This window comes from Plectropomus leopardus, chromosome 4 (genome assembly GCF_008729295.1).
Source record: "Plectropomus leopardus isolate mb chromosome 4, YSFRI_Pleo_2.0, whole genome shotgun sequence".
NCBI lineage: Eukaryota > Metazoa > Chordata > Actinopteri > Perciformes > Serranidae > Plectropomus > Plectropomus leopardus.
This window is the reverse complement of record NC_056466.1, coordinates 5,324,864-5,396,952: the sequence shown is the minus strand read 5'-3', so window position 1 is coordinate 5,396,952 and position 72,089 is coordinate 5,324,864. Positions and strand designations below refer to the sequence as shown.

Below are 72,089 nucleotides of genomic sequence, written 5' to 3'. Positions count from 1 at the left end.
CAGAAACTGCTCAAAGATATTGCATAAATATGAACTGGAGACACTTCCTATTTGTGAAAAGCTGCAGAGCAGCCGGATAAGTCCAGTGAGCTGAGCAGAGCTCTGAGGAAACGAGGAAGGCAGCAGCTGATGCTTTGATGCTCAGATATTCCTGCGGATAAAAGTAAACAGACTTTTCCTGACGCTCACCCCGTGCTCATGCATGTGCAGCCAATCAACGCCCTCCTCCTCAACCCCTTTAACTTTTCTCACCGCTGTAATACCTTTGTGAAGCCCCCTCTTTTCTTTTTTTCTGTTGTGTCAACACAGCTTTGTACTCAGCCAGTGTATCTTGCAGACAGCAGTCTGAAGTGGGGTTGACAGGCTGATACAGTCTGACTGGAAATGTAAAGGATGACAAGAGCTCATTGCCAGCACAAAGCTCTGTTTGTCAGCACATGCATCATTAGCCATTAGACTAAACTACGCAGCTGCCAGAGGAAAATGTTTGGCATTGTACATTAAATCCATTAACATGTTATGTTTGCATGTTTCATAGCATCACATCAATGTCTCTAAACTGATATGAGCTGAACTTTTTCATGGTGAGGTGGAGTGGATGGTGAATGGTGCGAGCTCTTGGTGAGACACCTGCCAATCTGCAGACCACTACAGACAACAAATAACAAACTGGTTTTGATTTAACAAGTTATTGTTGTAGTTCCAGCGGCTTTCTAGGCACCAAAAGTAGTCGTTTTGCAGTTATGTGTTGCTATTTTCCAGTGGGGGTAGTACCATGAAAAGCATTGCAAATCACTGCTTTTCCTCCCGAGAAAGTGGCATTCAAGGGGTTGTTTTTACAGAAACATCGCTGCATTTCCTGCCAAGATGGTAGCACGAAAAGCACTGTTTTTTATTGAGACATCGCTGCATTTCCTGTTGGTTTAGTGGCATGAAAAGTGGTTGTTTTTTTTACCAATAAATTGCTGCATTTTTAGTTAGGATAGTGGCATGAATAGTTGTTGTTTTTTATTACATAAAAAACATATTTCATTAGTGTTACAGAAAGCGGATAGTTTTTAACCAAAACGTCGCTGCTTCTCGAGCTGGGATTGTGCCCCCAGAACTTTGCATTTTAAGCCAAAACAAAATATTTTCCTCACCATAACAAAGCGTCTATTTGTGCCTAAACCTTGTCACACGTTAACCACATCACATTCTGGATGTATCCATTACATAATGACATTAAAATATAACGTGTCAGGGGTTTGCTGAAACGTACAAAGCTAACATTATTTATCGCAACGGGATTAATTGTCGATACTCCATTATAACTAGTGTGTTATACCAAACTCAAAGCACGTCAAGATGACTAAATCAGTCACAATCAGAAGAAAGAATACTTTCAAATCAATGACGTGTCCCATAACAATGATTTTATTTCATAACCCTTATTTGAAATGATAACAAACAAATGGAAATGTCACCCAGGAGACTGACTGACCTATGTCTAGTTGCGGGTGAAATAGGTCAAACTGCAGGGCCTGTGAATGATTTTACTCATTTCCTCTCTGCTGTTTCCACAAACATTCTTCCTGTATCATCTTCTCTATAATGCTTTCGCATGATGATTATAGGATTACAGCATGAAAACAATTTGTCTGAACAGAAAAAAGTCCTCAGGCATATGTCAGCGACTGCAGAGCTGTGTCATTTAAATACAAAAATGCCAACCAAATAAACCGTCAACAAGTTACTTCCTTCTCTGTTAAAATTGATGAGTCATAGTTTACAGCACAAACAGTCTTCGTCTTGGCATTTTGTCACACTGTGGCCAGAACCAGTTCATCATTTTCTGGTGATCAATGCTAGAAGTCCTTGTCAGTGTAAATGAGAGTAATGCTGCTGTTTAATGTCCATTTCATATGGTGACTGACAAAGGCTAGTGAATATGGATCTCACTGAACTTGTCATTCTTGTACATAATTATGAAGAAATTTAACAGTTAAAATAAACAAGAAGAAAGTTTACCCCTTCAAAACCATCACTGATAGGTTTCATTGGAAACGTGTGAACAATATCAGTTCTCGCTATAGTTTCTTCATCTTCAGCCACAACAGTTTCAATAGTTTGACAGGCAGACAGCTTTATACAACCATATTTGGAAAACAGGAAACTCCATGGTTAGAATTGAGCCCATTTGTTAACTGAGATATTCAGACCTAACTTCCTCTTATTTCCTTACTATGTTCTGCGGCATAGTGCAGTAAATGCAGCATGATTTATATAGTGCTCACAGCCAATTCACTCTCTAGTATACTTGATTAAATACACAAATGTAGTTCTGTATAAATAAAGAGTACATATAAACTCAATAATGTAGCTACTTTATCACCTGACTGCACCCAAAAAGGAACTTTAAAAAGTGATACAAATTGCAAAGAAAGACAAACTGTCTAGAAATGTAAAGCTAAAACTGATATTTTCCTAAAAATAATGGCTTAAATAGGAATATTAAATTAATTTCTTGCATTATGTTCAATGTTGCATGCAAACACCACCACAATTTCCTCTTCTTCAAACGCAGTTAAAATTAACAAGTGTGAGAGGGATGCAAGTTGAAGACAAGTGCAGTGCAGCATCACTCTTAAAGCGACTCCACAGAAAAGCTTATACTCACATAGTATGAAGAAATTCTGTTGCGGGGAGTTTTTTGGGTTTGGAGAGTTAGGGTCTGGAGCGGCCGGCGTTGACGAGGTACTCCACAAAGGAACAGTCCAAATGACCCCCGTCTAATTCGGAGGCTTACCATTTAAACTGCGCGTGGCTGCGCGAGGGTGGAGCCGCACGAGCAGGACCTCCTACTGCATCATCGTCCAGCTGCAGGCAGCATCCGCGAGGAGCGGGACAGGAGGCAGAGGACATGCGCACTGAGGACACCGGCAGTTTTAAAGGGACACGGGGTGATGTGAATGAGGAAATGGAGAAAACATTTATTTATTTATTTGTTTATTTATTTATTTATTTAGCACAGTAAAGACAAAACAGCAGAACAACAATAAAACAGAAGCAGATTGTGCAGGTGAGATACAGAAAACCCACAAATAAGAGAGTCTCACCTCAGAATGGATTACAAAATCAAATAAAGAATCCTAAGAACAAGTACACATAGGATCAATAAAGTAAATTTAGAATGCCTATGAAATAGTAGAAAACATAAAATGAATGAAAAAAAAATGTACTGAGGGTGTATGGACCGATGTGTGTTTGTGTACATGTCAGAGTGTCCTGCCAATTAAAATGTTGATAAAATTTTTAAAAATTAATACAATTATATTGAGCAATTTATATGCTCTATATTTGACACAGTTTTTGTGGATAACCTATTTGGATTTTTATCTTCCAGTTTATGCTACTTTATAGGCCAACTCTGCTCTACTACTTACATCTGTCAGCAGCTAGCTATAGTTAGTAATCTTCAGATTAAGATGACTCGCAATGCTGTCATAAATGACAGGTATTTATAGATGCAATGGCATGAAAAAAATGCAGCCTAGATGCAAATGCCTTAGTAGTTTATGATTACCAATTAATAGAACATGTATTCAAATGCACTTTATGTCTGCACTTTTCTGTGCTATGCACGTTGTCTGTTTCTACACTATGTATGGATTTTTATGTAGTAGAACTTTATGTCCAAGACAAATTTCCCCAGGGACAAATCAAGTAATCTTGATCTTAAATCTTACAACTGCATAGACAGCCCACGCAAAGTCCATCTTTCCCACAGTGAAATACCTCTTTTATGGATATTTTTTTGCACTTCAAGTACATTTTGCTGATAAGACTTTTGTAACACAGGTAATATTTTGAATATAGGACTGCTAATTTTAATAATATCACTTTCCTAATGGGAGAAATAGGCCTACATGTGTCATTAAAAAGAGTAGCAATAGCTCATATCTATTCAAGTGTCCCACAAAGTCATGACAGTGTAACAAAGAGCCAGCAAGTCATTGTTAATGTTATTTACACCTCTGCGTTTACTATTGTGACCTCTCAAAATAACTGTAAGAGCCACAATATGAGAATATAAATTAATTTATCAATCATAAAAATTCTTTTTCAGACACTATAGAACATATATAAAAATGTAAAAAGATAAAAATATAAAAATGCATGCATGTTGGATTTTGTCAGGACCCTCCCTTTAATCTTGACGTCATGTGCAGTATAGTTGATCACAGAGCTGCATGAAGCATGGGAACAACTTGTTTTTCTATGGTGTGACTGAATGTTATTTAAACTTTTTTTTCAGTAAAGGTTTGAAACTAGTTTGCTTCTTCTGTCGCTCGTGTCAGACTTAAGTTACTGTGCCTACAGCTCCACGGTGACTTTTTTGACACGCAGAAGGAATGCCACTACAATAATATCTGAGGAGAGGGTGTCCGGTGGCTCAGTGGCTAGAGCAGGCACCCCATGTACAGAGTTTGTGTCCTCGCCGCAGCGGACGCAAGTTTGATTCCGGCCTTGACCCTTTGGTACATGTCGCCTTATCTCTCTCTCCCACTTTCATGCAAAGTCTTTCTTATACATTAAAGGCATAATATATATATATATTTATATATCTTACAAAAAAATACAAAAAATACAAAAAATAACATCTGTGAAAAAGGCCTAATGAGCACTTTCTTTCTGCACAGATGAGGTTGTTAATTTTTATTGTTAAGTTTTGTAAACCTCATCAGACACTGTGTGACATATTTGTTTTCTGTTTCAGCGCATTTTGCTGTTCTCAGGATACTAAATCTCGTGAATATTGGGTAAATTTATTTTAAATACAGGAATCACTTTAATATGGTGAAGACACAACAACTAAAATCTAGTGTCTGTTCCACTCTCTATAGATTATGCAATCTGCTCCCACTCCTCATAAGGCAAGCTGTCCTCAGCACAGGAATCCCCTTTACTGTAACCGCTCCAGAGAGATTCCCCCCGAAACATAACTCAGAATAACAAGATGAATGTGTGTAAGTGTGTGTACATCCCACACGTCCCCTATCGTTACGCACGTCGCATTCCACTATCACAAACAGCCCTCCCCCTCTCCATCCCTCTCCTGCTGCATCCTCCTGTTTCCAGCTTCCTTCCAATGGAACTTCCTATATAAGGACACCAATCTATTTGCTTCAATAAATCAAGCTGCTGCTTGATAGCCAGGGCCTGTTTTGTGCCAGAGACTCACGGCAGTGTGTGTGTGAGAAACCTGGTGACAGACCAAAGAAGCAACATGGAGGACCTCTGGGCTCCCTCTGGCCAACATCAAGGAGGCGGGGTGGCGTTAACGGAGGAGAAACAAGGGCTGAAAAACTCATGGAGAGACAGGGTGAGAGACAAGGCAGAGGGAGGGATGAAGAACGAGACGAGGAGGAGGAGGAGGAGGAGGAGAGGGAGACAAAGCAGCAGATACACTGAGCAGAGAGGTTGCAGTGTGTGCCATATAAGGACAGTGGGGTCTGTATGGAATCTCGGCAGCTTTCTGTGTTACTTTCAAAGTCGAGCACAGGCAAGCACCCCGAGCCCCAGTGACTAAATATGGTCCAGCAGCAACAGCATTGTTCCAACAAACAAAGTTGTTTCTTTACAAGTTAGCAGTGACACACGCAGGTTTTACGGCCCTGTCAATATATAGGCTAGTGCACCGAGGAATTAAGGTGCTTTCAGTCTAAGAGGAAGACTCCACAGTGTAGATTTTATGTATGAAAGATGCAGTTTGAGATTTCTGTTTTTAATCTTATTAAATACAGATAAACTGTCAGATGATTTTTCCTATATGCAATAACTCTATGCCTCTACTTTGATCTCTAATCTCCACAGATATCTCACAGGGTCATTACTTAATGGCTGCTGCTGAGATAAGGTCATATCAATATTTCTCTTTAATATGATGTACCATGCAAAGAGAGATATAAGGGAGGACAGGAATCTAAAAAACTCAAAAGGTTCAAGTGAAACAACCAAATTGCCAGAAAAAAATGTAGGTATTGTATGGTTCTTCAAACGATGAATATGTTACATTTGTAGATTATAATGAAGCAGTTTATGTTTCAGCAACGATGTAGTTAATATATGGTTAGGTTTAGGCATAACAGTCAATCTGTTGTGGTTGGGAAAAGGACATGTTTTGGCTTGAAATACCCATTTTGGGGAGGCAGGATCCCCACTGGAAATGAATGCAATTTCTCTGTCAACAAAAACAACAACTTTTCATGCAAATATCCTGGCAGGAAACACAGCAATATCTTGTTCAAAAACAACAGCATTTTGTGCCACTATCCTAGCAGGAAACACAGTAATGTCTAAGTTTAAAAAAAAAGAAGAAAAAAAAGTTTTTTCATTGCGCCGTCCTGGCAGAAAACGCAGTGATGTCATCATAAAAAAAAAAAAGAAAAGCTTTTTCCAGTAAAAAACAACCATTTTTCATGTCATCAACCAAGCAGGGATGTCTAGGTAAAAACCAACAAGTGCTATTTGTGGCACTTTCCCTGCTGGCAAATCAGCAATGGGTTGCAAAAAAGTTTTGTTGTTTGGTGATACTGAACAGTGGTCTGCAGCATAGCAGGTGTCTCACCATATTTTCCACCATCCCCTCCACGTCCCAGGTCAGCTCATATATAACACCACATTAGAAACTCTGATAAAATACATATGAAATGTACAAATGTAAAGTAGTTTTGGTTTGTAGAAATGGCGACTGTGCTAAGTGGAAATATGCTGGCATTATCTGCTTAAACGAGTCTGCCCTAAACTTTGACATGGACATTGTCCTCTCCCGGCTGTCTGAGATGGAGAATAATCTCCAAGTGATTCCTCTGAGCAATGAGCAAACGTATGAAAAGTCGACAGAGACAAAAAGGAGGGGAGGCAATGGGAGTGTGCAAGGATAAAAAGTCAGAGTGAAGGATGGTTAAATATACAGTAGTCAGTAAATCAAGAATTACACTTAATATATCTAAATAAAATCTTATCTGTCATATTAAAAAATGCTTGCTAGTCAGTGTAGGCATGATTCACATCACACAGCAGTTGATGTCGTGTACATGTGGACTCTCCCTCAACACTATGTGGTAGAATAAATATACATTCAAAAAACATGAACTGCGATGGAAAGATCTCTTACATATTGTATGTTTAATGTTTTTCTCCAAATCCATGTCCATAGAAGGCCATCTATTGGAGAGAAAATATGTTTATGGATATGTTTGACCCTCTTGGAATGCAATTGCTTTCTAATTTGAGCCCAGGGGCAAACATCAGTTCACTCTGCTGCAGTCAAAGGACCACTGCATTCAATACTATTTATACAGCTGTCTCTCTCACACACAACTAATTTATACAGTGGAGGAGAAACGCTACCTTTTATCAGGCACCCTGCCAATCGAACAATCATGTGCCATTGTTCAACTTCCTCCGCTTATATAGCCATTTTCAGGAGAACGCTCATATCTGGTGCCAATAAACTAGGCGCCTCAGGGCCACAGCCTTTAAGGGCAAGTAGTGTTTTCTCTGAGAGAGTAAAATCAGACTCGAAAAGTCCCACATGATGCTGTATTTTCAGCAACACATTATAGCTTCTAATGGGATCAACAAGCGATGCTGTTTAAAGTTATGTGTACATTAAATCTTGTAGAATCATCTTGTAAACTGATGATATATCATTACATTTTCTTTTTACGGCTACCCGCTCCATCAGAGGCACTGGCACTCAGCAAAACACACTGTGTGCTGCACATTACAGCCTCATTCTTTCAATGAGCTAATTTGAGAGCTATGATCTCATCTATCAAAGACTCTACAATCAAGAATCAGAGATGCAGATATGGTAGAGGAGACAGGATAAGTAAACTTCTAAAGCCCCCCAAAAATGTAGACGCATATTATGTTCAACTCTGCGCCCAGTATAAGTTATCACCCTGAGAAATAAATGGCCGGCAAAGTGGATAATCAGTTCCAGAAACTCGGGGCTTTAAGTCGTGTGAGATAAGAATGTCAAGTTCCCTTAAATGGTGAGAGAGGAAGTGAGATGCAAAAAGCATCAGCTTGTTGCAGCAGATGTTTGTCCATCCAGCAAAGGGTACATGTAACAGTTTTTCTTTGTATGGCTTGTTTCTTTTTTGTAAATGCATTATTGTTGATGTATCTTATGAGTAAAACCATCATTCTTCCTTGCACAGTTAATATAATCCTAGTATTAGAAATAGCTAGTATGGTGGTTATAAGGACTCCTAAGCTGCAAACATCACAGCAAAAGAGTTAAACCAGCAGGAGAGCAGATACATAAAAATATCTGGAGGATGTCTCATGCAGCTCACGATAAACATGTGGATTACCAGCTATGAGAGAGCAAGATAAAACATCTGAATAAGCACGAGGTATTGGACTGTTTAAGACAACAACGCTCAAGTAGCGTTGGGGCGGGGGCCACATGAGTGGGTTTGGCTGCACAGGCCAACACAATGAGTATGTTAAGACAATCACAGGAAATGGAATATGAATTATTTAGAAACCTTTCAGGTTATTTAGCAAACTGTGATGAACTTGTTAAAGCTCAAAAGAACTCGTACTTGCAAAAACAATTCTGATCACTAGTAATACACTTAAGGGCAACTTTGGTAAAAAAGCTGGACCCTATTTTCTCATGTTTTTGTGTTTAAGTAACTAATTGGAAGAACAATTTTTGAAATTTGAAATTGAGAGACCAGAAACAGGCTACAGTGTTTCTGCAGGCAGCTGAGCACCAACAATTTATGTCCACTAAAAGTTCTTGTGTTTGTCACTTAAATCAGAACTCAAAGTGTCTGAAAACATCCCAGTAATATTACTGTTTTTGTTAAAGAGCAAGATGGGTCATCTGGGTCTGGCCTCTAGCTACATAACAGAAATGTTGATCCCTTACGAGCTTCTTTGAACTTATCTTTTTATCTTTTTATTCTTTCCTGACCCTGCTTATATTATTATTAAGGATATTTTCTGTTTTCTGCCTTTATTTTGCTATTGTATTTTACTAACACATTTCTACCTTTAATCTCTTTATTTTAATGTTACCTTAATTCTCGTCTGGCCTTTGTTTGACATTATTGTTTGGCTTTTATTGTTATAATCTCTGGGATTTCTTGCCTCTGCTTTGCTCTTTTTGTCAAGCACTTTGTAAACACTGTTTTTAAATGTGTTATACAGTATAAATAGTTATTTTTATTTTCATCCTTTTTAACCAGAAAACAGCCCTGAAATCGCTATCACGAAACCCTCTAGACTCCATATAAATAAAATGTAATTTTATTGTCATAAAGTTGACAGAAACAAAATAAAATTCATTAAAGCTGTCTTGGTTCGTCTCTCCGCTGTTCCAACAATCACCAAATCTGGTTTGGTTAAAATTAACCCTTAATTTACCCAATTAGCTGTTAAAATATGCTGGCTCTATTCACACACAATTAAGTTGTATTTAAATGGGTTCTGGTATGTTTGCAAATAGTGATTTCTATGCTGTTTCTGCTGAAAAGATCTACCTTTGTGGGGGTTCTCTCTGTCTTCAGAAACAGAATAACAATCTGAGCCTGTCGAGGGAAAAACCAGCACTCTTACTGGACGTACACTGACGGTGCTTAATTGCCCACAGGGATTATGCAGCTGTTGATTCCACAGCTGCCAGCTGAAGCCCTGTTGCTCAACATTGGACCAATTTAAAAAATTGTGTTTCCCATTATTCATTTAGACACAATAACATAGGAAAATTGGGTCCAGGTGGGAAAATACCAAAGTTACCCTGTCAGTTTACGAAAGTAAAAAAAAAGAGTTAAGTCTCTATGCTTATATTCTTGATCTGACATAATTAAAGTAGTAAGATCATTTTAGATATGGCATTAGAGCACCCTGGTTTTATGCACAATGCTGCATGTTAAAACTGAACAGATAGTGTCTCTGAGGCAACAACAGGTTAAAACTAAGTATCACTGTTCAACCTCCTGTCAGTGGCAGTCCTCAGCCTTGTCTTTGGTGACGCCGCCACCATGTGGTCGCCAAAAAACTAGCACTTCAGCAAATATTTTTGAATCAATGAAGTGAATAAATATAAAACTTTTATTTTACAACAACTAATAGACAATATAAATGTATCAAACATTTGTTATTATAAATACATAAAACATCAAGGAACATTATCTCAACTTTGAATTATTGAGAGAACGGCAACACGGATTAATTCAGGCAAATCAAGAAAACTACTGGTAAATTTAAATGTTAACCAAAAAAGGCCATCTGGGATCATTGGCAACGATAAAGAAATATAATGGATTTGTGCATTTTTACCTGCAGAATTCAAATATTCTGTACCGTAATGGTTGTTATACTCCGGTAAAAACACAGTGAAAAACTATGGACAAGACGATTTTGTGACTTAATTCCTCCCATAAGAGTGTGTGCATGTGTGTCAACTTTTAGGCATCTGGTCCAGGGACTGTGTTGCTGGTAGCAGGCAGAGAGGAACCTCGCAGAAACACCTTTCCACTGTTATCACCACTGTTCACAAAGTGGCTCACCAAACCATAGAGGAGAGGTCTGTAAGGTAAAAAACATGAGGAAATGATTATTTTTTCATTTATGGCGAATGACAGAGTGAGATAAAATAATCTACATGAGTGCATACTCGGTTCAAATGACTCATCAGTAGTTATTCTAAGTGTGTGTTTTTCACTTTTCCCTGATGGCATATAATGATAAACGAGAAACCAAGACCAAGACCACACTCAAATCTGGCAACAATGCATCTGCTGAGTTACGTGTGTTAAGACAAATCCTCCCTCTAGGATTAGAATTTCACAACACAAATGAATCATTGTGATTTTCCGAAGCCGAGGTGAGGACATGCTGAAATTATTTAAAAATCTCTTCAAGACAGAACTATGAAGATGGTGATGATTCGCAGAGCTTATGAAATTATTATCCCGTAACTGACCATATCTCCAGGAAGTTCAGTAAATCTTTGAACACTTTGTTGCTGCGCTTACACAGACTTGGAGCTCATATCCTCTGTGACTTTCAGCTCACTTGCCAGGAACTGTCTGTCCAAGGGAACTTCAGGTTGGCCGGACTCTGAGAAAACAAACACAGCTGAGTTTAGGGTTGAACTTTACTCTACAATGGTCACTGTTAAGTTTCAAAAACAGTGGCAGGAATAGAAATTTGTTTGTTGTATAAAACCATTCAGTTTTTTTTTTTTTAAAAACCTTGTTTTTGCTCAGTGACCATAAAGTAATCAGTCCAGTACACTTTGGAAGAGCACAATCCACAAAATGCATAATATTTTCGACACATACCAAGTGATGCCTTAGTAAAAGGTGCCACCACAAACATTTACGTGACACTGCATAGACAGCTAATGGGGTGCATCACAATTTTGTGGTACTTTCCCCCCCTTGTCTGTGAAACAGGGCGTCTACGAAGTGCGGTCATATGAGGTACTCATCCACAGACAGTAGATGATGAAAATGATCCGAAAATTAGATTAAAAAGGGGGGAGGGGAGTTTATTAGAAAATTATCAAAAAAAGAGAGAACATTTCCAGAAAGCTATGTCATATCATTAATATTATATAATTTATACTTATATATCTATATCTATCTATATCTGTGTGTGTGTGTGTATATATATATATATATATATATATATATATATATATATATATATATATATATATATATATATATATATATACAGCACCAGTCAATAGTTTAGATGCACACTCTCATTTATTTAAAGTGTGTTCAAACTTCTGTATTCTGGCTAATTTTTGGGCCATGTCTTATTAAGTTGTGCATGGCTTTCTTGTCATGTTTTTGAAACAAATCAAACCAATTAGCTCAGCTTTTTTAAGGGCTTAGGCCTAATATTTTTAAAATTGGATTTAAGACATATTAAGACTTTAGGGACCTTCAGACAACCCTGTGAAAACAAGAGGCCTGTTTCAGGATATTTTCTTATGTCATAGTAAGAAAAGCACAGGTGTATTTAACGTTTATAATAGCTACATTCCGTTTAGTGTCAGCCCTGATATTGTTGGTGCTGGTTCACTGGTATAGCTTACTGGGACAGTTAATGGAACTGAACCATCTTTGGTGTCATCAATCTGAGCTTTTCCTACTATGACAGGTACAGATGTTTACTGTGAAAACATCTATAGATGTGTTGTGAAACCTGTATCCTGTCTTTCTCACCTGCCGTCAGCACTGACGCGGTGTACCTGTACTTGTTGAACTCCAGGTACTCCCGGATGAGCTCGTTAATGAGCAGGTTTTCGTGGGAAAGCGGCGGCCGAGGTTCCCGCTGGTCATCCAGGGCGCTGAACACCTCCGCCCGGATACGAGCCTTCAGCTGGCCCAGCACACCACGGGACTCCAGCGTTTCCCTCACGGCTGAAATATTCAGGTTTTATTGGATTAAAAACAAGTCCGGAGCCAAATTTGTGGACCTAACCGTCGACTACGTGACTGGGAGCCTGCTTTGTGTTGAGGTATGTAAATATATTCCGCTAATTTACCGTCAACACTTACCCAAATGGGCGGTCTTTTCTAATATTTGCCAAACTCCATTCATAAATTTGCGAATTTAACGTTCCCTTACTTTTTGACGACGACAGGTCTGTTCAAATGTGACTTAATATCGTACAAGAAGCATTACGAACATGGCCTTATATCGGAATACACTTAATCATTTAAATGGTGTTGCTTTTATTAATTTACTTTACAACAAGCATGCATAGTAACGAAACATTAGCCAACGTAGCTAACCTAGCTAGCTAGCTTCTCCTCACTATTGTAAAGCTGGCGAGCAGTTTTAAATCCATTCAAACATACACTGGTGTGGTATCTAGGTTGTATTTATGAATGCCGAATTAAAATACAGATTTTAGCATTACAGACAGCCTTGAGTTACTTCGAGGCGCCATTTTTCTGATAACTGGTACCTCTTTGCTATGTAAATTGGTAAAATTTTGAATGAAGACACGTACACACGAGGTCATCAAGTTGTTATGGCTAAACTAACGTTAATTAAGCAAACAAGTGTGTCCATGAATGTGTATAATGTGCGCAGTAAAACGATCTGTCGTTTATCTATTCCAGTTTGATTAAATATTAAAATAAGTGTGCAAAATCATGAATAAAAGTGACTACCTACCACACTTGAGTTCAGTGATGGTCGCCATTGCAACAAAGTGTAAACAAACGACTGTTGGCTGCTGTTCATACAATGGACTTCTGCTCTCTAGTGAAGGAGATGTATAACTACAACTAACTTCTAAAACAATACATCCAAACTGTACACACCTTACAGCATGCATGTTCCAAAATGTTTATCATGTAGGCCTAAACATTAATTAATACAAAAATAAATAAATAATTGCTTAAATAAACGCAGGAATAATTACATAAGTGAATATACAATACATAAGTCTAGTAATAAATACAGAAATAATGTAGTTGTACAACAATGTAGATATTTATGTATGTCCTGTTTAATTATAAAAGTTCATCCATTTACTTATACATTTATCTGTTTTTTTGTTTATTTCTGTGTATATATATAATTTATTCATTCTTGTATTGATTTTTTTAGTACATTCTTTGTCCTCTAAAGTTAATACTACACACTAGATACCAGGTCAGTGTAAAATGCATTACTTTTTTAAGATTTACATTTTGTTTCTGTATAGAAAAACAGATCCAAGCAGTCTTTTTTTTAACATTAAGCATCAAAGGTTAACTTAATTATGTTTCAACATGGAGCCTAATCAGTCACGAAATCACTATCTGCAAACCCACCAGACTCCACCAGACTCCATTTAAATATATAGTGCAGCACCTAAGTGACTTTGAATGTGTGTGTGAAAGTGTATTTTACAATGACAAAATTACTGTTTATTTAAATGTAGTATGGTAGGTATGGAGATAGCAAGTTTCTGGTCAAACAAAAAAGATCTCACTCTTTAAAAGAAAGCTCTATCTCTGTTGGGATCCTTTCATGTCATTTGACACTTATAATAACAACCTGAGCTTGTCAGTGGCAAAAACAAGCATTTTTAGAGAATATAATTTGCAGAATTGTCCATTAACTTTCCATTACAGCCTGTTCTGCGGCTGCCAGCTACAGCCCTCTCGCTCATTTCTGGACCAGTTTCACAAAAACATTGTTCCCATTAGTCACTTAGACACAAAAACATGGAATAATGGGGTCCAGGTTGAAAAATACTGAAGTTACCCTTCAAGTAAGAGGACTCAAGTTGTGATACAGCATGTTAGGATTTAGTGAGCTTGTTAGGTGTTATGGCAGATGTATAAATGATTGGCATATATACGGCAGCAAACCCAAGCACCACTCTCAGATAGGTTGTTGATATACATTTTAAATTGCAATGGACGTAGAACTGACCTCACACTATTGGCGTGGAGGGTGGACTTGCCTTGGTCCGTGTTCAAAACATATTTCAGATAAAACTCTGTTTTTATTCAAATGTGTTTTTCAAAGAACTGACTGAAAGTATTTTTTTTATCAAAGTTGCACTCATAGTCTTTTTTAAAGATTTTTTAATGGCTTTTTGCTTTTATTTGATAGGACAGTTTACGTGTGGAAGTGGGAGATGGAGAGACATGCAGCAGGTTGGAATTGAACCTACGGCTGCTGTGACAAGGACACAGCCTCAGCACAAGTGGTGCCTCCTGTACCAGGTGAGCTACTGGGCACCCTGCCCTCATACGTATTTACAAAGTTATGGATTCAAGCATAACCACACTGTCATTTCAAATAGATTTTATTATTCAGCATGATGTATGGAACAAGACAGTACATTAACATGTGAAAAAGTGAACAAGCTTGTTATAAAAAGTATAAATATAATACAATCCTCAGAATCTTAAGGACACTTAATACATTTTGTCATATGACATAAATAAACTATAGGGTCTCTCTTACAATGTATTGTCTAAACCAGTAAGACAAAAACAGTAAATGCCTCTTCTCTTTGAAAAGTTCATAGGGTTCTTTCTTTGAATCGAGAGGAAAGGTTAATGTGGACTATTTACAGTCTGTCATGTCAGCACCATAACAACAATAATGATTTTTTTTTATTCTTCTCTGCATTTGGCCTGAGTTGTGTGGTGGAGGCAGAGACACAATCACACTGAGATTTATCATCATTGTTTTGAAGAGGCATTCTCTTCATTCATGGTGGTTTTCACTACCGGCGTCAGGTTAAATCTGACCAGCGAGGTCTCTATTGACTTTTTTATGTGTTTACTTTGACAGAAATAAACAACAGCCACAACATAGTTGGACGATTGCTAATGTGTTGGCTCACTGCAATGTTTTCCTCTTTCTCCCTGACATATAAAAACTCCAAATTGGCTGCTCAGATTTTGGAGGCAGTGAAAACCTCACTTCCCCAGCATGCGCCAGGGTAAACCTTTTGAAGGTTAGTGTGTCAAGAGTATTTCCTGCCCCAGTTTCTGGGACAAGAAGACAAAATAGACTTATATCAGTTTACAGTTACAAAATTGCCTCTTTCTTGGTATACAAGGCTATAAAAAAGTGAGTAAACATCAATGTTAAGCCTGAGACAACATCAAAAATATGTCATGTGCTTTATAACACTTATAAAAACTACAAAAATAAGATAGCTCCCATTCAAAAAAGAGAATGAAAATCCGTAAGATTTGTGGTACTCTTAGCCTGTAGCTCCTGGCTTAATCCTTTCATGGAATAAACTGACTCAGCTACTCTATGTACAATATTTATAACGTTGAGACTCTATACAATCCGCTGTAGCTTTCTTTTGAATGTTCATCATCTGAGGTTTACAATGTCTTTAGGACAGCATGTCTGTGTGTTTCAAAAACCAACAAATAGAGGCAGCGTCAGCAGCTGCTCTTGAGATTCATGGACAACGCCCGCATAGAGAGGCATTCTGAGCTGCCACAAAGCTTGAAATGGTCCAATTTATTGTGTGCTGGAAAGCGACACAAATAAGATGCCGCATCTGTAGCTCTGAAGTTCGAAGCCCCAGTGAAGGTTTAGACCAGCCCAGCTTCCCGGCACATTCGGTAAAACTGTCCACGCTGTGCGATGAGGTTGGCTGGAGAGTCCATCTCAGAAATGAGACCTCTGTCCATGACGATCACTCTGTAAAGCAGCAAAAAATGAGAAAGAGGAGTTTTAAATCCACTGTTTTCATTACATCTGATACAACACATATTTATCTTCACTAGGATGCAGCACTGGTGTGTTTTAATGCCCAAGGTCTTTCTAGGCAGGTTACCCATGTACACGTGCTCTAAGTTTGTATCTGTGCAAAAAAACTACATTTTTAGGCCACTTTTATAAAGAATGACACTACTAAAAATGAAAAGAATGAAAAAAAATCTGCGTTCATGTAACATTGTGAGAATGATCCTCGCGTACCTGGATCTGCAAAAACAACCTAAAACGCTGTAGTATGCATGCCACACCAGTAGTTGGTTGTGTAACTTTGTAATTACACAACATAGAAGAACACCACGCATAAATTGCGGCCCTGACGTCACTGTTCTCACAGGATCTGCACGTGCTGGTGACAGAACGGGTTGCGTTTTCAAAAGATTGCACTCCCAGTTTCAAAAGTCCTTGCCACTAACTGTTCTTGCTACAGTTCATAACAGTTTTGGAGTATCTTCATGCCTTTTTGTCTGTATGCATGGTGTATAATCCATGTAAATTTAACTTTTCTTTTAATGAGTGGGGCAGTAGTTTTTACTCTTTAGCATAATATTGTTTTCTATTTTATTGTACGTACGAAAATGACATGCACAAAAAGAATTTGGCCTATGTTCATTTTTGTCTGATTAAACAAAAGTTTAAAAAAAAATGTTTACGAGTGCAATATAGCTTGTCAGTTTTTGCATCGGTTAACTGTAGGTAGTTGTTTGATAAAAAAGCTGAAAATAACTTAAAATACTTGAATTTGTATGCATTGTTTTTTCTCTAAAATTTAAAAAAATAATAACAGCTATGCATTACAGATTCCCAGTGTTTTTGTTTTGGCTGACCATCATTAAAAAAAATAAAAAGGTTTTCAGCTTCGCTCCACTAAAATGCCAAAATATCAATCACGCAGTGGATTGCAGTTTACCTTGTGTAGTCCATAATAGTGTTGAGGCGGTGAGCAACAGTCAGGACGGTGCAGTCTTCAAACTGTGTGCGGATTGTTGACTGGATGAGCGTGTCTGTCTCCAGGTCCACAGCAGCTGTTGCCTCGTCCAAAACAAGGATCTTGGTTTTCCTCAGCAGGGCCCGGGCCAGGCAAACTAACTGCCTCTGACCAAGACTGCACAGACAAAAGAGAGGGACAGAGTTGCACGTCACATTCAGACATCCCCATGATAACATATCGGTGACCAACTAAGCAAACAATAGACAGTGGTTTGTGTGTTGTATATCTGTTTACCTGAGGTTTTCTCCACCCTCTGAGCATTCATGGTTGAGTTTGTCGGGTAGGTTGGAGATAAAGGTTTTGAGGTGAGCGAGCTCCAGTGACCTCCACACCTCCTCATCGGTGTACGTGTCGAAGGGGTCGAGATTCATGCGGAGGGAGCCTGAGAACAGCACAGGGTCCTGGGAGAGAACAAAGCAGATGTTAGTCATCACTGGTATCAGGATTATTACAGTGAAGACTGGCTTATTTCACTTTAATTATCGATTGCAGCTATTATAAACAGTTTAAACAATGAAAGACAGGGCTCAGTTTATAATATTACTTTCGTCCCACCTGAGGGATGATAGTAATGCGTGATCTTAAATCATGGAGTCCGATGTCGGCGATGTCGACTCCGTCGATAAAGATCTTTCCTTTTGCTGCCTCTAAGATCCTGAAGATTCCCAAGGCAAGGGAGGACTTCCCTGCTCCTGTCCGACCCACAATTCCAACCTAGAAAAGATGTTTTTATTTAGAATTTATGTGTGACTCTATTTCAGTTCAATGTAAGTAATCCTTGTAAAGAGTATTTTTCATACAAGATGACTCACCCTCTCTCTTTCATGAATATTCAAGGTAATGCCCTTCAGAGCCAACTCAAGACCTTTACGGTACTGCAGCCCGTAGTCCTGGAACTCGATGGTACCTCTCTGGGGCCAAGCCTGGGGCAGAGAGCTTCCCTCTATACTCCAACTCGCCTGAATGAGACAATAAGAAAATGTGAGTACAAAACAAAGATGCCCTCTTGTTGTTTGGTGTTGGATTAGGTGTCCTGAGCAGTGATATGTTTGCACGAGCGGGATGGGAACACTGACCTCTTTAGCGGTTTCGGCATACTCATTGACTCGCTCCACAGAAACAATGTTGTTTTCCACATCAGTCCAGGATCTCACGATCCAACTCAGGATGCCAGTCACCTGCAATGTCCAACACAATGAGGATTATTTTAGTTTATTTGCACATACATGTATACATGTAAAAAAAGACTGCAATGATTTTAAAAAGTTTGAACATTGTGCAGGAGAGCTTAGAAGCCAAAGGTGGCTTATGAAGATACATCCCCTATTAATTAACAATAATTATACTTTATTTCATAATTAATCATTTCAAGACAAAGCAATAATACAAAATTAATAGAAATGTAAACAAAGTAAATTATAAATAAATTAAGGTAATAAATGAAACTTAGATCTCCAAGTAGGACTGTGATACAGGGTGCTAATCCTAATACTTTACTACCACTCTTTGCACAGTAGGTCACCACTTATATATTGTGTATATCACTAACTTGTATGTTGTTAATTTTATTTTTTATGAATTTACCAAGACTTCCTATTGTGCTTTGTATTTCTGCTTTTAAGTAGCCCATACAGTATGTTGTTGTATGTGTGTTTTTTATGGGATGTGCTATGGTGAAGGCTCATTTTTATGTGCATCTTTATGGCATGTGTTTTGGTGAAACCAAAGGCAAATTTTAACATTGTGGACAATAAAGTTTACATATTGGTATTCGTAAATACAAGTTGAGATGCATTACACACAAAGCCACGAAGTTTTATGAATCTTTAAATCGTTAGAGTACTTTTAAGATGTTTTTTGAATAGTGTAGATGTTGTAGAGGTTTAAATCACTTTCTATCCTGACTAAAAATGCATTTGCTGATGGAGCAGAGCAGTGTATTTATATTCCACTTTTTCCAGTTTAACCTCTAATTGCCACATGCAGCCTGCGACTGGAGGGAAGTCCCGCAGTGCTGCGTGGTGTGTGAAATTCTTTGATGTTAATAAGTCGGGTATTGGATCATCTCCAGAACAGCAAGGAAACACTCAATTTAGGCAGTTTTTCCCCTTTATTTAACTACATTGATCTTCTCTTAATGAGTGCACCTGACCAGTGTCTGGAGAGGTTGGACACTGTATGCTGTTGTGCTTTATGTTTTATTACTGGCTGTGAAAATCACGTACACTTTATACTCTATTCTGCAGCTACATGGCCATTTTTGTATGTCCACAGACTTAAGGATTGGTTGGTTTTCATATACGGGGTTCCCACACAAGTTCATGTACAAAATTTAAAAACTTTTCCATGACTTTGTAAAGACCTGTAATGACATTTTTTTCTTCCTTGACCTACTTGCCGGACGCTTTTCAAACATACCAGATTAAAACTCCATATAATCACAATTTCAGCTAGCTGGCATACATGAAGGGAGAGACGGGACGAGAGGGGAATATTACGCAATGGTAAACAAAAAGTCCCCCTTTAACGCATATTGGTGTACATTTATCTATAGTGACTGAAAATAAACTAGCTGCTATGTTGCAGGGTATTCATGGGAGATTACTGTAACAATTTCATTACACACAACAAAATTCAATGACTTTTGCAAAACTTACAGTGATTTTCAATAAATTTGATGACTTTTCCAGGCATAGAAAATGTGATGGTGAAATTCCATTAATAATTTGGGTTTCCATGACCATAATAACCCTGATTATGACAATTTTTTTTTGTATTGCATTTTAACTGGATGTTGTATTTGCTCCTTTGTGGTGTGTGACAGTTGTGTTTGTGTTTATTGTTGTAAAAGTGTTTATGCTGACCTGCTGGCGAGGTCACTCAGAGCTACTGTGTGAGAATGTGTGTTTGTGGTCTCTTACCTGAAGGGAGTGTGACACAGCCAAACCAACTATGCCTGGGCTCAGGGTTCCTTTTCCCCACACAGAGAGAATGGCAGCAGCGAGAACCACACCATTACCAATAAACTCCAGATTGACTGCCAGCCACCTGCGGATAAAAAATGGATTTAGCTGTGGGAAGGCAAGAACCAAAATGTGTCCCCATTACGAAAGCCAGAAGTCATTTTGTGTAACCATGTAACACAAAGCAATCGCAGCAAATACTGGTGCTATGAATCACTGCCATCCTTCTTGAACTGCAACCGAGCAAAAAAATGTATAAATGAAATGAAAGCACATCATAATCATAGCACATCATCTCACCGGGTAGCCACAAATCGGGGGAAGTAGGATGTCTGATTGAAGTCGACCCTCTCATTAGCCTGCTGAATGAACCTGGATTGCTCGCCAAAGGCCCGTATGACGCTGGCGCCCTGCACCGTCTCGTTGAAGTGGGTGTAGATGGGCGAGCGGCTCACAGCTTCCAGCCTCCGCAGCTGACAGGATGTGGCAACGTAGAAGCTCTGTAGCCCACAGTGGAAAAGAAAAACGCCGGCTTTAATGAGTGAAACCAAGAGGGAGCGCTGAGGGCTTTCCCATAATTCATAGTGAATGTGTGTTACATCTATGTCAGCACGTGGGGGAACAAAACACAAGTGAATGGCAAAATCAGCAGGGTTGGTTTTGGAGCACGGAGCTTTCCAATAACACTCTGAAATGGAACCCAGACATACAAATGCCAAAGAAAAATAAAGATCAAAGTCATTCGTGGTGAGCTGAAATGTTGGTGGGAAAATGTACCTGGACGAAGGCGTAAAGGAAAGCGAGAGGCAGGAGGATCACGGCTGCGAAGGGCGTCGCCATCAGCACAATGATGCAGACCTCCATGAGTTTGAAGACATAGCTCAACATCATCTTCAAGCCATCTGGAACCATGCAGTCAATGGCGTCAATTTCTTTGGCGAAGCGGTTGAGCAGGTTGCCGCTGGGCGTGCACTCGAAGAAAGACATGGGAGAGCGCAGCACGTTGATGAGCAGGTCCATGTGCAAGTGGCGGGAGGCAATGATGCCGCAGATGGAGATGGCGACAGTTGTACCGAAGATGGCGATACCTGAGGAGGAGTGAAAGATGTTTGATGAAATCCGGTGAACTTTAAAGGTTGTTTTAACCATTTTTTATCACCTGGTTTATTTATTTTTTTTTTTGAGAGGAATAGATCTCTGCGAATAATGTGGCTCCCAGTAAAAAGTTCCTGACCAATGAACACTGAAGGAAGTCTAAATGGGAGAAGTTTCAGCTGGTTTCACTTTACAGTCCTCACCACTAGATGCCATGAAATCCCCCACTAAATCTTACACACTCCTCTTTAACAAAAACACTGTCAACTGTTTATTTGTAGAGTTTGAGCCATGAGCTTAATAAACTGACCTTGTACAAAGCCCAGTGCCCCGAACACAGTCAGTTTGAGGTCTGCATCGATCTGGGTGCCGTTAACAACGGGGTCGTCAGCCCACATGCTGAGCCAATAGTTGTAGGCCAGTGAGGCGCCTTGCTGAAAAGCGTACAGGAATACGATGGGAATGATAATGGCCAAGCCGATGGTCTTGAAGTACTTCTTGTACATCGACAACCTCACCTGTTGTAGAACAAGAAAAAAAAGGTACCAGTCAATCTCCGCTGGTTTGCCTTTATATCGACAATTTTATGTTTTATGTTCTTGCAAAGCTGCAAAAACTGATTTTAGGCTACTGATGCCCAATTTGACACCACTGGTGGCGAGCTCAAAAGCCATGTTTCAGACTTACCCTTCCTGTACGAGCCTTGTCAGCCTCAGTTAGCTTGCCCAAGTCCTCAGGTACCTGTTCCTGGTCGGTTTCAGATACAGGCTCCATGTTCTGCAGGTTGGTATTCGTGGTGTCACCCCTGGAGGAGGTCAGAGGTCAGTTTCGTAAAGATGCTTGGGATGCCAAACATCTTTATGACAAAAAAGGTTTGTTTACATACCCAATGAGCTGCTCCTGTGACAAGTCTCTGGAGAATGGCATGAAATCAACCATGCTGAGACGAGCATTGGACCTCCTTGAACCAGCTACGAGAAAAGGACAGTTTTTAATTGTGATGAGTGCTTGCTTGAAGTCAAGCTGTCCTCATGCACTGTGTAATGTAATGTAATGTAATCAGGAAAGCTGTAGTCACATGACCAATGTGGTAATGGGAGTTAAACAATACAGGACTTTCCCCCAGAAGACTGGTGTTTGTGTCCCGTGTGAAAACTAGTGAATTTAAGTTATTTTAACATTCGTCTTCACCATGTTTCCTTTCCTAACTCAAACTGCAAAGCTTAACTTGCCTAACTTACCCAACCTACGTAACTTGAAACATGAAATACATAATGTGACAACCCCATCGTAGCAGATTATGAGACAATGGCCTCCTGGGCACAGATATGCAAAAGGCCCAAACTCCTCTTCTACACAAGAGCAAGACACACAGACTTTGAGGTAATTTTAGATCAGTTTTGGTTATTTGTGTCATTTCGTGTCTCTCTTTGCCTGCTTTTCCAGTTTTTGTTGTTATCTTGTCTCTTTGCGGTTCCTTGGCATCTCTAAGTAGCCTTTTGTGTCTTTTTGTGGTGCTTTTGAGTCTTTTTCTGCTTGAGTGACATTTTGCAAGTGAAAGGCAAGGGGCTTCCCTACATTTTGGGCCTGTGTCCAGTAGGCCTGTTCAGTAACACATCCATTAATGCCATTCGTGGGATGTTAGATATCATACAAACCCTTGTATGAGGATATGTTGCAGTGTTTCTCACCTCTTTGAATGGCGCTCTCTTTTCGCTCTGTGCTGGCGAAAGTGTGAATGAACTCGGCGAAGGCGCCATGGCGGCTAAGGAGCTCCTGGTAAGAGCCGCTCTCTGTGATTTCTCCGTCTCCCAGGACGAGGATGAGGTCAGCTTGTGGCAGGAAGCTCATCCCATGGGTCACTAGGATGCGGGTCTGTAAAGCAAGCCACAAAAGTCAGAAAAATAGCATGTAAGCACAATCCAACACTGAATTGAGGCTTTCGTGAAAACTAAAGTGTCAGCAAAGTGGTGGTTTCCACATTATGACAACAATGGCGCCGGCCACGTGCTCGGTGTAGGTATTGTAAAACCATGTTTTGACATTTTGCTACTGAATTGGTTTTGTTAAATACATTACCTTGTCTCTGAGGACTCCTTTTGGTCCAATGACTTTGTCAAAGATGTGTTGTCCTACGTGTGCATCAACAGCAGACAGAGGATCATCCATGAGATAAACATCAGCCTTTCTGTAGACAGCCCTGGCCAGGCTCACCCTCTGCTTCTGCCCACCTGAGAGGTTCAATCCCTGCATGGACACAATTACTCAAAAGTTTAGATAAAACTTACAGAATTTGATTACAGATTCTCACAGATTAACCCTTTGAAACCTGGAGTGACATCACTTTTCTTGTGCTGCTTTCAGATGCCTTTTACAAGTCTCTAAACCTTTGAATCTGGAGCATATTTGTTCGATTCTTTCAAAAACATGGGAAAAAGGCAACGAGCACTTGATAAGAATGTTGCACAAATTGCAAGAAAGTAGTAGATTTTTAAAAATATAAAAAAATAATTAAAAAGCTAGGGAAAAAACAAAAAATCTAGGGAAACTACAACTGTATTGTAATTATCATAATAACATTTTAAATGATGTTATAGAAAATGTATAGAATTTTAATCACTTTTTTCAGGTCATTCTGGGGTTTTTTGTTTTTACTTTCTTTTCCCTTTTTTGCAGATTTTCGGGTAATTTTAAAAAAAAATTCTTGTCATTTTTTGTGTCAATTATTCTTAAGTTGGTTTTTGCCGTCCTTCCATGTTTGTGAAAACAATTTGACCAACTTATTGAGGTTTCAAAGGATTCATTTAATTCCCATTTCTCCGTTGCTACATGTACCTTCTCTCCGATTTCTGTAGCATCTCCCGCAGGTAGGATGTCCAGATCGGGCAGCAGCGCACAGGCGTCCAGCACTCGGTGGTACCATGTCTTGAGCTTCTCACGGCCAAATATGATGTTGTCTTGAACTGTGGCGTTCTGGATCCAGGCCTGCTGAGGCACATACGCCACAGAGCCCTGTGGAGACAGATGTTAAAAGAAAGACTGTCAATATTTATTAAATTAAAACCCACAACTAGGAATAGAGCTTGCACGTGGAGCATGATCTCAGTACCTTAACAGTGACTCGGCCGCTTCTTTTCTCTGTTTCACCGAGCATAGCGGACAACAAAGAGGACTTTCCACTACCCACATGTCCGACCACAGCAACCAGGGAACCTCGTGGCACACGGATACTGATCCTGTCAACAAAGAAAGTCATTCTACTGTAAGTCTCTCTTTGTTTTTACTGTAGATTTAGTCATTTGTTTTATTCTCTTTTTTTTAAACAACTCATACCTTTTGAGACATGGCGGGCCCTCTGCAGACCAGCTGAAAGTGCCGTTTTCTATTACCACATCTTCCCCATCTAAACAAGAAAAAAGGCATAAAACACTGAATACAGGACATGTTCTTCCAACCTGAGCCACAAACAAACTTTCAAAACAAAATTCCCCCTTGAAGTTACTCGTCAGAGTGCAGCCTGGGCGTAATTACAAGTGAATTTGCTTAATCATACAAATTACAGAGCTGTTGCTTTTTCACAAGCTCTCTTAGGAAGTGTTGACAGAGTACAGACAGAGGAGGACTGCAGTATTTTTTAAAAATTTCTCCATGATTCATATGTCTGAATTCATGCTGTGATTTATGTTCAACCACTAAATGGGAACATCCTATAATTACGCTGTCTACCAGTCAGCCTGGGACCCAGGAAGTGACAGTGCACATGATCCATACAAGACTGTGGTGCTCCACAGATATAAACAACAAAATCTTGTGGGCTGCTCATATTGATTATGGCAGCCTGTGATTTCAGGCAATATGGGGAACAAATTGTGAAAATTGGTTAAATTAAACAGGCGCAGGATGGTAGCTTGTTCATTTCATGTCAAAGTTTGAACATGGGTGGGGTTCTTACCAGAACTCAATGGAGCCTTTGAGACATTGTCCACTTTGAGCTCCTCTGAGCACAGGTACTTTCCCAGACGTCTCAGTGAAACCATGGCCTGCAACAGAGTCAGCGGTTAGACCTACATCCACCATATGGCAGAGTTATTATAGTTCTGTATTTTCTCGTTATTTTTCGTTTTTAATTTTTCATTCAGTTTCGTTTCAGTTACTTTCCAGAGTTGGTTTCCTAGTTTCACTTGAGTTTTTACTGAATAAAGTCTTTAAGTTTTAGTTTATTTTTTATTAGTTTCAGTATTTCAGGGTCCCTGTTTTTCCTTATAATGTCTTAAAAAGCAATTAATTTATTAATGAAAAAAGGCCTTAATTGGTATTAAAATGTCATAAATTATGCTTTCAACAATCTTAAAAATGCCAAGAAGAGGAAAGTAGTATTTTATTGGTACAAGGCAATGCATACAAGGCTAGGTGAATTTTATGCAAAATATTTTTCATTTAATTTCTCTGCACATGGCATCTAGTGGTGAGGTTGTAGACTGCAACCAACGGAGACTTTTGCCGTTTGCCAAATGTGTTTGCCATCAGTGGTGGCTGATGTGAAAATGGGAGTGGACCTATCTAGAACTAGTGTTTGGTTTGTCTGTTCTGTTTGTCTGTAGAAACATGATGGACTTGATTGACAAGCACATACTTCATATATAGGTGTGAATGGCTAGTCTAAGGTGACAAAAACACAACAATTCTTATTTTCTGGCGTTTTTAAACTAATGAACCTGGACCTTTAAATATATCACCTAATGTGGGACCATGGAAGTACCCCATCAGGCACCACAGATAGACAAAACATCTCCAAACATCACAAGTTTATATTAAAATGTCACCTACCTGCATAGTAGTGCTTATAGCGAATGGAAGTTGGCTGAGTGGGGTCTTCAGGATGTTGATCAGCGCCATTGAGACAAAAACTTTCTGTGCATCCAGGACGTTCCTGTCGTCGAGTGTCACGTAGACACCAAACATGGCAAAGGCAATCTTGGGAGAAAAAAAGATGCTTAATGTTACCTGTACAGGCAAAAACTTGTGAGATGGATAATCTTCAGAATCACAGTTCAAAGGATAAGGCTGGTATTATTTTAAATTTCTATAATTGTCAATATATCCCAAGAAAGAGTAAAATCAACAGCAATGCATCAGTCTGTCTCGCAGAAGTCTTTGACTTCCCCGCCCTGTCTGAGGCACTCAGCAGAAAGCGCTCCTGAACATATGAAACTTTAACAGGTTGCAAATCTATCATTTTCTTGCTTTGTTTCATTGTTTTTGCCACGCTAGCAGCACAGCTCTTTAATTAGTTTTTTTTCTATTATGATGTTAATTGACCTTGTACAAAGCTAAGCCCATGAAACACAGTGAGTTTGAGGTCTGTAAGTAGCCTTCTTATTAGCAGCTATTTCAGTTTGGGGCTCTTACCAAGAAAGATGATGAGTTGAAGGATGCGATGGAGATGGAATAAAGGATTTGAGACTTCTTCAAGGCTTTGAGCTCCTTTTCTCTGTGGCCCAAAACCTGCTCCAGGAAGGCCTTTTCCCAGGCGTAAAACTTTAAGATCTTTATTCCATTCAGGATCTCATTCATCAGTCTGATGCGTCCGTCCATGAACTTCATTTGAATCTCCTGTTGACCGACAATGTAGTTTTACTTTAAAAAAAAAAAACAAAAACTGTGGCACAGTGGAAAGACAATTACCAGACCAAAGCAAATACATGCATTTGTGAACATGGGTTTGTCTGCCCTCATTACAGCTGTAGTTTTCCTGAACATCATAGAGCTTGTTTAATTCGGCAAGAATTTATTGCTTGTTACATTTTGGTGATTTTTACAACACGGAAACAACAAAGGGGCCAGGAATGCGGTCACTGCGTTCAAGACTAAGTTCGATTAAATTGGCATCCAAATTTACAGAACCGTCTGTTGTTTTTCCAAAGAAATGAAAAATGATGTCCTCCTACTGCCCACCCTTTCCTTTCATTGTTTTTCAAACACGTTATATGGGGCAGACATCAAAAGGACAAGAGAGAATGTACCATCCAGGCCAAACACCCACGCGGCTCTTCAGCCACTATCTAAACCAGCTGTGGCATCCCTGACCTAACATGCCAGATGTCAGGGCTACTGGAGCGAAAAGTGTGAAGGATTCCAGTAACTGCTCTTTACCTGCAGCTTGCTTCTTTTCTTCGCTATGAATCCGTTGAGTGGAAAAATGAGAATGACAGTGGCGATTCCCGCCAGAGCCGATGGGCCGAGGTGCTGCATGAAAACAAAGAATGAAATTGTGTCAACGGCATTTCAGTTAAAATGCACAAATGAGCGCCATTGTGAAAACTCTTCGACATACCTGCCAGAGGAAGAAGAGACACAGAGCAATTTCGATAGGAGCCAGCCAGACAGCGTTGAAGTACACCACAAAGTCCATGAGCTTCTGAGTGTCTGCCGAAACCAGATTCACAATCTCGCCCACAGTGCAAGTCCTCCTGGCAGCACTGTTTATCACCAAAGACTGGACAACAAAAGAGACAAACACATTTTAGTCCTCAGTTGTCCGATATAAATTTAATCCCTCGTAAAGATTTCAGATGATCATTCATCTTAGGTAAAAGCTCTTCATCATATGCTGTTTTTCCTGTCTGAAAAGAGAGACCGCTTTTGTTTTCGCTATTTAAAACTTAAATTATGTAGAGGTCAGTGGCTACATGTCCGTGTATTTACCTACCTTCCTGTAAACCAAGCCCATAACAGCGGTCTTGACCCTCATTCCCACTGTGAAGCAAGTGTACATGTACTGATGGTTGAAGAGGGACTGGAGACAGGACAGCAGGAACATTAAAGTGGCGTAGAAGTAGCCTTTCCACAGCGGAGCATCTTCGTCTCTCATGAAATCCAGAAGAAGACTGCGCAGGAAGAGAGTTAGAAGATTAATCTGCATGTTCAGCAGTTGACACACAATTTTTAGTGCACTTATGTAAAGGCATGGCATCTCGTGGTGAGGATTGCAAATTGCAAGTAGCTGAAACTTCTCCGGGTTAGAATTCCTTCTGTGTTCAGGGGGTGACATGCAACAAAGGGATGCGGGTCAAAAAGTTAGAGGAAGTTAGAGGCCGTCCCACCATTTTGATACTTTTGCGAGGCAATATCGAATCGATACATAGACGCCAAGTATTAATTTTTTATCACATAAATTATTAATATTACAAAACACTATAAAACTCTTGGTAGCCTACTAGAATTAGAAAATAATTGATACAATTTTCTGCAAAAAAATGATTTAAGTGGATGAACAGACTTATTGCAATACACTGTCGCAATACTCACTATATCGCAGCACATTTAATATTGCAGTACCATTGTATTGTGACTTAAATATTGTGATAATATCATATTGTGGAACCTCTGGTGATTCCCACCCCTACTATCTGGAACCACTGTGTTTGGTTTGTCTGTTCGTGGCTACTGCAGAAACATGGCGGTGCAACATCACTGTGGGTGAGACTGACGTATAGATATAAACGACGCATTCTGAGGTAATGAAGACACAATGATTCTTATTTTCTTCTTCTTCTTACACAGACGATAATACACTTGAGAAAACGTACTTATTGTATTTTGTTCCATTTCTGCCAATATATCCCCATAATTCCTACACACTGGACCTACAGGTCATGACCATACTGTATGAAAACCCTATTTCTATGTATGAATTTCCCTGGAAAGCAATGAATGAACAGCTTTTTACCCTGTCAACATGCTTTTTTTTTACTGTGTTTTTCATTCAGTGTGGTATTATGGGACTTTCATTGTGCTCCCTAAACCAGTGGCCATGAGCGCTGCTGCGGCGGCTGGCTGGCTGGTCCGCACAAAGTAGTTCGGGTTGCACAACAGTGCTCAGCTTGTGGCCGGGCTGCCCTCACACTTGGCCAGCGGCTCCCTTATTGTGGCCCGACAGCATTTCTGCCATTTAGAGCCTCCTCTCGCTCTCCGCCTGTCCTCCTTACTGGAGCACAGAGGTTCTGTGGTCTCGTCTACTTTTCCTGCTCACAGCTCCATGACCGTAATTAACACTTCCACTGATTCTGAGCTGTGCATCAACAACAACATTCCAGTCTGGCTAGTGGGACTGTGTGGCGGGTGGCGGGTCGGCCATGACCTGTTTTCACTGTTGCCAGCTTCTGTTGTTGTTTAGTTGTCTGAGTCACAAATCATTGAAACAAGACAATGAAGGTGATATTTGAGGTAATAACCGAGGAGTTGTTGACACAGTAACATATATCTTAAGTGTTTTTATTTTGCCTTTATTTGCTAAACCCATGTTTCTCTAAATGATCATACCAGGAAAATCTAATCTCTTTCACTTAAATCTCTAAGCGGAATTGGAGAGTTCATCCCCCCAAAACCACAATAAAACCTATTTTTACTTTGGCCTGGACTGCAGTTCATCCAGGTAATTTCAGTCTAAGCTGAGGTTTGGAAATATTGGCTGCAGCTTTTCTTAATACAGTGCATTCAATGCCATTTGGTTTGTGGGACTCCGAGCACTGAAAAAGTTATATTTGAAAAACTCAACAACAACATCTCTTTCCAAATAAAGTCACTTGTGATTGCAACTTTCTTATGAGCGGTTTTATTGAGAACTTTTTTTTTATCAAAGCACAACTGCAAGATTTCTATCTTGATGCAAAACATACTATACACAAGATTTTTTGTGGATTATTTTGTTATTTTGGCCGCTGTCTGCACCGCAAACCAAACACCGCTGCGCTTCATGGTGCTGGGTCGAGGTACAGCTAATATCTCCAAACACTGACAAATTACACCACAGCTATTTATTGCCAGATTGCGCTCATGGTGAGAGCAGATTTAGGTTTTTGGTGCACTCTTCCTGTAAGTCTTACCTGAGCACCTGTGGGATGGCGAACATGAAGGCATCGTGGAATATTATACACAGGGTACCGGTCAGAAAGTATGGGCCGAACTTGCGTGCCAGCGTCCTGAGCAGGAAGAAGCCGGAGCTCTGCTCCTTCTGCAGCTTCCTGAGGAGTTGAGCTTGGTCTGGCAATCTGCTCCCCAGCGCCACGCCCGACGCTAAGGCCTTCTCCTGCCTGCCAGAGGGAGAGAGCGCACGCAGTTACAGACAACACATCTGTGTCAGAGATGCCCCAACATGATGCTGGCGCCTTTTAAGTCTTTAATGTAAAACAGATTGTGAAAAAATAATCCCTGTTGATCTTCAGACTGTCACTGATGGACTCAAGAATTCGCCAGCAGTAAAAAGTATTATTCACTGACATAATTATTGGACTTAACGAGGGATCTTCAAAGCGCTGGATCATGTTAACAAGCTATGGCACAGGGCTCTTTTCTTCACATTATGGTACTGTCCTCAAGGGACTCTTTTGGAGCTATTTTTGGCCCCAAATGCCTCTGGTGATGAGATGTCCCGAATTTCGATTTACCGCAATCATGGCTAAGTCATGCTCTGCTCGGGTCATTAATTCAACCGACGTTTGACCACACTGCAGTAAAATGGGGCTGATTCTTTGGCTGTCAAGCTGTGACAATAGCAGGACACTATATGGTGAATCACACGCCAGAGTCAAAGTAGCAAGCCCTATGAGCCGGAGGAAAACGAAAACGTGCATATCCTGCACGTGTCTTTTCTCTGTGAGGTTTAGTCCTGTGCTGCGTGTTTGTTCATGGTACAACTAAAAGCTGATAAAGAGAAGATAAGGCCGTCAATCACAGGGCTCAGTTAAAACAGCAGATTTGATCTAAATAAGTCAATTTGCTTTCCACGAAGAGCACTACATATTGAAAACATGATGTGTCCTTCTTTTAGTGTCTTCTGTGACTCTAGATGGAGAGATTTAAATAACTCAGGATATGTCACTAAGATTATATTTTCATCAGGATTATCTTGGCTATTGGTTACATTATGAGAAATGTTGTGATTTTTGGAAATCAGGTTTGTGATGAAATAGCTGCAAAACTATCAACAATCCCATCAGCCTGAGCTGTACATCGTGTTTTGTGCTTATTAGCAAATTTTATGATAATAGGCTAAACTAAACATGTTAGCACTGTGAGACTCTTAGTCTTGTTTAAAAAAACAGTTCACCCCAGAATCAAAAATACATATTTTCCCTCTTACCTTACCTTTCCACTATTTATCAGTCTAGATTATTTTACTGTGAGTTGCAGAGTGAATGCTGGTCATAGACATGTCTGCCTTCTTTCTAATATAATGAAACTAGATGGCACTCGGCTTGTGGTGCTCAAAGCGCCCTTAAATACATTTTAGAAAATCTTCATGATCCTGTTATGATAATCCGCAGACCTCGTTGTTAACAGCTTCATGTAGGAACTATTTTCTTTCTATGGAAGTACTCCTGCCAACCGTATCACAACACAGGGGGAACCGTGACTCAACTCATTGACAAGAGGCTTGTGACAGCTCGAGATGTAAACATTAATGGTGTCTTTCTCAGCTGAGCTGTAACATTAGCTAGCTCAGTGGTGGAAGTAAGCAGTACATGCACACTTCTGTCTACACTGTGATATGGTTGGTGGGTGTAGTTTGGTAGAAAGAATATAGTTCCTACATGTAACTGATCATATCAAGATCTGTGGATTATCTTGAGTAACTGGATCATGATTTCTGGAGAGAGACATTGCTGTTGATTTCTTTCAGATCTGTTTTCCTGGCGCTTTGAGAGCCACAAGCCGAGTGCCATCTAGTTCCATTATATTGGAGAGAAGACAGACATCTCTACGGCCGATATCTCCAACACTCAGCAACTCGTACCAAAACAATTTAGACTTTTAAATAGCACTACACGTGAGAGTCTCCCAACAAGTTCACTAAACCCCTGGGGTTCCCCTATAAACTGCAAAACATCAATTATCAGGCGTTCTCACTTTTGAAGTTTGGCACATTCGTCCACCCAGTCCTCCTCCAGCTCAGAGATGATCTTCCGTGACCTGTCTTCCTCCCTCAGTGTCCACAGGTCCTCTGCTGCCAGCGGTGTACGATATCCTTTCACAACAAGCCTGAGGAGGGAGCGAGGAGATGATTCATTGACGTAATCGTCAACAAAACACACATATTATTGTAAACAAGTACAAACTGTTGCTGGAGTGAGTCAGCCGAAGCTAAAAAATTAAGGGGTTTTGAAGAACCATCTTACCCAGTGAACCACCAGAAGAGGATCTTTGACAGGAAAGAGGCATCTTTCACTGGGCAGGGATTCTGCAACAGATTAGAGACCAGACTCACTGTTGTTTTCGCAGTAAATCTCTCACCACTTAAAGGATTTCGGGGACACACGCAGCTCGACAGTCGGTTGAATGGCGCACTTAAAGGAGTGTGTTTAATGATGCTAATGTGTGTACAGTCAGGTGGTCCATTGTGGGGAGCAGAGGCCGTGAACTCCCACAGGACAGAATAAATAGAGTTCAGTGTTAGCTCATGGTGACGTTTTGAGGTCAGACAGAGCGGAAATGTGTCATCACAAGCTGCCCGACAAGTGCAGCACACACGCAGACGCACAGAGAGGTTTGTCCTCTCACGCATGCTTTATGGCATCTCTCCACCCTGACACCCCCTCACCAGGGTGTTTGCTCTCTTCATTACCGGCGCTCTAACTCTTAGTCCCCTCACTTCCTCTTTTCCTGTGAGTAACTCTAGCCAGAGCGGGAGAGGAGGAGGTGGAGGAAGACAAGGAGGACACACCAAGGAACGACCAATGGGTGTGTCCACCACGCCAGACTGCGGCTTCTGCACCCTCAGCCTCCTCACTGCCGGCCAAGAGTTTCTTAGGGACTTTTCCAGCTATTTTGATTGTTTATCGCTGGGTAAATATGACGTCACACGTCTGTTTGATTGATTGGAAGCTCATTTTCATTCACCTGTCAGCTCTTCTGAGTCAGTTTGAGCTCGACAAAGTTTCGTCATGTTTGAGTAAGATCTGTATTAAGTAATGCCTGCGCTGCTGTGCGGCCACGGACTCTTAAGCAGCGGTTGTGATGTTATCCAACACTGATGAGTCGCACTGACGGTATGCAGGAGAACAACGACAAACACACATTCACACTCCCCTCATAGGAAGCGATGGAGTGAGAGTGGAAGGAGCGAGGGAGGTGAATCACATCATTTCCTCCAAAAGGGGAGAAATGTCTTGACAGCAAAAGTTGAAAACCACAAGATAGCTGCTCAGGCGTTTTCTTTCCTGGGTGTTTTTTTTTTGACGGAAGTGGGATACATTCTCCTCTGCCTACCTTTTCCAAGACGGTTTTTCCCTCTGGAGGCTGGTCCGCAAAACAGCACAGGATGAGCTGGGCCAGTTGGATTGTGAAGTAGGAGAAGAAGGCGATGTATCGCACGATATCGGAGGCAATGCCCTGTGGAAAAAGAGAGCACAGAACTCTGAAGCCTGGAGTGACATCACTTTTCTTGTGCTGTATTCAGACGCCTTTCAGAGGTATTTTAATCTTTGAACTCTGAGCAAAGTGATTATTGATTTCTTTTAAAAACATGGGGAAAAAGACAATAAGCAACTTGGCAAGAGATGTCCTGCAAATTACCAGAAATATATATAAAAAAAAAAAATTTTAATTTCTTTTTCTGTGCTGATTTACAGATAATTTTTTGACTTTTTACTGATTTATTGCTAATTTCAGGATCAGTTGCTTATTGTCTTCTTCCAATGTTTTTGAAAGAAATCAAAAATTTGCTCAGGTCTCAAAGGGTTAAGGCTGCTGAAAAGCACCAGTCTCTTAGCCAGAGTTTATTTGTTTAAGCTATTCCAGACACGTTTCGCAAGTCGGGCTTTTATTTTAAACCAGCCACGCAATTAATTGGCTTTGTGGCCGAGTGAATCCCACAGAAAAATAACATTGTTTTTAAATAAGGACACAAGGTTTTCAACATGATCAAACTGTGTTTTGGTTGTTTCATCTCTTTCAACAACATTTTTACAAATCACATAACATCCTGTGATATACAGCGTCATTTATCTCCGCTGTGGCTTTGTGTGCAGTTTTACAACAACATGGAAATTCATTAGTTTTCCCATGCCTACACATTGTATAGCAGCGGATATGGTTTATATACCAACATCACAGACACCATAAAGAGTATTTTAAGACCTGTAGGCTAAATCGGAGTGAAAACCAGAAGTCTTTAATGGTGTTCTTTATATAAATGAAGCGATAGTTAAAACTGCCTCTCAGTCACGCTAACAGCCCGTATCTGTAAATAGGGAGATTGTGGTTTTACAAACCAGCACTCTTGCATTCAGTCAAGGCAGCAGCTGTGATATTAACCACTGGACGACTTTTGTGAAATGTAGGACTTACGTGTTATTCTTAACATACAGAAATTGTGGGTTTGGAAGAGCCATTGTTTACTACTGGGTCAAGGCCCCTGCCACAGCCAGTGTATTGTGTAACAGAACGGGTATGCATGAAAGTCAGAGCCACGGTAAACAGTAAAACGACTTTCTCTGAAAAGTGTGGTGCTGTGCCCAGAAAGTAGATACGAAAGGGCCAAATGGATCCAACCACACAGTGAAAAACAGGGTCAGGATGGTCGGAGAGTGGGTGGTGAAAATGTAGGTCAAGCGACTAAGAATGGCTAAGGGTCCGCAAACATGAACTCAATCAACTCGAGCCATCAACACTGCAATGTGAATTATACACTTTCTATATAAATATTTAGAAAATGTGTCAGTGCAATATGTAAATGTGAGGCGACACAGCAGACCAAGAAAAACTGCTGAGCTGTGCTGCTACACTGTTGTTCTTAGATAAAAATAGACAACTTTTCTCAGACAAAAAAGGTATTGTCCTGCAATATTACAAGTTTCAGTAACTAGGTTGTAGTAAAATATTCAAAGTGTAACATTAACACGTGGAAAAACACCTGTCAAATGTGCTAGAGCCAGCAGCTGGTTGGCTTAGCTTAGCACAGAGACTGGAAACGGGGAAACATCTAGCCTGGATCTGTCCAAAGGTAACAATCTTCCTACCAGCAGCTCTGGGTCACTAATTAACCAACACATTATATCTTGTTTGTTTATTTCATACAAGAAAACATAGCTTATTGACGTATTTATGCCTCTGGCCAAAAAATAAAAGTATATACCCATGTAAAAAACCACAGGTTTTGTTTACACCCTTTATTTTTGTATATTCTTTGGTCGGATTAAACGAACAAGATATATAATATTATTTAGTGAGTTTTAGAGGTGCTATGAAGGCTACCTGTTTCCCTGTTTCTGGCCTTTGTGCTAAATCAAACTAATTAGATTAGCTGGTTTTGAAAATGCTAATGTGTGCATGAAGCCATATATGCTCTTCTTCCACGGTTTAAAATTACAGTCATCGTTGCTTCTGCATCATTAGGCCTTTAGAGCAGGCACAATAGTGACTCTGTTGGCTGAGCCGTCTACCTCCGGTTTAGTGCTCTGCTAACTTGAATGGGGATAAAATGGTTTAATCTTGCGGCTCTTAGAGATTTTCCAAATGTTATCAGATGTTTCCTAACAGTCTTATAAGGGAAGCGAATCATTTTATGGTGGTTGTGATACTCAAAAAAATGTATCCACTGATTAACAGACGACTCTCTCCCCATGTAAGTCAATGGAAAAGGGTCTTTTTGGGCCCAACTGCATCACGTGATGGACCTAGGAGATGCAGTTCCACTGTTTGGCCACTACAGAAATTGGCTTCAACTCTTGGCGCACTTCTTCATACATGGAATAGTAATCGTGGAGCATTTGGGGTCAGTGCTGCCACTTTGAAAGAGTCAGTATACGTAGCTAGCTGTCAGTCTCTGGGAGTGAAGTAAAAAGCCTTTGCTCCATCTTATGAACTTTGTTGTTTTAGTAGTTGTTTTTACAGAGGGGTGCAGGAATTACTTCCAAAACCCAGAAATGAATTAGCATTTTTGCACTTATGGTTCCCCTGTCTCAACGTTAATGGGTTTTTGTATGGAACAGATTCCTGATATAGGCTAAGATTTTTATGATTTGTTCTACAGGATACAATACGTCAGTAAAAACCCCACTAGGGAATTTTGAAGCTTTTCTGTTTTGTAAAAAAGGCGTTTGCTAAAAAATGGCTAAATGGGACTACAGAGCATCATCAGGTCAAACACAGCCTTATAGACTCGCTGTGGTTTGTTGATAGCCTAATGTTAGTTTTTTTCCCCTTGTAATTGGATTTATGCTTAAAAACATAAAAGTGGGGAAATTTAGGCTATCTTGTTAATGAAAACATCAAGAATCATAAACTTTTGTTTGCATCAGAGATTATTTTCTGCAACAATCCAAAATCCAAGTAAAAAAGCAATTTTTGGGCAATGCTTACTTCTTGGTTGGCTGACAAAAAAATGTTGTCCCTGCGGCACTTTGTTATCTTCAGTGCAACTTTTGAGTGTATCTTCTGCAAATCTGGCACAGCACACAATTTAATTTCAATTTAATTTGGTAGTGTTCTCTCACATGACCAAAAGACAATGGAAGATCTTAAGAAAATTGATTAAGAAAACTAATATGGATGCAAATTTAGTTAATCAAGATGTAGATATACAATCTGGTGGAGAAATATATGGGTGGTCATGTGTGTATCCTATGTGCACGCGTGTGGTTAAATGAAATGAAAACATCTGCGTCTAAATTCTAAAAGGCCTCGCATTATGTGCGGATGCATAGATTTCCATCTGGCTGTGTTTACGGCAGTGTAGGCCCATAAACACAGCGCTGACGTTCCTCTGGTCTGACCCTGGGCTGCCATGTCTCACCAGCATTTATCCCAGGGCCATCATTACTCTCCCCCAAGCAGTGTGGGAATGTCACACTGAGGACGATAAAACAGAAATATGGATGTGTGTGTGTTTGTGTGTTTTTTATAGAAATGCAAATGCGACTGCCCCACGGCTTCGCGCGCTTAAATAGAAACTTACCCCATACAACAATGATTGCAGTGTCTGACACGAGACGCAGGAAGAAAAGGGAAAACTTAAACACACATGGGCTTGACCAGAATTGGCAGTGTCATCCTCCAGCACTTGGTTAACTTTGGGTTACCTTGGTTGAAATATGGGGATGAAACAGAAACTCTTTGCTGACACGGGGCATATCTCAAGCTGTGCTGCTGGAGTCTTGTGTCTAGACTTTTTGTAGGAGGAGACCTGATTAGATGTCCCTTCATACAGTTTTGACACTGTGAGTTCATCAGGTTCAAACCTGACAAACACATTCACTTTGCCTCTAAATTATTCCTTATTTCTAATAAATATAATAATTATATATTATATTATATAATTATAAATTCTAATATAAATAGTTTTTGGGTGCTTGAAATATACATATAGTAAAGCTATACATACAGTAAGACACCGTGATGATATTTTACTAAATGGTATAATATAGTGTTGATATTCTATATTAATTATTGGACTAAAGTAGAGATTCTCAGCTTGCTTTGCACAAGGCCACTTTTGCAAAGTGACAGGAAACCAAGGGCCATTTAAAGGTCTTGTGTATAAGATTTAGGAGAATATAATGGCAGAAATGGACTCTAATGTAAGTATTTTTCTTTCGTGTATAATCACCTGAGAATAAGAACTGTCATGTTTTCGTTACCTTAGAATGAGATAAATGTCTACATAGAGAGCGGAGATCAACATGTTTCACTGCCATGTTTCTACAGAAGCCCAGAAAGGACAAACCAAGCAGTGGCTCTAGTTAATAGCCCTTCAGAAAAAAACAGCATAAGAAAAACACTGATTTTTTTTTACGTGAAGCAGTTTTATCCTGTGTTTTGACTAGTTTAAATCAATAGATCCATTTGCTTCGGAGAGAAAGAGACTTCTGCAAATAATATGGCTCCTGGTAAAAACCTCCTCAATGTCTAAATCTTAAGTACAGCCGAACACCTCCGGAGAACATGCATTTGTAACATGAGACTGCTTTATTCTGTGTTTTTACTGGTTTAAATGACCAGGCTTGTTTGTTTTGGAGGAGAAACGACCTCTTGGCTCCCAGTAAAAAACAATAATTACTGAGGGAATTTTAACCGGGAGTTCACACTTGGCACATTGGAGAAGTTTTACCTGGTTGCAATCTGCAATCCTTTCCACTAGATGGCACTAAATCCTACACACTGCTCCTTTAATAAATTAATTGTAGCCCTGTGCAGTTCAGGTGTGCGTAGGAGTATTTTTTAGGATTTTAAGAACATTCAGGGCTTAGTCAGGTCCTCTGCTGAGCTAGAGTTTGTTTTTGGATAAACAAGCTTGATTTTAATGCTTTTTTTATGCACTCTGGTACCTTATTTACACTCCAAATACAAACGTATTCCCAGCATGATTCAGTTTATTTTTATTGTGAATTATAAAATGGTCATCAGGACCCTGAACTGAGTGCGACTGGAGAAAAGACATACCTCATCCATGGCCAGCTGGATCTTCGCTCTGAGAGGCACCAGGGAACAGACGACAGCCAAGACCCAGAACAGGAAGAGGAACACAGAGGAACGACAGCCTCTTATTCTTTCCAACTGGATGATGCATAAGGCCAAGATCTAAGGAGAGACAAAAAAAAAAACACTCTGGCTAATTCAAGAATTCACGTGTGTGTCTCTTACAGCACAGGAGAGGAAACTACTTCATCCCCCGAGCCAGAAAGCACTCAAATCCGTGATGCAGCGTTTAAGAAGAGCCTGGAGCGACTCAACAAAGACACAGCAAGGGCAAGAAAATGTACTTTTCAAGTATGAATTGACTTTTTGAAACTCAAATCTTATTTACATACCAATGAGCTTTTCTGTTATAATTACTATTACGTCTAAATTCAAACTCTTTTCTTTTTCATGGTGAAATTTTCTTCTTTTCTTTTTAAAGTAAAGCCATATCTCTCCTGTATTAAATGTCACTGCCAACGTTTAACAGAGCATAGCGGGTATAATCAGATTTAGTCTGATCTAATGCAGCCGGCAGCGGTTTTGAGAAAGAACTCGGGTTCCTGGGGTTTCCCTGGCCGCAGGCGCAGATGTGATGTGGCTGACTTCCGACTATAAAAAAATGACACATCTATGGTATGCCACACGCCCTGCACACAGTGTTTAATGTTATTCTATACGTTCTTTTAAAAGAACACAATATACTGTGATGTTTTTTTTTGTTTTGTTTTTAAAAAAAGCCTGATTCGATGTCTGGACACAACTGTCTGTCTGTCCTCAGAGGAGTCAAACCACTATAATTGGTCCCTCTCTGAGTGGTTGGCCAAGTGAGACGTCACTTTGTCATGCCAGCTCATCACCAAGTGGGAAGAAAGCGGGTTCAGGTTTCATAATGACAACCACATTGGTTACTTTGGGATGAGCCGCAGTACTGTCCTGTTATAAACCATAGTGACCTGGTAATTATATAAGATTTTCACATCAACAATCTTATACATTTTATGGGGAGACGTGTAGAGATTTCTGTGTGGTGGTCAAGAGGGTGAACATCTTTACGTGCTCTGGTGGGTATGAGCAATGTACAGGGTTTTCATTTACTTTCTGTGGTAACACACTGATTATTTATTCTTTGGTTCATTCATTTTCCCTAAACACTCGATACTTGCTAGCTTACTGAAGGATGAAAACAGACAGTCTCGTACAGTCATACCTATGGGGAATTTAGAGTCTCCAGCCCACCTGACTGGATGCTGGTGCCAAAAGGGCACCTATAGACGGGATGCAAACAACATCCCAACTCAAAGCACGTGAATATCCAAGTATTTGATGTGCTTCAGGGGTGAAAACATCCTGAATACGCTACTTAGTTGTAACTTTAGTAGAGTTTTGCTTCCATAGTTGACTAATTTTCAACATAAGCTGTATTAATTGATTTTTGGCCATTTGATGCAACAAGCTGTAGACAAAATATTGACTTACTTTGACTTAGTTTTCATTGCAAACATGGTAACAAGTTGCTTATTTGCTCATCCAACCATTATGAAGTGACATTAGCATTCATTCAGAGTCGTGTCTGTGTCCACCATACGAATATAAGTCCAATGTTCACTCTCTTTTCAGCTCTAATTTGGTCTCCACTTACTCTTGAAGGACATATATGTCTCTTAAGCTACTCAATGCTCCGTTGTTTCACCACCTTGTTGCTAACCTTGTCTGTGTGCTGTCTGGTGAGGGTCATGTAGCGTTCAGTACATACCTATATATATATATATATATATATATATATATATTTTCATATATAGATACACACATTTTTTATTACGGTTCTTTTCGTGTCTGGGAATGAGCTTAAGGGATGCCATAAAACCTACATAATGAACTGAAAGATGCTAAAAAAGTCCTGTAGAGTAGAGGGGAGCTGCAGAGCCGGGGGATAATTCTCTGTGGGTTCGTCACAATGAGCCTGTTACATTACGCATAGTCATTTAGTCCACGCTTGATTTAACACTGGGACAGCCAGTGGCGTCTGTATAGCTAAAACAGCTAATTGGTATTATTTACTCGTTATAAGAACTAGTCAGTTTCAATGTACAAGAAGTTGTAGAATGATAAATAAATGTATGTTAAAAGTTCATTTATTTATCATTCTGCAGCATGGAGTTGTATATAGAAATGCCAAAGCTGTATCTCCTTTATGTTACTCAAAAAATGACAACATGGTAAAAAAATAAATAAAATAAAGGAAGAAACGTACTTTGATTGAGAAGGTTAGCATTTGTCTTATGCTGCAGCTCTTTTACCTGCTGGCGCCTATGGGCATAAGTAGCCCTTTTCCTAAATTTGGCCTTATCGTGACAATTTTTAACAATATGTGTTGCTACATAGCACACTTTTATGAAAAGTCATTGACTCGAGAACTTAAATATTTTATTGAAACTGAGGTGCACATAATCAAAAACAGCCACGAGTAAATTTTACCCATTGGGGATTCTCATGTTAAAGATATATTATGGAAATTTTTCTTTAAACAACAATGTATGGAATCATACAGAAGTAAACCTTCTCAATCATCACTTATGGCCCAGTAGAGATCTTTAATAGGGTATTTTGGCCTGTGCTTGTTTCTTCTTATTGTCTGTGTTTGGGAGATTTATGTACCCCCGCTCGTTTGAGGTCGTGGCTGTATAACAAAAAGGTAGTGATCAGGTGTCAGACTGTACACAGCAGGCATCCAAAGAGACCTCATGCTGAAAAACGCTATACCGAGTTGAAATGGGGAAATCAGAGTGAATCTCATGTTAGCTTTTACATTTACTTTTGCTGACAGTCCTGCAAAGAAAACCTTTAAAAATATTGATTACTGCAGTTTTAAGTATTATTCTATTCAGTTAACAAGACTTTTGCTAAAATACAGTTTTTACAATCTAAATATAGATGTCCTAATGCTGCATGTTTTTTCTCCCTCTAGTTCTGAAGTCAAGTCTTCGATGTGACTGCACATCTGCGACATCAGTCAGCCCCACAGTGTCTCCGTCAGCAGCAGGAAGCTCACGGTAAGAACTTTATGTCCTCGACTGCTGGTACTTTACGTCCTAAGTTTTTGAGGTTGCGGCTGCAGCATCCCCCTCCAAACTCCACCGTAAGTGAGGAAATCATATAGCTGACCTTGGGTCAGCATCTGAGGGTAACGACCCTCCTATTTCAAGCCTTCCGGTCTGACTTGCCATAATGCTGCAAACCATCAACCATCAGAAGAAGTCAGTGGGTGGAACTAAGACCATCACTGAGCCCCAAATCAAAACCCTACCTTGTAATTACTTGGGAAATGCAGTGCTGGGGAAGGAATACAACTTTTACGTCATGGTATTCCTGATTATAGTCAGTGTCATGTGTGTACTTTTCATCAATAGCGACCACGATTCGTTCATGGGCTGAATACTGTTCCCATACATTAACTTAAAGTTGAAGGGCAACAAAATATGTTGGTCGCGGCAACAGGAGCGCAGTGTTCCAGGCCTGCACACAAACGGGTGGTAGTGGGCAGCTACAATCAACCTCAAGGAAATTATATCTTTTAATATAGGTCTGGCAAGTACATTTAAAGATCGCTAACAGGCTTTTAATGTGATGTAAGCTCTTATATGATGTATGAATCTAGATGTTTGCTGTCTTTCCCACTGGTCCGACAAATGATATCCTCAAAATAAACAACCTTTTTTAAAAAAATACATCCCTCAACACAAGAGCCGTCTCAGTGTATTTTTACTCAAACACGTGCTGCTATTTACTCAAGAGTCTGCAGAGACCACAGGTGGGGAAGGCTGTCTGACTCGGAGAGACTGTGCAGGACCTGTATACGGCTGCAGAGAGAGGAAGCTTTGTGTGTAAAAGTATACGGTTCTGTGCGTCAGCTTTAGAGGCTTTCTGGGCTACAGCAGCTCTTCCTGTGCGGACTCAGCATCCTGGCACTGCATTGTAATTCTTACATCACTCCTGCTCAGCATAAACAGCATTTTTAAATTTCCCGTGCCACCCATGTTGGCAGCCACTGCGCCCCTCTTCTGTTTGCTCCTACTCGTCGGTTAAGTATCATTTGAAATCTGCAGAAAATGAGTGGGATTGATGTTCTGAGAAACATTCGGGGTTGTTTCCATCAACACAGGCCACCGAAAACATTTCTATGATTGCATACCAGCCCTTATCTTCTGTAAATAATGTGCAGTAGCCCACCCTACATGCCATCCTGATCCAGGTAGGGGGGAGGAGGCATTATAGTTTGATTCAGGATGTTTGGAGCGAGACAAACAACATTTGTAAAAGATTAAAGATCTCCTCTAGACTGCAATAATCTACACAGGTCTCACACTGATTTGGATCTAAACATTTGAGTTGTTTCTCCTCAAACATGAGGAACTCAGTGAACCTGGATTTGAGGCTGAAAATGTGTCTTTTTTACACTGCCTACACCACCAAGTAATGACTGCAAGCCTATTTTACAAACAAAGTTGCTTTGGCTTGTCTTTATTCAAAGGTAAAAATTTTTTATTCTTTATCTTTTCTTCCTTTCTGCATTGCAATTGAACACGTCGCACCTTAAATACAGTCTTACTCAGAACAATGGAGCTCAAAGAGGGAGCTGGTGTTTCAGTCCAACATCGCACCTGTGGCCTATATAAAGACCAGACCTTTCTATGTAATTAGGTCAAACATAGACTACAATTGTATATCATCAGCTTTGTATTTGGTGGTTTTGTGTTTTAAAAAAAAAAACAACAAAATGCTGGAAGAGATTCTCATGACGTTGACTTAAAGCACATGACTATTGAACGAACTGCCACCACCAAACATCCTAGTTGCATGCACGAACATTCAGTAAATTTGAATGGACAAGTACTGACCGTCCACGAAGAGTTCATGAGTCAATCCTAACAGGTTGTGACTAATCGGCCTGACTAATGGCAGTTATGTCCCGAAAACAACATACTCTGCGTTCCAAATCGCATACCTTTTCTTTTTACTATCAGTGCGTCCTGCTGTGACCTTACAAAGTACGCAGTGTTACATGAAATATGCACACAATTGGGACATACTGCTTTGTCATAACACTGGCCTTGAACCTTAAACCTTTTGGTCATTTATTTGTCGCAGTCTGTATTGCAAAATTTTAAATTCCTCTGGGAAATTACAGATGCATTTCTCTGTCATTGTTATTTTCATAGTTATGTCCTTTTATTGTTGGTTATCTTTAGGATTAGTTTGGTTGCGTAAACAATTCATTTTTCTATCATTGCTATCTATTTGACTGGTCACATGAATGCACCATCGTACGTCATTTAAGCTTCTGTCATCTGTCCGTGAGCTGTCATCTGACTGCATCTCAGTCAATGTGACGAATCTTCCACTGCACAGAGGATTGTATGAGGAATAGCCCAAAAAGCATGCTGACTTGCATAATGCAAATGTGACCTGACACAGTAGGACATCCTGTTATTTTTGGCATACTGCATTTGACATACCATAGGGACCTACTAAATCTCTTTCTGACGTACTAAATACTATGATACTATGGGCACTGAAACCCACAAATAGTATACTTTGGAAAAGAATAAACCTCTAAAAACATCTGAGATATTTTAGATTTATAAACATTCTTTTCTTCACAACACATGGTCTCTGTTGCGCAGCACCTACCACTCACGTTTTTCAATATATTGCACGTACGAACATTCACCGATCCCACATCAAATAGTAGCTGATGTCACTACACATGTACTCTGCACCCTGATGAGTGGTGGTCAAATACTGGCGGCGTTTACAGGGTACTGTAATGTTTGCATTGCCTGCAACACTATAAATCTAACCCTGGTTATGCATCTTTGCACCTCAGTGTCTGGCCAACACGCTGTACATAGACTATATATTCTTTCATTTGCCTGCACGTCGACTTGTGAGCCAGCAGGACATAGGCTGAAATATTCCCAAAACTTCTCTGTTACCCAGAGCAACATGGGAGGGATGTCAAATGTGCGATTTGTGCTGCAAATCAGTTGCCTAACCTAGTAGTTCAAACATTTTCCATTCACACACCAGGGACGCACTGGGACTGTGCAAAGTTAATGCAAAATTATACAACTCTTTTGGCATTTGTTGTGTATTGTTCTTGCACCTTCTCATTTCATTACCTCTTAAAACTTGATCAGGGATAAACAACAGGGCACATTCCATAAGTAGAGTCTTGTTGAATTGCTTTAAAACAGCTATTTGAATTATTTAAGGACCTGTAATCAGTTTCACACCGTCTATAGGTTTAACAATTCACACACAATTAGATTTCAGTGGCATGTATAAAATGCACTTTTGTCTTTTCTGTTATGCCCCACACAGTACATGCACTATACTCACACATTCTACAGTGTTTTAGGCAGAGGTGGGAACATGTCATTGTTTTGCAAGTAACAAATGTGTCTTTGCACTCAAGTCCAAAGTCCTAAACTTTGAGTTTAAAGTCCAAAACAATTCATAATGCACTCTTTACCAAATGTAATGCTAACAACAGAGTGATCATGTTAAATTTACAAAAATCATGAATGCGTCTTTATTTTTATTATTTGTTAAAACAAGCTTGTTTGAACCGCTGTTGGAGGATATGTCGACTGGATGCTGTTGGATTTGTTCAAACAAAGTGGATCTGGAGAATTAAAGGTCGACTTGCTGGGGAATTACATTAATGTTAGTTAGACTCGTGAAATGAAGGGAACTGAATTTATTCAAGCCACACTTAAAAAGAACAAAACATCTTTGGACTTGGTGGAAGGTGTCAAGTATTTTCAAGTTAAAAGACTGCAGTCCAAGTTATGTTAAGTTTTTGCTGTTAAAGTTGAGTTATAAGTCTTTTTATTCTGTCAAGTGGAATCTAAAGTCATCAAAATTGTGATTCGATTCATGTGACTCAATGACTGCTCATTTCACTTCTCCAAAATGACTTAAAACAATAGCCTTTCTCGGTTAAACTGACGTAGATGTATCACTTTGGATGTTGCTTATACACCCTTGATGCAGGGTTGCAAGTAAATTAGATGTCGGCCTTTGGATTTTACAGCTCCAAAAAGTCATACAATTGAGATTACTTAAGACGCATAGTTCCCTTTTTGGACAAACATAAACATGTTGGTAAACACTAGAATATAATTGGAAAAGAGCCACAGTATTTACCACAGTCATGCTGCGAATGATGGGGCTGAGTAGGAAGACCATGTGCTGCTGGATCTCCTGACTCCTCTCCAGCAGGATGTAAAAAAACTCAACGAAGCCAAAGGAGGCCAGCAGGAAACCCAACACCTGAGCAGGGCAGGAGAAAAACGTTACAGTCACATTTGCAAGAATATTTCTATTGAAATGCTGCTTTTGTAAACGATGTCAGTCAACTGACGACTGGATCAAAGTCTGTGTGAGGTCTCACCATCTTGGCGGTGCAGAGGCAGGACATTTGAATGCGTCCGCGGTCATGGCAGTAGAGGTAAAGGCAGTAGAAAGGGGCCAGCAACCACAGATAGATACAGGGAACCCACACCAGTACTGTGTTCTGGAAACACTGGGTCAGGTCCGGGTTGGCTGTATACCACGTTCGGTTCCAGTCCTAGAACAGAGAGAAAGTCAGACGTTTAGATCAAGAGAATATGCCCAAGAGTCAAACTGTGAGATTATATCCATCATCTGACAGACAGAGCAAGTGAGAGCCAGATCCAGAGAATTCAGACTTGGTGCTGGTCCGGCGTTTCATCCATGGAGACAGTGGAGGGTGAAACCACAGCAGGTCAACAGAAAATGAGTCTGTGCCCAATCCTGACTAAGTGCGAGTTGGAAGAGGCCTTCTTTTACTGAAAAAACTGAGTCAGTTTTGGGATGTTTTTTTTTTTTTGACCACATCTTTGGATTGTTTCCTGAATTTGAGCGGGACAATGTAAGCTGTCGACACATTAAAATATGAGGTCAAGGATTATACTAATAATGAAGCCTATAAACAATAAAAGTCCACGCAGACGAGGTGTGTTTGGCAAACGCTGCCAAAAGTTTGGGATTATGTAACAGCAGCAGAAGCAGCAGAGGTTGTCTGTTGTTTAAAGAAAAAAAGAACGCCAGGGGCTAAGTGGCTTGTTGTTTTCTTGCTTCTCTTGTTTATCACTTCACTGGCCTAATGAGGGGCAGGGTGTCTGGCTGTGTTAACGAGGCTGCCCTGTGGAGTCACCACAGGAAGTGGTTTAAAGCTGCTGGTATGGTGAAGTAGTCTGGCCCTGCCGGAGTGAAGCAGAGAGGCCAAAACTGGCGGCAGCTGCAGGGTCATTATGTAACGCTGTCCTGCTGGTGAACCACGTCAGGTGAGTAGTTGTGCTTTGCAGAGGGGGCGGAGTTTCTCAGCGGGAGTAGTGATTAATGCAAGTTTACCATCAGTTGCTTCTGTTTCCCACCTCTGTAGCCACAGTCATGAATCATCTGACTGTAGGCTGCCTATTCAAAACAGATATGGCACACAACTTTGCCTGTACAGAAAAAAAATCCCACATGCATTTCTATAACATAGGTCGTTTTTTTTGGGTCCCAATTTATGGTTGAAGTGTCTTTAGTTTTGCTAAAATAAAAGTTCTCTGGTTATTGAATATTGAAGGTATGTGTGTATCGCAGCGCTTACTGTTGGACTACTGAACGGGCCTACTGGGCACAGTGTCAGGGCCACCATGGCCTTCACCTGCAAAATGTCATGAGCCTTGAAACACACACACACACACAAAAATATGAAAGAGACACATCACAGCTACAAAGAGACACAAAATGACAAAACCCCAAAAAAGTTACCTAAAAAAACCCCTCAAAAAACATAAAATGATCCCATAGACATAAAATTACTACAAAAAGACAAACAAAATGACAAAAGAAATGATCTCAAATAGACTAAAAAAAAGACTACAGAGACACAAAGCTACCAAAAAAGAGATAATGACCCCAAGAAGTGCAAAATGACAAAGAAACACAAATTAACTACAAAGAGACACAAAATGACAAAAAAAATCCCAACAAAATTACCTCAACAAGACAAAAAAGACTACAACAAGACACAGCGCTACCAAAAGTACATATAAAAATCTCAAAAGGCAACAAATTCAGTATGTCATGCTCTAATGTAGGAGAGGTGGTGGGGCCTTTTGCATATCTGTGCCCAGGGCCCCGTTGTCTCATAATCCACCCATGGTTTTAGGTTACATAATGAACACATCATTTTGCACATTCGGTATGCTGCTGTTCTCTGTGAGTACTGATGTACCAAAATCCGTTTAAGTGATAAATCCCATGGGAGGGAGTGAGTGGGAGGCTACTTTCGCAGACCCTTCTGACTCCTGCGGTCAGGGGCAGGCGGATCAACAGAGCACTTTTATGTAAGAAATCCAACATGTCAAACCCTCTCCAAGCACTTTCTTGTGCATTTTGCTCAGCACTTATCCTGTTTCTCACCCCTGGCTGAAGTGGTTGCAGTAAACTAGGAGATGCCAACAGCTCGGGCACCGCAAGGTGTCTATTTTTACCTGACAGACACAGTGATGTGAAAGTAGAGCAGGCTTCTACTGTGCTGCAAATCTGCTGAATGCCCTATTTTACATCCTCTAGATTTGATAGAGAAATGAAAAGAGTAATAATGACTATAATAATGGCATTGGCTTGTAAGCAAAACAGTATTATGCACCTAATGTGAGTTTGTGCCGTGTATAAACTACTGTAATTTTAGCAGGCACGTATCACTTTCCTGACAGTTTCACTGAGATTTGGCCTGGTTTTAAAGTTGCACAATGGCTTGATTTCACTCTAAAACCTTGTATAGGTATTTCTGGATCCAACTTCTTCTGCTCAGCTGCATTGTTGCATGCTCAGTTCAGTATTAAAGCCATATAAATCTCCATCATTAGCACAAGGCTGTGACCAAATAGTGAGCAATGACACTGTTCAAAAAGTATGCAAAAGGTCGATTACTACATTTAATAACCGAAAGTACTTTACAGCCAACATCAGACAAAAACATCTGTTCAAACATCCTCCCTGCTTTGTGATGGATGCCACGTGATCAAGAACATCTGTACTTTGAACTTTTGTTGCAAAGGGAGCTGCACAAGACGGCCAGTTCACTTTCGCTTTCTCAGCAAAGTTTGATGGCCATTGTTTCGAGCTTTTGAGAAGAAAACAGAGACGGAGCCAAAACTAGAAGAGTGCACTTCGTAGAGCGCAGATCTCTCTCAGGGGAGCTGATCCCGTCCACTATTGTAGCCTAATTTTTTGCAGATATGCAGCAGCACGTTTCAGAAGCTAATAAAAACACGTCATCTATTTGAAATGGATCCATGGCACGTTGCACAGAACAGATTAAGTTGTCCTGCGAACAGGCACTGTTTATGAAATATAGATTGGTGTAAATATGAAGATTGAGTGAATTTTTTATGACTGAAATAAAGCCAGAAATCTGTAGTTCATCTCACTCATAACTGGACTTTGAACGATATTAATTTTGCCAACAAATAACAACAATAAACACAACTAAAACAGACAAAAAAAAAGAAACAATTCAACTGCCTACTTACATACCTAATTAGGCAAGAGGCATAAATGTCAAGAAAAAAAACACCAAATCAGAAATCCCCAAATCGGGCAGGCAAAACACTCCACTTCCGAAATGCTGTGGTATGTTGCTGTGCAGCTGACGGGAAAAAAACTGGGAATAGTCCCTGCTGGCTCGCTTACAGTAAAGATGGCGAAGAAGCTCATCTTGTATCTTGCTTCCTTAAGTGGATTATAGCATATCTGCATAAATCTGCAGATCTAAGGCTGATTGGTCTAGTAGTTCGCAAGATCAACTGCAGACAGATGGAAACACACATTTACGCTCACACACTCACCAGTTCAACTTGAGAACAAACTTTTCTATAGATTTACATTTTTTAGCCACGACAAAGGCCTAAATGTTTCCTGCAACAGATGATTAGGCCTCTTGTTTTTATCTGAGCTGATTTCCATAAAACGTGAGACCACAGGCCAGTTAAGAGGAATGATTAGTCAGCAGTCAATGATGACACAGAACACTCGATTAAATCGGTTTTTCAACAGTTCTGAATCACCGCTACCACGAAAGATCCTCAAGAATACAGTCATACATGTGACCATAAAATATGAGGCTGATCGGCCCAGTAGTTGGTGAGATTAGTTGCTGACAGACAGAAACACTCGCTCACTCACTCACTCGCTCACTCACTCACTCACTCACTAACATGACCAAACGCAGCCTTTCGCCTATCATAGATAATGAGAAACAGAAACTCAGAGTGAGAAAGAGGAGAAGGGGATAAAGAGGCAAGCTGGGAGCGAGTGCATTGAATAAATTCTAGCCGTTCCAGCTGGATTGCAGCCACTTCGAGCCGGGACTCAGAATGTGGAGGTTTGCTTACATACAAGAATAAAAAGCCAACAACAGCAGCGCACTCTGTGTGACGCCATCTCCACCTCACAGCATCTCATTGTGCTGAATCACAGAGCGGAGTGACGGTAAACCGACTCTGGCAAGCATCAAAGGTAAATTCACCGTTTACAGACTTGCTTTGGATTAGATTTCGAAATGTACATGTAGGCTGCAAACTGAGAAGGTCAGTGTGAGCTATGGGGATTTTCCTGTGGTACTGCTGCCAGCTAACTTTTTAGGTAAAACCACCCCCCGTTTTCTTCTTCTACAACACAGGCTGTTATTTTTTTATTGTGTCATTTATTAATGGACAGTAAAAACCTGTCTAATGACAATGAGCAGCATAGTTAATAGTTGGCCAAAGACACAAGAACAGCATGCTAATGTTGCTAATTGCATTAATCATCAATACTGAGAAATACATAGATTATGAGTAAGAAAGCAAATATCATTGTGTCATGCATTTAAATTAAAACAACAGTTTATGATCATAATACAGGCTCAGGCAAACAAACACAAACTTTCACATGTATTAATTTATATCGGCTTATACCAAATGAGCATGGAATTTGTGACTGTAAAAATTCAGCCAAAATATCAAACTCTTTATAACCTAATTGGATGTGGTTTCACGTTATCTGTTCTTGGCAAACACACAAACACACACACACACACACACAATCAATAGTTCAGGGTCGGTGAATCTATCACAAACTCACCCACAGAGGGTCCAGGCCGCTGAGTCTGCAAAAGGCATCCATCCACTTGCTTGCTCCTTCCTCCCGGATGCTCCACTTGTTGGGGTCGATCGGCCCTGCTTCTCACGCTGTGGCGGCACACACTCAGCACCAGTGTGTGTGTGAGTGTTTGTGACGTGGGGAGAAAGATTTCAGTAAGTGTGTCCTTATTAGAGTTTTCCTCTCTAGCTAATGGGTGTAAATCTTGGGTTTTAGCTTGTTCCTGCCTGACTGTCTGGGTGGCACGCTCTGTGTTTATTGCTGTGTGTGTGTTTGAGTGTCTGACTTTTCCTCCCCTTTAATAAAACATCTTCTCTCAATGAAACTCTGTCTCGCTGGCTGTTTGCACTGCCTAAGATCCTGTGTCTTTCTGACTCTCACTCCCGTCTGCCTGCTGTTTATGAGTGTGTCTCCTTGTTGGGTGGGTGGAAATCTCTCTCTCTCTCTCTCTCTCTCTCTCTCTCTCTCCCTCTTTCTCCCTCTTTCTCTCTCTCTCTCTCTCTCTCATACACACCCCTCTCTCCTCTCCCACATCTGCTGGATTTCAATCAAAACACCACAGCTACTCCCCTCAATGGGATGACAGTCCCACACCCAGACGCACTCCTCCCACTTTCACTCGCTGCCCCTTACCTCCTTTTCTCCCTCCCCTCTTTCCCCACATCCCAAACCAGCCGTCTCACCACACAGTGTCTGTTTGTGCACATACATACCTTTTAAAAACTGAGACCAGCAACACTCAGACAAATGTCAAGACTTTAAAACCTTCACAAATCCAGGATATCAGCTGCTTTAGTCACTGCAGAGTGACAACTATTAGTATGTATCACCAGCCTAGTGCAAAGCTTAACATATTAGCATGTATATGTGGAAACCCCTTTGCAAGTAGACACTAGTTTATGACTCTGTGAGTCACTAAATTATGTTTTTCAGTCCAGACATTCAATGGAAAATGCAGGGCCTCTTCAGTGGCACAAAGCATCACATGCACTACCAAGTATTGCGAAAAAAACTTGCTGATATGGGAAGAAAAGAGAATTTATTTGGTTAATAAGTCATCGCATTGGACTGAAACTTGCACAGTCAGTGGAAAATCTGAAATCATCAAGCAACTTTGTCGCAAAGTGTCATGTTGAATCAAAGAAGGTTTTAGTGTGAGGGTAGCTGATTACCAGTGGTGTTAAGGGCATGATTGCAAGTCTTACATATTGAAATGCGGGGATTTACAGTGACATATTTGCATAATAAAAAACAAAAACAACAAAATCCACATGTTTGTGCTCCTTTTTAGCACAAAAACAAGTGTGAGTGTGTCCCTAAAGCTGAAAAGCATCATCGAATGGCGTGATGATGGTCATTCTGGTCAAGACACGGGGGAAAACTTCAGCACGGCAGCTGCTCAGGGAAACTATGACACTGTCTCTACTGGGACTAACACCACTGCGGACATCATCCGCCGCAGAGAAGAAACATGGAAAGTTCGGCAGAGAGGCAGACCACCACCAGGTCCTGTGTCTCGCCATGTGCAAATATGAGAGATTATTATTCTTTTAAAAATGAGTCATCACTTTATGTTTCTCCTCCAGGCTGGCGAGTGTTTTTTATTCAGCACTTCAGCAAACTCCTGGTGCAAAATGAAGAGAATTATGTAACATGTGGATTCATTTGTGAAATTATGTATTGAGAAGTTGGATTTAAATGTGTTCTTTTTTGACATTAGGACAGAAAACGCTTACTGTAATTGTGGTTAAAAACATGGTCAGAAATAAATATTTTCAACTAATGCCAGGTGTGCTTTGTTATGAGGTGTGGTCAGGAGGTCAGAAAGTTCGAAATTACAGTTTGCTGTCCTCAAAGTTTACCCTGTTGGCTTTAACATTAACAAATAGAGGATTAAGAGAATGTGATTTAGCATAACAAAGGAATGTAGCTGTCAAACAGATGGAGCTAAAAAATACATCCATGGTTTTATGGACTGTTGTGTTATGTCTCAGTCCCTCAGCATGAGTTGAGTGTTGCTACCACCAAGAAATGGTCCGAAACACCTCAGGCAGTGTACCACAACCAGTGGGGTGGACTGTGTATATGTGTGTGACTGTAGCACAGGCTACAGTGTTTACAGCACACCTTTTTGTCCCAAATAACAACCGAGGTCCAAACACAGAGAGAAAGAGACCTAGCATGTCCTCCCTCTCTGTTTTAAAGGTTAAATGTATCAGATTTAGGGAAGATTAGTAGCGTCCAGTGGTAAGGGATTGCTGATTTTAACCAGTGGCAGCTTTTCTTGGTTAGAATTCCCTCAGTGTTGATTGTCCAGGAGGTTTTTACTGGGAGCCGGATTATCCACAGTCTCTTCCTCTCCAAATAAATGCAAACAAACGCTATTTGGCATGTGGGAAACAGACCGCTCAGCCACAACCGGCTAACATTTGCTCACCTGTTTTTCCCCTTGTCATTATTGCCAATCAAAGGCGACATAAGTGTGTTATACGAGTGATAATGGAAAGGCAAGCCCCTCATATGTGGTAGTGGCCATGTATTAAGGATTTCTGGGAGGTGATAGTCCACGATTTCAAATATATAATATCAAATATATATAATATATATATATATATATATTCTTTCCTAAATTGACATCCATTAGGTGTATTTTATATTTGCAATTTCAATTTGTGCAATTTGAGGATTGATGGACACTCGCCTTATGATAGCCAACATCTAGAGCCAGTGTTTGGTTTGTCCGTTCTGGGCTACTGTAGAAATATAGCAGTGAACATGTCGATATCCAGAAACAAGGACCAGCTTTGTAGATATAGAAGGCTCATTCTAAGGTAACGAAACCAAAACAATTGTTATTTTCAGATTATTGTACACTAAAGGAGACATACTTATTATATTCCACCTCCCCCTATATATACCTCTAAATCCTACACACTGGATCTTTAACTCATGCAGCTGACATGCTTGAAACTTTGTGGCTGAGTGTGTTTGTGTTTTCTAATCAACAGTAGACAGATGACAACATCTGGTGTTTGGCTGCAGGAGGACATTTTTAGGTGTGTGAGAACTTTCCTCGAAAAGGGGCCCTGTGCACTCTGGTCTCCCCCGTTGTTTCATTATATATATGGAGGAGAGATAGTTAATATCCCCCCTGTTGCTTCCAGAATAAACTTCTTTTGCAGAAACTGAGCCAAGACTGCTCAGCTGATCGGTCCCAGACTGCAGCCTGAGGTTCGGGGGGGGGGGGGGGGGGGGTGTTGCAATTCATGGAGAGAAAGTAGCACAAAAACAACCCATTTGCAGAAAGTTTTGCATATTCAGTGAAGAGCAAGAGCCGTGCAAACTGCTGGTTCAGGCCCAAGACGGGTTAACATACACAAACAACACATTTGGCCTGCAAATACGACCAAAATGAGCTCTGTGACAGCCGATGGCCAGACGGCAGACTGTTTATACCAATGGGGAGAGAGAAAGCTCCCAGCATGGACCCGATGATAGGCTGGCAGTGGAGCAGGGCCACTTGTGGTCATGGCGTGTAGTAGTAGTAATGTGGACCTGGCAGCCTTTGGATGCAGAGGGTGGCTGCGGGGGTGGCTGTGACCCAGCCAACTGGTGGTGAAGCGGTGGTTTACCAGTCTAGGTCACCTACACTTCCTCTGGCCTCTCTCCCTGGGAGGAAAAACAGTCTAGTCAAAATAATGGTGTCATTTTGGCTTCTTACGTTTGAGCAAGGGGGAGACAAATTTAGCAACAGCAAAGCAAAGGGAGGGGCTTAAAAACAGATTAAGAAACAAGCGAACAAAAAATCTGCTGTATTTTTTTTCTCTCCTCGCCCTTAAATAAGCAGCCGTAGATGAGTGGCACAGCTCCAGCGCAGCCTGTAAATTCAGATGTGTCAGCCTACGCACGCAATTATAACTGGGCCCCGACTTCCGCTTCTCTCCCTCCCGCTTTTACCCAAAGTGCCATCTCAATCGTTCCTCGCTGCTTCGCTCTGCAGTCGAAACTGACCTTTGACTCTGGCATGCTTCCTGTCGGGCAGTGGGATTGCTGTGCCGTGTGCTTGATATGATGACGAAGATACTGTGTGTGCACTGTATGTGTATTATCGTGTGTGTCAGACCCGTTTCCTCCGTGTGTAGACTCCAGACCCGTCTCACATGCCTCTGTGAGTGATATGAGCCTACAAGTATTTATCACCTTACTGCCTTGGCACCTGCTGAGGAGTCATTCATAAGAAGTCCAGATACTCACAGTTTGATTACTGACATACTGGATCCACCTTATTCCTAGCCCCTGTGATAGCTTGTGTGAAATAGTTTGACTTCCGGTGATGAATCGGAACTGGTGTTTTCCGGTGGTAATGGTGGTGAACTGTATGTTAATGCTGCCTTCACATGCTCCTATTTAAGAGCTACAAGCAGATGAATGGCCCTCCAAAGTTGTAATCATGAGTGGTAAATTTTGATGATAACCGAGCTGCAGACTTCTGATGTTCGCATGATGTTTCAGGGCAGCAGAAATGGCAACAGAAATTTTGTTATTTTGTTCCTAGTAGATATCATTTACTTTTAGTAGTTGCACATTTTAGTATATGCATCTATTAGCTGTAGCAAGCAAGAAGAATTTTAACTATAAACCATGCCAGGCCAGTATACTTACATTTATAACAACATTTTTTTAAAACACATGTTGCCGACTTGACGTCATAAATGCATAAACATGCGACCTAAAGTCAATGTTTGGTCAGTGGTAAGAAACGAAAATGAAATTTTGTCAAATGTGGAGTGTAATATGTTATTAATGTTGACTAATTCCTAAGTTGAGTGACCTAGATTAAATATAAAAATATATAAAAGATAAAATAATATATAAAAATAAACAGGAAACAGCCATCAACCTCTTTATTTAAATGCTATTAGCATTAAAATGCAACCCATGCTTCCATGCTGTTCCCACGTTATGACCACAAAGCACATGAACACAACTGAAGTCGGAAGAACGACTTCCTAACTGATCTTCTCATCTAACTCTTGGCAATAGAGCAAATGGCACATTTCCCAAAATGCTGAACTCCTATTTAAATGCCACAGGACCAAACTCATCAAAAAGCTCAGAATCAGGCCTTCACGAACATAGTCCCTGCGGAAATTATAATAACTCGCCTTACACAACATTAGAATTAGTATCGTAGTTGCTGGGCCCTAGTTGCTGTTTTTTTGTTTTCTTTGGTGACTCTAATCTCTACCCGACATCTCCAAACCTCAGACACAGTAAAGATGCTCTTTTTCTCTCCAGACAGCAGATGGCTTGCCATCATTTTCTCAACTGCCCAAGAACCAGAAGGTGTCTGAATGAGACGGTGCTGTGATTACCCTTCGGAGGAAAACCACGCGGGGTGACAGCGAGCCAGAGGAGAGGCAGAAGTGGCACAGGTTTGGTTTGGAGCTCTCAGACAAACAGTGTAAATAAACATGTCAGTGTCAGTTATTTTCTGCATTTATTGTGCTTGCTTGTATATACTTGTATGTTTAAACATGACACACCAATTGGAAAGTGCATGTGCTTCCTCTCAATAAACAAACAACTTTTAAATAATGAAAAGGATGAACTGCGTTAGCTGCTTGGTTACATGAGCAGTGACCTATGACATTATCACTGCAAAGAAACGGAAACGCAAAGAAACAGTCATCGCTGAAACTGTGTGTGCTTCCCCAAAATAGTTTGTGTTTTCCACTTCCTCTTGAGTTTCACCACAGATTCTGTGACTGACAGACCCATCTTAGGATGGTTAAACTGGTTGACCAGCTTGTTTGGCCAGCTTAGAGTATGTTTTTTGCATCATTTTTGATGGTTTAGCTGGTCATACCAGCTTGTGATGGTGACTCTCGCTGGTTTATCCATCCACGTTCCTGTTAAATTGAAACCAAATCAATGTCCTTGAGTATGGAGAAATAACAGTGTCATGAGGGGGAGGAATGAAAAGCAAAGGGCATCGATCAGTTAAGTCTACTGTCATGGGATAGGTATAAAGATAGTTGTGCGCAGCTTGACAGACACAACAACATATATATCCACCCAGCTAAACCATCAAAGACCAGCAAAAACTGATTCAGGACCATCTAGGACCATGTTAGACCGGCTTAAACCAGCTACCAGCAATAGCTGATTTTTAGCTGTATTTGGGATCTATTTTGCAAAACATCAGCCATTTTAAGTACATCATAATGTGTCATGCATTTTTCTAAGTTCAACTATAAAAAATCAGTGTTGAGTTCATTCAGTTTTTGCAGCTCTAAAGATTGTATCTATTTCCTCTTACAGCATCCAGCTACATGTGTGCATCAATTATTCCTAACATGAAATACACTTAGAATAATTCGGATGGCTTTTTTTTAGGACTTAGTCATAGACTGTATAAATGGACATAGCTACCATGATGTCACCCATTAGTTTGTGGATTACCATTTTCATGCTTTGAAATGGCATTTTGAGAGTTGCCATTTTGGTTTTTTGGTGGACTGTGGTGACGCTATGCAGACAGCCTGTCAGTGAAGAAGCCTCATCCTGAAATTAGTGTAATTTTAAGCCTTGATAAAATTTAATTGGATGGATTATATAAATAAATTCACTCTCATGCAGTTATAAATGATGAAATTAGCTTTAGAGGCAAAAACTGGTTTTGCACCAGCCTGTAACATGTTTATTTCTGCTGTAAAGTTGAGCATTTTAACATGAGGGTCTGTGGGGTTTGACTCCCTTTTGGAGCCAGCCTCAAGTGGCCATTAGGGGAATTACAGTTTATGGCACTTGCATGCTGTCTTCATTCTTTAGCCCCCAGATGTTACTGCTTGGACTAAATTCAAGCCACAGGCACAACGCTGGGTAGCCGTGCTTTATGTGTCAGCCAGTGGTGAGTTTTGGTTGGGTCTGACTGTGTCTCACAGCTGACCCAGCCACAGTCACACAACCCGGTTTAGACAGCTTCTAAACAAAGTAGGAGACACTGGATGTGAGCCAGGAAGCCACAGTATGGCTGGACTTTTGCAGCTGCAGGCAAGATTGGCTCTCATACTGAGTCCAAACTTTTCTATGGTTGTCAGTTTTTCAGCCACGATTAAGGCAAAAAGGCAAAAAATGGAAAGGAATTTGGTCTTTAACTGAGCTGATTTTCAGAAAATGTGCTACTTTTAGATTAAGAAGAGTGAGGAGTCAACAGTCAGGGACGGTGTAAAAACTGCAATCATGAAAGGTCCTTAATCATATAGTCATGCATATGCACACAAATTATCAGGCTGATTGGTCCAGTAAACAGTGGACACTCACACGTTAATACACACATTCAAATGCCTCGAGAAGATTTAAAAAAAAAAAAAAGTCTTAACAGGGCCTTTGTAATGAACCTATATTTGTTAAGTTGATGAGACTGATGAGACTGAGCAGAGTCCTTGGGCCACATAAACAAAAGCCCTCAGAGGAGAGGATGTCAGCGTACCTTAGACGACCCTACCAAAAAATCTGGCTCGACAAGAAACAGATACTGGTTCAAGCATTTTTCATTATTCCTCAAAACAAAAAGTGGTGCAGAAATGTTGAATTTTGTCTTGTATTGCACTGCAAATTAGTCACATACAACCCCAGGCGATGAATGCACAACTCCAGAGTAATGATATTCTACATGTGTCCCTAAAGGAGCACATGGTAATTATGCCTTTATTTATGTATTATGTTGTTAATATGCCTTTCTTGGACTTTGGTGGTGCATTTTTGGTTGTTTCTTTTTATTTCACCACATTTCTGTTGTGCTAATTGGACTGCTTAATGAAAAACACTAGACTGAGAGTGAGTGGAAAAATGTGTTTTTCAAACTTTTTTGTCTTTCATTTTTGTTGTAGTTCTCGGTGTCTGAGGAAACAAAGACGAGAGAAAATGAATCTTGAGAAAAACATCAGTATGAAGCGTGGCCATTAATTCTTTGGACCGGTGTATCTGCAGTAAGTGTCACCAATTCAGTTTCTGACCTGATGTCTCATGAGTTATGACACTGAGTAATGGCCAGAAAAATATATATTCAGAGCATCATGATGTGACACTGAAGCTGACCTGTGACCTTTTGTATAGAAAATCCTCATACGCACATAAAATTCTTGATTATAGCATAAAACATGTTTTGTGAGGTCACAGTGACCTTGATCTTTGACATTCGACAACCAAATTGTTATCAGTACATTCTTGAGTCCAAGTTTTTTTTGTTTTGCTAAATTTGAGGATATTATCTCAAGGGGTTCTTGAGAATGTGATGAATGCAAGGTCACATTGACCTTGACCTCTGATCACCAAAATCTATCAAAAATTAGTTCATTGTTGAGTCCAAGTGGATGTTTGTGCAAAATATAAAGAAATTCCCTCAAGGTGTTCTTGAGATATTGTATTCACAGGAACGAGACGGACAGATTGATGTATGTCACTTAAATTACCGACCAGAAAGAGACTCAAAATTACCACAAAAAGACCACAGAGAGATGCAAAGAAACACAAAGCTACAAAAATTAGGCAAAACAACTACAGAAAGACACAAAATAACTCAAAAAGATACAAAATTACCATAGAGACAAAATTATTCATAATGACTAAAGAAAGATGCAAAAGCAACAAAAAAAGAGCCGAAACTAACAAACTTTGTGTGTGTGACTCCTGTGTAGGAGAGGTGATGGGGCTGTTTTTCATATCTGCTCTCAGGGGCCCATTGTCTCATAATCCGCCTCATTGGTTACAAACCAACAGTAGCTGATAGAGGCTGATCATCCCAGTGTCAGACAGATAGAAGTCCAGGTGTGAATTGCAGATGAGGCCTTATGTCACAAAGTCAACTTCAGGGTTAAATATGATGTAAAAAAAAAAAAAAAAAAGAGCTGAATTTTAACCAGCCCTCTCAGTAAACACTGCCCAATTACTTTAACAATGCTTAATAGGATATTGTGGCTTCTCCCTAAACTGAAAACAGACCTGCTACCCTGAAATAGCAGTGAGTGGAAATCCATGGGACGGTCCCCCAGCACTAGTTGCCCAATAACCTGGGTGACTGGCTCCCCCTTAATAGAGCTTGGAGCCTGACTCCCACTCACTCTGGCCTCTTGTGACGTACGGAGGCACCAGCTCATCACGAGTCACCACACTGAAGTGGTAAGACGAGCATCAACAAAAACAATTCCTCGCCTCTTCACTTGTGGATTGTGGACCCTCTAAAAATATCACGGAGAAGAACTGAGGGGGCGGCAAAGATCGTGGTTGTGGCATTTATTGGGGAATCGTCCACTCCCTGCACGCTATGAAAACATTATGTTTTTCACGGTGGAAAACAAATGGGATGAGCACAATGTGGTGAAACGATGACCAGTAGGCTTTTGCACCGCTGGCTGCTGTTGTGATAATATCGTATATCTGTGTTCTGACAGAATTCAGCCACAGCCTTAATCCTGGTCTGTTTCGCTTCTTATTTTATGTCTTTGGATTGCTGCCATCTGTTTAGTACTTATTTGAGTCACGGCTGTTTCACAATAACAGCAACAAAGTAAGTTAACATGTGCTCGCTAGTCAGCGTCCCAACAGCACCTAAGTGGCAAAATGACCCTGAAATATTATAGGGGAGAGTGGGGTTGGTTGGGACAAGGGGACAGTTGGAATAAAGCCTTTTAAGCCAGTGAGAAATCAACTATTTAATGTCACAACGTCTCTTATTTTTTGTTTTTAAACTAAACAATGCTCTGTTCTGAAGTGATTCTCCATAACATGGAATCAAAATTTGGTAAAGCATTTTAGAAAATTGTGCCCTTTGCATTTGGGTTAGTCTCTAATAAAACTTGATACATTGTTAGCAGATACCTGTGTCTTTCAGGGATCAAATCATTTTTTATTACTGTTCAAGTGGGCTATGAGTAATGGAAGTTTGTTTGTGTCGTTACAGTAATGTCCTAACCGATCCCGCTCTCCCCTCATTGTTTAAATCTTTATGCTTGAACTTGCTCAAGCATAAACTCCACGTGTATTTTTTTAACTCCGAGCCAAAAAACCAACTCAACTTTTTAACATGGTACGGAAAATCCTGTCATTTCTTTCCATGCATTAATTTTATTCGCTCACATTTCCTCCATTTAGATTCAGTCATAAAAATGGTGGGAAAATGAGAACCATACAGTGCAGCACCATACACAGCCCACACGGCGTACCCATAATTCAACAGTAGTACTCGTCACTCAACTTCCTGTTACAAGGCCATTTGTACAGTATGTACTCATGCACTGGAAACCTGCAGTTTGCACTCTTTAAATCAGGGAGTACAAACATGACTTCCGGAAAGCCATATAGGACAGCAAAGAGAGCCACATCCTGCGGCTAACAGGAAATACTGGTTAAATGATAGGTTTGCATAAATGAAGGGCTGCTTGGATTACCATCACACCCTTAAAAGGGATTGTTTGCCTAAATTTGTCTGCCGCTGTGTTTGAAATTCTTTGTAAATGTGAAAATGGTGATGCCTCTATCCTTCGATACTATTTATGACATATGAGTTATTCCCTTTATGCTGCAACATTTCCTGTCCCAATAAATAACTTCCTCATATTTTCTGTACAAATATATTTATAACAAATAAAATTTTCTTAATTTAAAATTAAGATTAAGGCCTTATTTATCACATAAACACAGATTAATGCACATTATGAAAACTGTGTAAAAAAAAGAAAAAGACTACAATTCCATTGTAACAATTTTCAGGAAGTGACTTTTCTTTTCAGCAGGAACTCAAGGCAGCAAACTGAGGTGAGCATAAACTTTCACTCATGCTGTTTTTGTTTTTTTCCCCCAATGTTTTATGATGTTTGTCTGTTACACTCCTAAAGTTTCACTCTGTTCAGCAAAATTCTGACAAAAGTTTGGCAGATTTAACAAAAACAAAAACAAACAAACATTTATTGTATTTACACGTTTTGTTCAGCAAGATATTCATCACAAATGAGTGCAACTTTTATGATTTTAAAGCCTAAATGCAATCTTCAGAAGTAAAAAGCTAACGTTAGGCCATAAATGAACTACACTAGGGTCACATTACTTAAAAGTTGCCACCACTATAAGGCTGTGAATGATGTTCTGTAATCTCATTTAGCAACCATCTATTTTAACACTTTGATAGATGAGCATATTGGCTTAAATTTTTACAAAAACATGGGCAGAAGGTGACCAGCAACGTAACAAGAAATGGCCTGAAAAAAAACAGCAAGAAGCAAAAACTAAGAAATAAAAGTATTTTTTTATGTAACATAACTTTAAATATATAATTAAGACAATATAGTTTTCAGGCCATTTCCCCCCATTTTTTTGACTGTTTGTAGTTTGCAGGACATTCCTTGCCAAATTGTCCCTTTTTTCCATTTAAAAACAAATAAAATGAGATTCCTCAGGTTTCAAAGGTTTAAATGTTAGTGAAAGGTATCTGGAAGCAGCACAAGAAAACTGATGTCGATCCAGGTGCTGAAAGGCATAAAGGCCTCAAAATGCACGAGTGGAGTATTTACTGATGCATTTAATGTCGTGGAACAAAACATGAAAATCTCTTATGTTAGTGTTAACCAGACCTTATTTCAGTCATTTGACCAAAAAAAAAACTTTTAAAAAAAACAGTGACATGCAGATGGGAGAACAGGGAGTGTGAAAATGGCAGGACTCAGTCCTGCAGCTCTCTATAGACCAAAATTAGACAATCCACACAGGATTTTTATCTGAGTGCTTTAGATTGGCCGATAGGTTTTTCTGACATTTAAACATGTCACTATTCCTATAAAGTGCAAAAAACAAAAAGAAAAATTCATTTTTTCCAGATGTTTTGAATCCCAAATGTTGCTGCGTAAACAGGAATGATCCAGATATCAACAACAACTCTTATTATAAAATGAAATGTCTCCTCATAACATTTCTTGGTAAATTCTCATACTGAACACACCTTCTTTGTGTAAACTAGCTGATGCGTCTGAGCTTGCCGTTGAGGTAAATCCAATTTCTTTTGACGAGGCTGTACTTTTGACTCATTTTCCCAAGCTTGTTTACATGCTTCCTCGTGTCGGTGGGCCATCAGTGTGTTTTCTCTGGTGGCTTCCTATCTGAAATAGCAGTTATTATCCGACTCATTCATTCAGAAATCTCTAAGTGTCTCGATGAGGACTGCCTGAACACGCACGAGTTTTCAATTCCTCCACAATAAGAAACAGATTTAAACATTATCTCCCATCCCTTTTGTGTAAAAAAAAAAACACAGAAGTATAACTGAAGGAAAAGTGCCAGACAGACAAGGGCCATTTAACTTGTACCAGACGAAGCTAAATACACTCTCCAGTGTCCATGAAAACAGGCGGTTCAGAGTGTGATTTAACTAGGGCTGCATGGTGCACAAGATAGATTTTAGAGTGTAAACAATTCAATAATGGAAGAGAAATCACTCTTCTCTGGTTTTAATCGTGTATAGCCATCTATAAAAAAGGTTACGTGGTGGTTTTTAGGAGACTTGGTGAATTTAAATCAGAAAATGAATCTCTTTTTTGGTACTATTTTATGAGACATCTCGCCTTTTCCAGAGGGATACCAACAAACCATAAAATAGTTGGCTTTTTTAAACAATGTTGCATAACTTTAATGTCTTTCTCAACCTAGTTTTGTAACAATTTTGGGTGGAATAACTGTTGTTTTCAAAGGAAATACCGTGCAGTTAAAGAATTTATATTGTCAGGGGCAGCCTAACCAATATTGGTGAGCATCAACAACGCTCCGCCAAGATCGTAAATAAAACTGTACAGACCATCTAAGGGCACTTTCCTGTTGCCGATCTTGCATTTTGACCTTCCAACAAAGAGGGTCAAAACCATAGACTATATAAAACCACCTCTGAAAGACTACCGTTTTAAGCCCTGAGTTTTATTTTCAGCTGTTGTCGTACTGCTTGGGCTGCCACATGTCCGAATAAGATTTTTCATTAAAAAAGAACTTTTTAAACTGTTAGGCTTCACTAAAAGATGTGACCCCTCTGCTCATCTCTTTAGAAAAGGTCACTTTCTATCAATTTTTTTCTTCCATATTGTCAGACTTTCCTAAATCAATATTCTCTTAATCTGTTAAGAACAACCTATTTCCATTACTACAATCAACTTCTGAATGATTGTTATTTAAAAAATCTCTGAAAAGGACTCTCATTTGCGAAGACTCATAGCACTTCATTTATTCATTGTAATGCGTTTCACTTTGTAAACACAAAGTTTTTGTCTTTTGTACAATTTTTGTCATTTTTTATTTACTGCTTAGTCTTGTAATTTTGATCAATCATGCATTTTTCATTTGTATCTTTTTCTTTTTATGAATGTTGATAGTTATTTAATAGGAAAAGTATCATAGGCCATTTTTGGTTTCCAACCTCTCCTGCTCAGTGTTTAAACTGCTTAATTTTCTTATTCTGTCTTTTCTGTACATATGTATGTGCAAATTAAACTGAAACTAAATGAGTGAGGGGTAGATCTGACTCATAAGTTGCAGCGACTCCTCGCAGACAGCCCGTCACACAAGCGACCCCGCCCTTAAATATGCATATTTTTAAGCCTTAATATGGATGAGTTACATAAAAATTCACCCCTGCACAGTTACCATGAATTTTGAAATCATCTATATAGACTTTTTTTGCATTTCAAGAAGTTATATGACATAAAATAAGATCAGTATAGAAAAGGAAAAACTGGAAGTTCAAAAAATACAGTAAACAACAGTAGTAGTGTTTAATACAATAAACACTACTACTGTTACTACTACTAGTATTACCACCATTAATAATAATAATAATGTTAACTGGTATAGATGTAAGTTCATATGAAAAATTAATTGGTTACATAACTTTCAATTCATAAGATATAATTACAGATGCCTAATAAATTCAGGCCAGAGGATACATTTAGTCAGCAGATGAAGCGACAACAAGAACCATAAACACATGCATACTCACATGTACCTGTATAAAGAACTATTTATTTTTGTGCCAGACTGGCACAAGACAGGCTGTTTATATCTGCTGTAAATTTGGCCATTTCGACATGGATCACGGTCTCTATGGCGAATGACTGGAGTGGAGCCAGCCCGTTTGAGGAACTGCAGTTTTTGCCACTTTTGCGTTGGCTTCATTTTTCAGCCCTGGACTTTGCAGCTTGGTCAAAACCAAAAGCAGTTTAACAAGAAAACAAGGTGGACTATATCTTTTTGGATGACCTTGCATCAGAATATGTCATTCTTTAACACATGAAGAACATGCAAACCCACGCAGAGTAATAAACCTCAGATGATGCCGCTACTGAACCACGAATGTTCTGCTGTTCTTCCCATGTTCTCGTACATCTCTCCTGAGTGCTGCATTTCTCTGTTCATCTGAAAACATGTTAGGTTTGGCAAACTGAAGCCTTTTCCTTTGGTGTGACGGTGAGTATGGTTGTCCTGGGACAGGGGCCAACCCCGAACTGTGACTCTGAATTAATATAGGAGTCTATAGAATATGTACGAATTGAGCATTTAACTGTACTCATGGACAGGGCTGGCTCATGGCACAAATGAACTTTTGATGTTTTCTTCAGGGATACGGGATAGTTGGATGTATATTGTCTTCTTTCTGTCTTTCCCTCTCTCTCTCTCTTTTTTAAATTCCAGCTTGAGTTAAAAAACTACAAAAAAAACCCACAAAGCCTGTGTTACAAACTTGGTGTGTGTTTGTAAGAAGAATGAGGCATTTATCAGACAGGAGGGTGAAGTTGCATCACAGGGAATGTATAATCCAGCAGTTTTGGAGCTTGAACCACTAATGACATAAACTCAGAATATCTTAGCCCGTGCTCCTTCAGATGTAACGCTCTTATAATAATCAGCCTCTTGCTGACGTCAATGCTAAATCATTAGAAGGATACGCATTAGTTTTACCCTTTAGTGTATAGCTGTGTGAGACTAATATGCACACAGAGCCAATTCCACAAAGAAAGTTTCCAGTTAGAGGTGATGGAGATGATGATCCCGAAGGAAAATATCATCCAAGGCTCAAAAAAAAAAAAAATGCTAAAACTGGCTCTGCCCTCAAAGCTTTTAACCGAATTCATTCTTTTCTTTAATTTTATTTGAGAAGCGTGTTGTCAAGAACAATATTACGTGCGTAAGCGCAGACACTGACGCATGCTGCTGTCATATATTCTACATCTGGGTAAATACCAAATTTGAGTTAAAATCAAGCATGACACACACACACACACACACACACACATACATACACACAAGCTTTGGGTGTCCCACCACACCATTCAGGGACCAAACGAGACAAGACCTATCATGTCTCCTCTCAGTGAGAGCAGACGTTGTTGACTCACTGTAGTCTAGAGGCGCTCAGCCTGCGTCCCACCACAGCTATGCACCGTCTGACCAGAGCCTTGGAGCAAGGGTGTGCAGACTCACACACGTTTATGGATACAAGCAAACATTACACAAACACTGTCAGACACACACACACACACACATACATACAGGTACAAAGACACATACATGTGTCAGTCTCAGTCTTTCTCCAGCTCTGCGGTTTGCTCTTTAATACACTCAGTCACAACACTCGAGAGCAGAAAATCCCTTTCTTTGGTCCTTCAGTTGCGCAACCAGAGTTAATTACTTCATGTATCCGTTATTCAGTAATCTGAGAGCGAATGTTTGCTCTTTTGGGGATAGACGTTGCACCTGTCAGACACCTCTGCAAAGCCTCTCAGAAAACCACTTGTGATGAAAGGCTCAGTTTTCTCTCCACAAATCCTGCAGCCATGTGCCTCGAGTGTGCCAGACGCACTCCGGTCTGTCGAGCCCCGAGTCTCAAGTCCCACTAAAAGGCCCATTAGACCTGACATTATAGTGAATCAAGTGATGTTCAGGTACTCATCCCCTGACTCCTCACTCCCACGCTTGGATTAACCTGTTATGTGTCCCTGGGCAAAACTTTTCCTGTTAGGCCCCATTTGGCCCCCCACCTCCCCTCCTCTAAGCACTGTGTTTGCTCTCTTTTGCCTCTGCTAATTACAGTGCACATAGCAGACTATAAATGGCAGCTTCATGAGGAAAGAGACCCAAAAACTATTCCGCTGCAGGAATAACAGTACCCCAGGTTTTCTGTATGGATAACAAGCCTTTCACGTGCATTTAAACCTCTGAAACCTGAGCAAATGTGATGGATTTTTTTTTTGAAAACATAGTTAAAAAGGTAATGTGCAACAAAATTGCAAGAAATTAGGGAAAAGAAAATGACCACAACATTTGTTTAGAGAGAGAGAGTGAGGAGAGAAATTATTAGATAATACTAAAAAATTGGAAAAATTTTCAGAAAAGTATATTTATAATTATTATTATAATAACTATTGATTGCTTTATTTATTTATTTCTAATATGTGGTTTTTTGTTGTTTTTTAACCTTTTTATTATTATTTTTTTGCTAAATTTCGGGTATTTTTTTGTGACTGACCTTTTTTTCTTCCAATTCTTCATGTTTTTGAAAGACATCAAGCCAATTTGCTCAGGTTTCGAAGGGTTAAGGAATGTGCACCATGCAAGTAAAAGAATAAAGGTCTTAAAGGTTTCTGATGTGACTTTTAGAAAATCTTTGTGATTAGTGGCACCTCTCTCTGAGTCTGATACTGCAGTCCACAGTCCGTCGCTCGTAACGCTCTCAGTTTGTGTCTGGAGAATTTACCGTAAAACTTTTGCTAAGCGATGTATATTACGTTTTAACTAATGAACCTGTGCTTGTATGTGGGTTGGTCACGTAAGCCCAAAAGATGTTACAGAAATATGATTTGACTGCATCCATTTGTCCTTCTTCCTGGGCGAGCAGAATACATCCCAGCTTGAGAAAGCGGTTCATTCGCTCTCGTTCAATGAATGCAGCTGCCGGCCTGTCTGGACTCCAGTCCGATTCATAACTCAACATTTGTTTGTTTACGTTTGCCCTCCTCGAGCTGCACGCTAAGTCAATCATGGCTCTTTCTATTATGCATTTTTGATCCATGGTGGATTTATTTATGTAATATTTTCCTCAAGCTGTGAAAAGTGATTTAAAATCTTTGACGTCATCACACTGTAAGTCCAGCAGGAACACACAGGCGGAGAAAACACTACTGCGCATATTCAGTTATATGTTATAGGCAAACCAGAAAGCAGGGGAAGTTCTCCGTTTTTTAAATTTATGTTACAATTTGTCACACAAAAGAAACAAAAGGTTATAATAAATAGTAAAACGTTACATACAGAACCTTTAAAGGTCTTCTACAGCAGTTACGTGCTGCACTTAAGGTTAGAGGCTCATAAAAGACCCCTTAATAGAATTGAATAGAAATACGATATTAACCCCGTGAGGGAAATTGTTTTGTTACAGCAGCAAATAAGAGAGCAGCAACTGAATAAAATGTTCATTAAAAAAGGTAAAATAATGCAAATATATATACAAAGGAAGGCAGTTAATATAGAATAAAATCAGATAAAATAATAATAAAGATATGTACAGTATGTACAGAGAACAAACAAACAAAAAAAAAGCTTAAAAAGAGCAATAAAAAATGTGCAAAAAGTGAAGATGGATGTGCAAACACAGTAATGTGCAGAATTGAAAGCAGATGTGCAACAGAGACAATGATCAGTGAATAATGTTTAGTTAGTTAAAATTCTGTTTTAAATGACAACGTTAAAGGGTTTGCTTAAAGTGCTAAACTAGAGAATTATCACCCGCATCTGCAACTCCTCTGAATGTTTTTTCAGTGGCAGCGGGCAGCTATTTCCAGAAATAATCATAATGATTAAAAAAAACTATTAAAACCCACTGTATAGTCTACCACCTACTTAACATCAACTGGGAGACAGACACCCAGGTCTATCAGGGCCCCCGGGGTTTGGGTCCCTGAGAAAGTCGTCCTCCTTTCTCTGTTGTTAATCCAGTCCCACTCACACCTTAGACGTACACACACACTAACGCAGAGAGGACAAAGGCATCCCACACGTCCCGATGTGAAGCCACACATGCGTAGCCACCCACAGTCAGACAGACAGATAGGGAAACACTTAACCGGTGTCTCACCACAAACAAACACACAGACAAAACCGTCACACCCCGCCATTCACCGGCCTGGCCTTGTTTACTCATGACCATCACAGCTCTGCAGCACCCAACCTCATCATTCCTCAGATTCCTGCGTCCCGGCACCATTTTATGTGCTCTGCAGAGACTTCTCTGCTTATCAGAGACAGGAGTCACACAGGCAAGCCTAAATAATGCTGACTAATGTAATGAAAGTGACAGATGTTGCAGTCTCACATCAAATATTTTCATTTAAGGACAGCGTTTTTGCATTTTCTTTTTTTCTTTTAAAATAATGAAATCTAATTGTTCTGCATGCTATCTTGTTTGCACTGCAGTGAAACTGAAACGATTAGGAAAACTGGAGTTTAAAAGGTAAAACTGGCTTTGAGGGTGTTTATCTGTGAAACGCTGCCATCTGTAGACCATCGACAATCATCTGCTCGCTCCACACTCCCCCTCTTTCTCTTTGCTTAATTGCCTTATTGTCAGGTTCGGCCTTACATAACAAGAATAAACAAAAGAGTCACTTATGATTTGTTTGACACAGACAAGAAGAGTGTCTGGCCAAAAGGTAATTTTCTGTATTTACTTTATTCTTTAAATGCTCAGTTTCCTCCCACAGGCTGAAGATAGGCCAGGTGAACCATGTGAACTCTTGGACTTGTTTGTGTCGTGTTTTAGTCCAGTGACAGACCAGTGACCTGTCCAGGATGTTGACCCTGTGACCCTGCACAGAACTAAACAACTGCTGAGGCCAGATGGATGATTGTACAGTCATCCCACTGAGTCCTTCTGATTCATACCTCCATAATAACCCTTTAACTGGCATTGTAACCTCACGCTTTAATTTTTTTATGATCAAATTGCTTTTCTAAAAGCCTGGCAAAATACAATTTCATATCATACAGACGTTTATATATGATAATGGTGACATTTTTTTTTTTTTTACCATATAATCTATACATTTTTTGCAATATTCATTTTTATTTGTATCTATAACAATGACAATTTGTTTTTTACCATATATTTCATACAGATTTTTTTCACTAGATTAATTTTTATTTGTCTCTATTTATTTTTGTTTGTTCATTTTTGTATGTTTAACATATGAAGTTGCTTTTATTTTCAGATCTCTTCTTTTTTCATATAATATTATGCATTTTGTTAACTTATTCTATGGTCTGTAATGTACAGTTTTTTGCCAAGGTATTTCTTAGAGTGACTGTTAAAGGGTTAAAAGAAAACATAAAAAAAAAAATATGGGTTTCAAAAATAAACAACACTAAAAAGTCAAATTGATCCTTATTTTACTTCACATACGGACCCCAGAACTTTTGAGATGTATCTTAGTTAATTAGTGTCTCGGTTTAACTTTGACTGACACATTTAAGAGCGGACACTATAGGTTAAAACTTTAACTAACAGATATCACCATGAAACTAAAGAAATAAAGATGATTACTTTTTTATGTTGCAAGTTTTCTGAAATTTTATTTTTTAAATATCTAAATGGGGCATTATCTGATTAAATTTATTTAATCAGATATATTTGTAATTTACTTATTATAGACTTGCTTTTATCTGATTTTGTCTATTTTAATAAATTTATTTTGGGTCCTTTTTTAATTTATCTTTTACTTTATTCTGTCTTGATTCATTTATTTCTGTTATTAGCAATATAATTTCCCTGTTCACTGCTTATATTCTTTGATTTGTATTTATGCTTATTGGTGTAGGTTATTACTGTTATTTTTGTTTTGTATTTGTTCTCTAATGTTTAATTCTGTAATATTTTAAGAGTAAAGAGGGGATTTTGGGAATCTTTTTTTTCACTGTATAAATCAGAAAATAATGTCAACGGCCATTTAAAAAAGAAATAAATTAAGAAACCCTTTTGATCATGTTTTTATGAATTAAGTGTTATATTAATCTAGCTATGAATGATATACGAACACCCTTAAAAAACCCTCAGAATAGAGATCTGAATAACAAGTGTTACTGAAGAGGAGAATTTTGGGTCAGAGTTTGATTAAGAAATAGACACGACAGGTCAAAAAGGTAATAGATATCACTATGAAATTTCCCCAGTTCATTTTCTAGATGGACATGTTTTTTTAATTACAAGTTTTCTAAATTGTTATGTTTAAATATGCAAATGATGCATTATTTTGTTTATTTTATGTTCTTTTTGCATAACAGTAGTCTGAACTAAAATACCTAAATATGTATTTTGGATGTTTTCTTTACACTCATCTGAAGAAAAGAGACATGTTATGAAAGCCAAATCTCAAAACTGACTAGTGCATGGGAAAAAAAATCTGTTTGTTTCTTGTACCAACACAGAACTGCGTAGGCCTTGAAACAACTTTCAAGATTAACATGAGAGGAAAATAACGCCATCTAGTGGCAAATGTGAAGCTGCTCAGGCTGACAAATTGTGAAAAAAAGCATCAGCGGCCACAGTAGGACAAGTTCCCCTGGATGCAGAGAGCAGCAGACATGGTGATTTTACCAGACTATAGGAGCATTTATCTGTTCACAGCAGTAAGACCTCCATTCACAGTAGGACCAAATAGCTAAAAATCAAACAAAGGAGAAAAAAAAACAGTTAAAAAGAGTTGAGTTTAATAGTATGAAAACAATGTCAGAAATCAAATTAGGTTTAATATCACCGAAGGTGTGCCTTACTGAAGCACATACCTGTAGGACTGTTTATTATTGTAAATAGTTTATTTTAGGCTAAGGTAAAATAAAATGTGTATATGTTAGAGACATTTTTATCTCGACCCAAGGGACCCTAATAAAACATTTTTTTAATGACCTTGATAAACAACAATGAAGGCATTATAACTTTTTATGTGTATACATATTCCCACTTTTTTTTTTTTATTTTTTTCAGCTCATATACA

At 39.7% G+C, this 72,089-nt stretch overlaps 3 protein-coding genes and 1 long non-coding RNA gene across 5 annotated transcripts in view; 1 reads left to right on the top strand and 3 right to left on the bottom strand.

Moving 5' to 3' along the window:
- LOC121942669 (myosin-11-like) overlaps positions 1-2,828 on the bottom strand; it is a 45,470-nt gene extending 42,642 nt beyond the window's left edge. The window contains exon 1 of the mRNA XM_042485940.1: positions 2,660-2,828. The gene's annotated coding sequence lies outside the window, so the exon portion shown is untranslated. The remainder of the gene's footprint in view (positions 1-2,659) is intronic.
- A 7,284-nt stretch (positions 2,829-10,112) lies between these two features.
- On the bottom strand, positions 10,113-13,275 carry cep20 (centrosomal protein 20). The gene is made up of 4 exons (XM_042485737.1): positions 13,213-13,275; positions 12,252-12,449; positions 11,046-11,130; positions 10,113-10,596 (listed from the first exon to the last, which is right to left on the bottom strand). Exons 1-4 carry the CDS (start codon positions 13,238-13,240, stop codon positions 10,476-10,478), a joined length of 432 nt encoding a protein of 143 aa, XP_042341671.1. The 5' UTR covers positions 13,241-13,275; the 3' UTR covers positions 10,113-10,475.
- Positions 13,276-14,834: 1,559 nt separating this feature from the next.
- abcc6a (ATP-binding cassette, sub-family C (CFTR/MRP), member 6a) lies at positions 14,835-51,681 on the bottom strand. 2 transcript variants are annotated; one of them, XM_042484448.1, is made up of 31 exons: positions 50,998-51,681; positions 46,247-46,423; positions 46,000-46,125; positions 38,773-38,910; positions 33,601-33,723; positions 32,511-32,572; positions 32,242-32,373; positions 30,219-30,425; positions 28,043-28,220; positions 27,668-27,829; positions 27,487-27,579; positions 26,743-26,946; positions 26,161-26,307; positions 25,286-25,373; positions 24,667-24,736; positions 24,443-24,569; positions 24,169-24,345; positions 23,413-23,580; positions 23,025-23,208; positions 22,220-22,304; positions 22,021-22,138; positions 21,644-21,851; positions 21,016-21,326; positions 20,539-20,738; positions 20,197-20,323; positions 18,352-18,453; positions 18,088-18,234; positions 17,831-17,989; positions 17,510-17,676; positions 17,195-17,389; positions 14,835-16,209 (listed from the first exon to the last, which is right to left on the bottom strand). In XM_042484448.1, exons 1-31 carry the CDS (start codon positions 51,037-51,039, stop codon positions 16,101-16,103), a joined length of 4,533 nt encoding a protein of 1,510 aa, XP_042340382.1. In that variant the 5' UTR covers positions 51,040-51,681; the 3' UTR covers positions 14,835-16,100. The 2 variants fall into 2 exon arrangements, with proteins under 2 accessions (XP_042340382.1, XP_042340383.1); XM_042484449.1 differs by lacking the exons at positions 46,000-46,125; positions 46,247-46,423; positions 50,998-51,681 and adding an exon at positions 43,686-43,736.
- On the top strand, positions 18,174-56,422 carry LOC121941622. The gene is made up of 4 exons (XR_006105762.1): positions 18,174-18,256; positions 24,490-24,595; positions 41,756-41,840; positions 56,314-56,422. It is a non-coding gene; the product is annotated as an uncharacterized LOC121941622 (long non-coding RNA).
- Positions 56,423-72,089: the final 15,667 nt, after the last annotated feature.

Bases quoted from the DNA above. Each gene is read 5' to 3' on its own strand.
- cep20 (XM_042485737.1), bottom strand. From the start codon at position 13,240: ATGGCGACCATCACTGAACTCAAGTGTG. The intron at 12,450-13,212 runs GTAGGTAGTCAC...TGAATATTTCAG, and splicing joins CATCACTGAACTCAAGTGTG to CCGTGAGGGAAACGCTGGAG. The intron at 10,597-11,045 runs GTAAGCGCAGCA...TTTACCTTACAG, and splicing joins GATATGAGCTCCAAGTCTGT to ACCTCTCCTCTATGGTTTGG.
- abcc6a (XM_042484448.1), bottom strand. From the start codon at position 51,039: ATGGATGCCTTTTGCAGACTCAGCGGCCTGGACCCTCTGTGG. The intron at 32,374-32,510 runs GTAAGATGGTTC...CTCCCTCCTCAG, and splicing joins CTCTTCTGGTGGTTCACTGG to GCTTGTTGTGAAAGGATATC. The intron at 24,737-25,285 runs GTAAGAACCCCA...TTTCTTGTTTAG, and splicing joins AAAGGCTCCATTGAGTTCTG to ATGGGGAAGATGTGGTAATA.